This window comes from Eumetopias jubatus, unplaced genomic scaffold, assembly GCF_037043125.1.
Source record: "Eumetopias jubatus isolate StellerSeaLion01/CBP00866 unplaced genomic scaffold, mEumJub1_p1.0 scaffold_11, whole genome shotgun sequence".
Lineage (NCBI taxonomy): Eukaryota > Metazoa > Chordata > Mammalia > Carnivora > Otariidae > Eumetopias > Eumetopias jubatus.
Window position 1 is genome coordinate 758,569 of NW_028274817.1, and position 71,619 is coordinate 830,187.

The window sequence follows — 71,619 nt, forward strand, 5'->3', positions numbered from 1 at the left end:
GATTTTGTGCTCCACTGCTCTGTCACTTGCCAGTGACCGGCTGATGGAGGCTCCCTCCCCCCGCAGTCTATCTTCCCAAATATCGCCTCAGATTCACTTCTCCACACATCCTACCTTCCAGAAAGTGGTCGCTTTTCTGTTCAGAGAGTTGCTGCTATTCTTTTCTTCGATCTCCTGTTGAGTTCATAGGTGTTCAGAATGGTTTGATGCCTATCTAGTTGAATTCCTGGGACCAGACGAAATTTAGGTCTCCTACTCCTCAGCCATCTTGCTCACGTCCCTGTACACTTTTTAAATATGTGCCACTTCTTATATGTTATATGTCTATTAATAAAGCTGTTAAAAATATGAATATGCAGGGCACCCTCTTGCACTGTTGGTGGGAATGCAAACTGGTGCAGCCACTCTGGAAAACAGGATGGAGGTTCCTCAAAAAGTTAAAAATAGATCTACCCTATGACCCAGCAATTGCACTACTAGGTACTTATCCAAAAGATACAAACATAGTGATCCGAAGGGGCACCTGCACCCCAACGTTTGTAGCAGCAATGTCCACAATAGCCAAACTATGGAAAGAGCCCAGATTTCCATCAACAGATGAATGGATAAAGAATATATATATATATATATCAGTCTCCTAGGTTGCAGACATGGTCCTTCCTACCCCTACTGTGTAGCAGCAATTCCTATATATATATATATATATGAATATTAGCCATTAAAAAGAATGAAATCTTGCCATTTGCAATGACATGGTTGGAACTGGAGGGTATTTTGCTAAGAAAAATAAGTCAGTCAGAGAAAGACAACTATCATATGACCTCACTCATATGTGGAGTTTAAGAAACAAAACAGATGAACATAGGGGAAGGGAAGGAAAAATAAGATGAAAACAGAGAGGGAGGCAAACCATAAAAGACTCTTAACTCTAGGAAACCAACTGAGGGTTGCTGGAGAGGAGATGGGTGAGGGGATGGGGTAACTGGGTGATGGGCATTAAGGAGGGCATGTGATGTAATGAGTACTGGGTGTAAGATGCAACTGATGAATCATTAAATTCTACCCCTGAAACTAATAAAAAGTATGAATGTGCAAACAATATTCACAGAAAATGCTCCGTAGTCATCACTCACAGCCAGATAAAACTTTAGAGAGAGACACACATACTTCCAAGCAGAAAGTAGGTACAGAATGCACCCAGAGGAAGAAATTGTGCTGATCACATTATGAAGAATGCAGCAGACAAAAGGAATTCCTGGGGTCACAGGCAGGATTCATGGGCAGGGCCCAGTGTTCAGAAGATATTCAGAGGGAAAGGAATCCTACAGATGGTGTTAGATAACAGGCCTGGCACACAAGTTGCTCCCTGGGGGACAGCACTGTGCAGAAAGTGTTCAAAACAGTGCATAGCAAGGAGGGCCTGGAGCATGGGTCTTTCACAGAACAGATACTGTGGTAGAAAACATTCACAGGCAGAGAGCATGTTGCAGAGGCCATTCATGTAGAAGAAGGTTGGGTGGAGACAGTGTTAACAGGGAAGCCCATCACGAAAGCAGTGCCAGTCTTTCTCAAGAAGCAAGGCTTGCGAACAGGAAATCAATATAAGGCTGAAGCAGCAAAGATCGGGGAGGCTGCCGTTGGAACATAAGGAAAAAAACCCCACGATTGCAGCTGCCTAAAGGACTGTCATAGATGATCTTCAGCAAGTTTTCCAGAAGCCACTGAGAAAAAACATGTGTACCCTATTTTTGACACCCTATAGTGTCCATTGGTGCTGCCAGAGAATAAGGGCTTCTTCTCTTCTGCCTTCCAAATCTGGCATAAGTATCTCTCAGAGTACTTGAGTACCTGGAGGACTGAGCCCAGAAACACTCTAATGATGGATTCTGGGATGCATATTTCTCAGGATTCTCCCTTATATTGAGGAAAGAACGTACAAAGAGGAGAGCATGCTGCATAGTTGCTAACAGTCAGTCCAGCATGGCCCACCTTTTTGACCACTCATCACCCATAATACTCTTCTATCCATATTTTTCCCCTAAATGATAAATAACAACACTATGCTTCTGATTAGCAAAATGCAAGCATCCTTCATATAGGTGACTGTGACTTCACCTTCTCCAAGAAGAGGTGTCAAAAATCCCATTAGACACACTCTCATTATCTGGGGGATGTCTGTTCCTTTTGTAGTTCTGTCACAATTACACTTTGATATGCTGTAATCCACAGACTGCATTATAAGATTAAGCACCATCCACACAATTTAAATGAAGATTAATAAATGAGAGAAGGAAAAATTGGGCTACTAGATTCAAATATATAATAACAAAGCAAGACAAAATATGCATAGCTTTTATAGCTCTTATTTCTGCAGCTGGTCATGAGGTCATAGTATTTATATCTTCCTTTTTCCACCAGTATTTCAAGTTCCCTATGACCTCATTCAGGTGCTTGTGGTTGTTTACCTGGTGGGAAGATACGAACCTTCCTTCTCGATCAATCTCAGCCTTTAGTGGTCCTGCCTGCACGAGTCACTATAGTTTTCCATTAACTTCTATTATTGGACAAGGGAAAACTAAGAGACAATCTCAGAGAATCAGTCTCCTAGGTTGCAGACATGGTCCTTCCTACCCCTACTGTGTAGCAGCAATTCTACTTCCCCTTGATAATCAGGAGCAATCAACCACCCAGTAACCCTCTTTGTTGGTTCAGTGGTATGAGGGGCCCCAAAATGCCAGGTGGTAGTCTAACTTTCTATTCAATGGAACCAGTGTTGGTTCCCCTAGTGAAAGCTTTCCTCCCTGGGACCTTCACAGGGAGACAATATTGTGCAAAGAAGCATCACAAGAGGAATGCATTCCGTGGAGACCCACAAGTGGAAGACATTCATAAGCAGAGTCCTTAGAGGACACCACATGAGGATGAACGGGTTGGGGGCCCTCACAAGTGTAGATCTATGTGGGAGGAGACTAAGTACTAAGTTTCCAGGTTTCCAGACTAAGACTAAGTGCAGGTTGATCCCTGCTGGGTGGAAACCTGGTATGCTAAGTGATTTTTCAAAATAACACTACTGTATTTTTCTTTTAGGTATTTATGTCTATACTGTCACCAACAGAGTCCTAGAAATATCTGGCTAGGAGCTACTGCTGTAGTCCTCATCTTTTGAAATAGTAAAACCTCTTCTTCCTTTCCCAATTGTACTCATACACCCAAGATGGTGACTGAGGTTGGGGTGAGAAAGTAGATCCAGGGACACTACTTCAATAGCTATTGAACATTGGGTTCCAAGGTCCCTGCTCAGTAGTGGAAGGATTCCTCTGTCATGTCTGACTTTCTTTTGGACTTTTTTTTTTAAGGATTTTGTTTATTTGACAGAGAGAGAGTGCGCACAAGCAGGGGGAGCAGAAGAGGGAGAGGGAGAAGCAGGCTCCCTGCTGAGCAGAGTGCCCGATGTGGGGCTCGATCCCAGGACCCTGGGATCATGACCTGAGCCGAAGGCAGATGCTTAACCGACTAAGCCACCCAGGTGCCCCCAGACTGACTTCTTGATCATTTTTTTTTTTTTTTTTTTTTGTCTCTGGGCTGGATCAAGACATAGCATGCAAATTGTATTTTTGGATACAAAACTCAGAAGCATGGATCACTGACAGGGAGACTGACAATTCAACAGGATTCTGTAGCACTGGCCTTAGTGAGCAAGATGTAAGTCTTGACTATTGGTACACATCTGGAGAAATGGGTTTGGATGTGTGTCTGTGGGCACACCTTTGAGAGGGGTTTGAGAGATACATATATTTAGAATTACTGTCAAAGAAGAGTTGATGGGGTCAGGGGTTTTTAAATGGGAGAAGAGTTGATGAAGGGAGAACCCAATAAGCATCATCATCTAATTTAGGGGTTGGCATTTAGGAGAGGGCTGACAGATTACCAGTAGGCAATAGTTAAAGGGAAACAGATTCTAACTCAACTGAAGAATGCATTTTCTGAAACTGGACCTGTCCACAGACAGAATGGGCTTGTACGGGACTGAGCTGGTCATTGCAAGTGTGTGATAAAGACTAGATGGCCATCTGTCTGCAATGGTAATGAAGAGCAGGATGGACCCAAAAGAATGACATATTCTTTATTAAGACCTGACTGGTCTAGAATCCCACACTTCCTTGCATGCATGATTTCTAGATTCTGCTATTTTCTTCTCTCTATATTTGCTACTTCTTAAAGTATTTATTTGCTTTTGTAAATAATGGCTTTAGGGGCACCTGAGTGGCTCAGTCAGTTAAGCAACTGCCTTCAGCTCAGGTCATGATCCCTGGGTCCTGAGATGGAGCCCCACATCGGGCTCCCTGCTCAGAGGGGAATTTGCTTCTCCCTCTGCCTCCTCCTCACCAGCTTGTGCTGCCTCTCTTGATCACTCTCTCTTTCTTAAATAAATAAATAAATAAATAAATAAATAAATAAATAAAATCTTTAAAAAAAAAGAGTGGCTTCAGGTAATAGGAGAAAATAAATTACACAGGCAAATACACCAAGTTATTACACTTAAAAAAAGGAAACCTTAACATTGACAACATTGACACATCTAATACTTCAACATTTATTATAATTGTGTACATTAATCTGGGTTAAGCAAATGTGATTAAAAAACTAGACAATTAAAAAGAAGCAAAAGTATAATGCAACCACCTCTCTTAAGTCTGCAGAATTCTGTGCCTTTTTAGACATGAAAGAGGCTGTTCTGAATAGAAATCAATATTGATCTTACAAGCTTTCTATCAATTTCTTGCATATTGATTCTAAAACCCCTTTAAAGGCAGAGTGTATCTCAAAGGTGGAGAAGTCAGCCTATCTTGGACCTTTTTATCCTGTACGCCATCAACTGGGCCTATACTGATTCAGGGTTGGTACCTCCCACACTAAGGAGCAGCCTTTTTTTCCCTTTTACTCATTCATTCAGCAGATACTGATACCTACATATCAGTGTCTCCCATGTGCTGAGTTCCATGCTGTGGGCTATACTTGAGGAATACCAGCTCACATTTAGTATGGGTGCATGACATATTTTACCACTTTTCCCCTCCAGAGCAAATCTAATGCACATCTATGCAAATAAATGGAGTGTTCCTCTCTGATCATTTGGTGGGAAGACAAATCCACCACCCAATGTGCATAGGACTCACAAACTGGAGAGAGATGGATACATTTTCTAATTAAATCAAGAGAAGAGACCCTCATCTTTCTTCAGAAAAACTCTCAGGTTGTTCTTTCCCTCAAGGACCTTAACACAGTGATGCTGGTCCCAAAGGCAGAGGAGCTTAGTCGAACCTGAGCAGAGTATCTGCTGACTGCATGGATGGGCCTGCAATCTGTTTAGACAGCCAACAGGTTTCTGTGTTCCAGGTACTTGGGACCCCAGTAGTTGCTGCTATCTTGGAACAGTCTGTAGCGAAAAATAAGTTACTGAAGGCCCTGGACTCAGATCAGCTAGCTTACTGGGGTTTCCCTGGGTTGACAAGCTCTTCTTTGGGAAGGTCTGTGAGTCAGATCTCTACCCAGCAGAGAAATTCGAGTTCAGAAGAGCATCTTAGTTCAGAATTTTTTTCATGGAAAGGGGAGGAGAGGGAAGGCGGTCAGTTGGCATTTGTGGTACTTTATGGGGAGAGACCTAGGATGCTCAGAGGAGAAGCATGATTTAATACCTTCATCTCTTTGTAAGAAGAGTACGCCTCAGGGGAGGCCTGAGGAGGGCAGTGTCACCTGGTAAAATGAGGTAACCTCTGCACAGTGCTTGATACAGTACAGTCACCACTAAATCAATGCTTGGTATTGTGGTTACTGTTACTGTTACTGTCACTGTTACTGAAGAGAACATGGGTTCTGGAGAGAAGCAGCAATGATTCCACATAATGCAATGACCACCTTCTGAGCCTCCAGATCTTCATCTGTAAACTGGGGACAAGAATACCCTCTGCATAGGATTAGTACAGGAATTAATGCCATCACTTTGTGATAATGCCTGATATGTAGTAAGGCCTTGAGAAATGTTAACTGCTTTTCTCCCCTTTTAATCCTGCTGGAGTCTATACAACCCTAAAACCTACTTTAGAAGATTTTCCTGTAACTATTGGGAATTGAGGGCAAAGGTATTAATCAACTATCAAAATTCAGACACAGATGTTTCTTTGGTCGGTGGCCTCCTAAGAATCACATCCTATAGAATTTAAACTTAACTGTGTGACTCTCTAATACATGCCCACATGCCTGCAGGAAAGAAAAAAAACAACAACCTCAAATATAGTGAAAAGTGGGAAGGAGAAGATAATTAAAATCTGCTATATAATTCAATCAAAAGCAACTAACTACTTTGAAACGTGTATGGAAAGTTAAATATATATATAGACAAGCCAAATATTAGCCTATACCAATCCCTAGCATTCAATGTCTGCAATTTACCCACCAGACATCACCAAGTCTTCAACCTGGCCCCTCAGAAGCTTTAGGGGATCTCCTGCTTTCAAGTCCCAAAGCTACACTTAGAGCTGTGACCTAGAATGTGGGTTTGCTCTCTGTCCCAAAAGTCAAGACACACTGAAACCCATGCTCCTGCCTATTGTACCAGACCACCTAAACTCATCAGGAGGCCAACCTGTCTTAGGAAAGCTAAGATTAAATTCTTGTTCAATACTTTTTTCTTGAGCCTGAAATAAGATCATGGACATAAAGTGCTTTCTTAAGTTATAAAAAGCTACAAACACAAGTAATTATCAGAGCATCATTAAGATACTCTACTGGATGTAAGCAGTTCAACTTGAGAGGGGCAAAAGCATGACGAAGTCAAATGGGGAGGGATAAAGTAAGGGAAGAGAAGCCAGCAACTTGGGGCAACTGGGGACACAGCCAAACTTGTCCAGGAGTCATCAGCTTCTTCTCAGCCTGGAAGAACTAAAAGAAAATAGTAGTAGCTATGAGACTGGAAATACACATCCAATCCAATAACCAGTCAGAGGTTCTTGGGGTTGATGTTTCCAGGCATTAGGAGTAATAGTCCAGATTAATGTGTCTTCTAGAGAGGAGGCAGAACAGGCATGTAGCTGGCGGAGAGCCTGATTGCTACCCATTCCCATTGCCTTCAAGGTAGATATTCTGCTCCGTGCTTCTAGCTGAGGAGGTGCTAAGGAGGAGGGGCTGCCAAGATCTGGAAAGACAGTGTCCTCTGGGCACCAGGCCCCATGCAGTTCACACACTGGGGTCAATTCTGCTGGCTTTTAGCATGCAAAACTGCACCATCCCCTCCCACACATGCCCCCTCATCCTGGCCTTTACCTGCTACTGGCCCCCCACCTGTATCTTGTTTTATTGAACACTTTGGTTTTGAGTCCTGATCTGATGCTATACAAGCAATTGTGGAGGTGGTCCAAGGGAATGTAGCAAAGAGCTCTGGATTTGAATTCGAAGTCCTGGGTTAGATCCTGTCATCCACCAGCTAGGTGTTTCCCCAGGCCCTTTTCCTTTTTAGGTCTTTATTTGCTTGTCCTCAAATGAGGCTAACAACACAGGCCTGGCCAGCATCCCAAGACAGCTGGAGGGCTCACCTGAGGTGGTACATGGAAGGTGTTTCTTGAGAGGAAGAGACCATGACCCCTGCAACTTAGAAGTGTCTGTGGGGGAGGGTCTTTATCTGTGCTATACCTAAAACTTCAAAGTCTCATAGGGCTTCCCTAAACACAAGGGTTAAGAGAGATAACAGTATCCTGGATTGAGACTCAGGGGGAGACCAGGGCACATTTCTTCTCCCTAATAAGTTTCCTGGCTACGTGGCACCCACCTAGAAGAGCTTCTCATAGCATTTCCCACAATGGATGGTGTCACGGTGAATGAAGATCTGATCCAGGAGCTCACCCATTGGTTTACTGCAAATCCCACACTGAAAGAGAAAGCAAGCTAGAGGTCAACATGCAAATGAAGCAACATAAATGGGTGGAGTGTGGAGGGTGCACCTGAGCAGACACTGAGCTGATGGCACATCCTAGACTTTGAAGCAGACAATAAAAAAGAGTTAGAAAACCGAGACAAACCTCAAACGAACAAAAAAACTCACACAAACTACCAGGTAGGATGATCACATAGTAGTTAGGAGCCCAGGTTCCAGAAATGGGCCTGGGTTTGAGCCCTAAATCCACTACTTATTAGCCAGGTGAGCTTGGGCAAGTTACTGAGGCTCTCTGAGCCTCTATTTCTTCATATACAAAATAGGCACAGTGGCAGGCTACCATGAGGATATAGTGAGGTAGTCCACATAGGGTATTCAACCTAGGATCATACACAAAGTAAGTCATTGCTGTTACAGGAGAGCTGTGGGACTTTAGTTGGGATGTTTAAGGTCCAAAGAAGGTGATATGAAAATCTAATAAAAGGGAAGGCTATTTACAGGAGTGTAGCTCTGCTTTCCTCATGACTCTTATACCTGTCACTCTCGTGGACACCTAAAGGACAAGAGTGGCCAGCTCTCTGCAGCAGGCCTTCCTGCAGACAGTCTTGAATAAGAGAAGTCATGAGTCCCCAGGGGTCTGGGTCTCCAATGATTTCCAAGCCTGCCCTGGGCTGAGCCTTCTGCTTATTCAGCTCCCAGTCCTGCCAAGCCTCTGACATGCAGCACAATCACACAGAGATCAAGCCTTCTTTACACTCTGATCCATGAGGCTCCCTAACTCTGGACCATGTTAGCAGCACCACCCTTCTTCCTTACCTTAAAGCAATAGTCATGGCAGCAGATGCCAAGATGCTCTAGGGTAATCTTTGGACAGTCTCTGATCTCCTGGTTGCAGTAAGTACAGATCCTTCCACTTGTTCTGTGAGATGAAAAACAAGAACTTGGCAGTCAGGCTGACATGCAGACTACTGATGTGATGCAGTCAGACCTTCTGGTTTGACACAGCCAGGCCTAAATGCCCAGATTCTCAGCCTGCCATCTTTTTCTGTAGTGTGCGATTGGTTGCATATCCCTGGGCTGGATTGGGTCTCAGCCCACTGTAGACCCTCATGATATTTCCAGAAATTGGTCATGTAGCTTCACCCTACTTGCAAATCATATGGGGACCACAAGACCTCCTGGTATGATTCTTGTTCCAGGCAGCTTGCCTCTCCCTGACCCTTTGCCTAGCATATTGGGGGTACTACCCCCCTCTAGAACAGGAAGACCCATGTCTTCTTCTACAGGAGACATACCTGGCCCCCTGTCTTGATGACCCTTCTCTTCATGCCTGGGACCAGTAAACCTTGCCTCTCAGACCCTACACTCTTGAACCCACCCTGCCCCATGATACTCCAAGGACCATCACAAAGACAGTATGGCTGTAGAGCCTGCTGGGACCTCATGTTGAAGTTCTAGATTCTAACTTCTAGGCTGAGTATCTCCCCACTTTGAGGATCCCTGCCTTTGTTCCTGAGAGTCACCCCTGCTTTTCCTCCTCAGAGACAACCTGCTGAAAGTGCCGGCCTGCCCTGATCCTTCAGGTGTAAATTGTGAGTGCTTTCTTCCAGAGATTTGAGTATGCTTTTGACAGGAGCTAGGAGTGGTGCTACCAACCTGGAGCCACATAGGCTCCTCCCTTCAAAGGCTCAGAATTACCATGAGCATCTCAGGTTTGGTCCCTCCATCATGCTGCTGGCCCAGGGCTCAGTCTCTTGACAGGGTTGCTAAAGACTCCTGCCTTTATCAAAGCCCTGTTCTCCCCTCCCCCATGTATTTTACCATCACCAGTTTCAGCTCACAGTTAGTCAGATAATACAGTAGAAACATCCCTGACCTCGGAGTAGTCAGGGACCCGGGGTTTAGTCCTGGCTCTGCCACTAACTCATTGTGTAACATAAGACATATTATTTATTCTTTCCAGGCTTGTTTCCTCCACTGTGACCCCAGTGAACTCCATCTCCAAGACTCCTTTCTCTTCTGTTTCAAGAATTTTGAAACAGGACTTCTTTATCATTAAGACCATCCTGTGACCACTGTCATGTAGTGACAGCTTTTGAAACTGCTGAATGGCAGCCTCATTCAATTCAAATGAATGGCTCTCTCTGGTTTCTTGATGATCGCAACCCACTTTTCTTAACTTTCCACCCACCACTCTCTTTTGTAGTTCAGGTTTTTTTTTTTTTTTCTTTCTGGTCATATGTGCAGGTTTATTAAGTGATCATTTACATTCTAATCCCAAGGCCTCTCCTGCTGACATGAGCTCCCTGGGCTTTCAGACACCACCATTTCCCTTCTTAGTAGCCCTCTGAGTTTGCCTTCTGGTCTTAGCTGGGTTCAAAGGTTGCCACAAGTGTAACATCCCAATAAGGGAAGCATCATCCAAGTAGTGGTGTGACAGATCTGCAAGTGGATCAGAAGCAGCCAAGCACAAGACAAAAGCAAATGGACTCTGTGTGGAAATGTCCCTCAGCTGTTTCTTCTCTGTAGACCTGAGAGCTCCCTGGTAAGATAGTAGACTTACCTCTTAGAGTACAGAGAGCTGTCACATGCAGGTTTCTTCTCCATGTCACATGAGTCCTCAGTGCTTCTAATACTGCAGAGAGTATGATGGGAGCAAGATGACTACCACGGTCATGAGTGGAAATGTTTTGCTAATATTAACCTTGTGGCCACAAGCCGAGACATGATTCTGCATGACCCACCATCATCTGTTATGCTGAGTGGCAGGGAAAGCTTTGAACTTCATGCCAGAGAGGCATAATTCTCTTGGAGAAGAGCCTTTCCAATGGGGGGGGGGGGCAGAGAATACCTGCCATGCTGAGGAAGATGACAAGATTCACTGATCAGTAGGATGGGATCAGGGCTTTTCTCCCCACATACGTGTCTGCGTTACAATGTGACAGTCACCAGGAGCCCACTCGCAGCAGAAATCAGACATTAGGAACGGGAACAAATAAAAGAAGGAAACATTCTAACATATCACCTGTGCTTGAGTTACAGGGGGGATTGAGGTGAAGTTTTTTTTTTAAATTTTTGTATCTTCATTTTTCAGTAGTATGACTTTTGATAATAAATACAAATGGTTAAAAAAATAAAATCCTATTGCCAGGAAAATGTGACTAGCTACAAGCCATGGGACACACGTTAGTGATACCGCCCAGGTTCTGTTTTTTTTTTTTTTTCTGACATTAAGTTTATCTCTAAGCTTCCTGGAAGGTAAAGTGAAAGGAGAAATCACACTAGACTGTACAATCCTCCAATAAAGAAACTCTACTGCTTTTTTCATAAGATATAACATCTTAACTGAATGTAAAATTCAATTTTAAAATACATTTAATTGTCAGACTGTGTAAGAATTAAACTTAACAGAGTGGTGGGAATGGGAGGAGAAAAACCAGGAGATAGAGTACAATCAAGTAACACTCATAGACGCAAATGCTAGATGGCAAGGACAGCTCCCTGAAAAAAAAAAAAAAGCCATAGAGATGGAAAATAGATCAGTGGTGGCCACAGCCTATGGCTGATGGTGTGGGGGGTTGCTAATGGGTATGGGGTTTCCTTTTGGGGTGGTGAAAAAGTTCTGGAATTGGATGGTGGTGATGGTTGCAAACATGGTGAATGTACTAAACACCACTGAATTATATACTTTAAAGAGTGAATTTTATGATATGTGAGTTGTATCTCAATAAAGTTATTGACAAAAACCACCCTAAGGAATTACAGATGAAGAAACTGGGCTCAGGAAGACTGAACATCAAAAATGACCCAACCAATGGGGTCAAACTGGGGCTTGTACTTGACACCTATGGTCATTATTCCACAGTACCAGTGAAAGCTGGTTCAGAATCCCCAGAGGCCCAATCCCGAAGTAAGGCCAGGGTGTTCCTCTCTGTTACTAAAATCCTCATCCTAGCGGTGAGACGATGTGTCATAAAAAAACATTCCCAGAGGAATGCTGTCCCGGTGCACATTACTTTTTAACTGAGGTGGCATGAAGGTATCTTTCCATGTGGCATCACAAAGCAACCAGATGAAGAGATGATGACTGAAAAGTTACGCATATATCAGGATCTGCAGTCAAACGTGTGTTCAATGTGTGCAGTCAAACATGAGGCACCCTGGCATGCTGGAAAGAGCATGGGAGCTTAAGAGAGGAGCCCTGTGCTCTGAAACATGATGGAATTAACTAGGTAAAAAGTCCCTAAGGGCCTTGTCAGCTCTGTAAAGAGCAAAGCTCTCAGAATTTTACTAAAGAAAGCTTGTCTACCAACAAACAAAGCTAGGCAGAAAGGGATGGCACTGGAAGTGGGGTGTAGGATGAACTAACAATAGAGGGGGAACACAAAAGCACTGACTTAGGTAGAACAGCTTGAAATTCATAAATCATGTCTGTGGGCAATTAGATCATTCACCCATTCAATAAATGATTATACAGAAACAACTCTGGGCCAAGCCCCGGACGAGGCACTGGAGATCCAGGATCATGGAAGGATCTGGGACTTGCTCTTACCTGCTGTAGCATGAAGACACTGGCTTCCCGGAGGATACCTCACTAGCATTCATGTATTCCTTCACAAAGAGAATCCCTTTGCTGTAGAAGGAGCACAGTAGAACAGAAAGAGGTATACTGAAAGATTCCAGGGGACTGGGCCTGGCCCAAAGGAGGGGTCCAGGGCTAGGAGGGTTCCCACATGGTTTGAAGGAAGTAAAGGAACTCATGGTAAAGCCCGGGAGTAGAAGTGCTGATGGGTTCTAGCTACCACCAGGCAAGGAAAATGGCAAACAGGAGCTGCTGCCCACTGAGCACACCGTGGACTGGGCTGAAATTGAAGCCTGCTATGTGCAGATTTGAGAACCCTAGAAAAAGGTTCCCTGGAGCCAATGTCAATATGCTTTCCTTCTTCACGTAGATCTCTACGCTATGGGAGGCTTGTCCCCCACCTCCCCAGACTCCAGTACAGTGAACTTTCCATCCTCTCTGACTGCATTTTCTTTCCCTTTCATCTGGCCCAGGATAGCCTTCAAGCTGCAGACATAGACTGTTGGTCCTTGCCACTCTGTGTGAATCTCCACCAACAATCTAATCTCTCCCTTCTCCATCCTAGATAGGTCCCTGGCAACACTGGAAGTCTGCCTCATGTTGGGCTCACCATGGCCCTGAATTTGGCCTTTATCAACCTGGCTTGATGTTATCAGAGGGCCCTCTGATTTCCCTGGCCCCCCTCCACCTCCTCAGCCTCCCTGCAATGTAATGGGAGAGAGACGGACATGGGCCCTGGCCTCAGTGGGCTTTCTCTGGCCTTCCCACACATGTTCCTCAAAAGATATTATTAGCAGGGTATTACAGATGGCAAAGCACCAGGAAGTGCCACCTCAGCTTCTCACTGGGGATATGATAAGACTCTGTCCAGGCCTACAAACAGGACTTTATGGTGGGGAGATTTGGGCTACATTATGTGGCCTGTTGACCAATGGGATGCTGGGAGTTGGGGGTGGTACTAGAGCTAACATCAGGGAAGTGACATGAGATAAAAACCAAGTCCTTTAGCTCTAGGGAGGATATAGCTCAGAGAACACTTCCCAGGGTGTCTCTTCTTACCTGGTTGAACTGGAGTCCAATTCACTTGGGGAGGCTGGGATGTAAACATGAGGCTGCTCAGTAGAGGCAGCGACGGTAACAGTGACCATACAACTCGAGGGGTTTCTCACTCTGAAGGAAGTAAATGGAGGGGTGAGTGTGTAAACATTGAGAGCTGACATCTTCCAGCATCAAACAGGGTTTGGGGAGCCTACTCCTGAGACTGCCACTTCAAGGAGTTTAAAAATATGCCAATGTTTTTAAACAACCCATGCAAATCACTGACCTTGTGTTTTACAAGGTTCCTGAGATCAGTGGGTGGAACCACTTACTTTACAAATAAGAAGACCCAGGTGAAGTGACTAGGGAACACTGTGAGTCAGTGGTAAGACTTTAATTTTAGAGTATCCTTCCCCATTACAGCCAAAGGCCTTGGCCTGTGACTCACTTGGTCTGAGGAGAGCATGGGAGCTACCAGGGCCTTGACAGACACAGTCCAGCTCACCTCCTTGCTGGATGGGACAGCCCCTTCCAACACCAAGGGAGAGAGGAACAAATAAATTTAGGCAGCACCAAAGAAGAGACTTGGATGCACCTCATTTTTGGAAGGCATCTGACATGAGCAGAGGCAAGAAACTGACACGTATGATGGTTTTTCTGAATATCCACCACTTGGCTGCACACGCAGCCGTTGGCCTGGAATCTGACCTCCTAGCTGGCTCACAAGTTTTTTCTTTGACCAGGCCCTTACTTGCTCTCATTCTGCCCGCTGTAGGTCAGGGCATGCTGCTGGGCACCACCACTGCCCCCCCCCCACTGTGTGCCATTCACTTCACAAATACCCACTCTCCAGTGGCCTTGGGACAGCTCTATGGGCACATACTGTCGTGGGCTAAATTTGGCTTCTTTCCAACATGTTTCTGCTCAGACCAACCTCTGAATGTGGCTGCTTCCACCTGGCCCTGGCTCTGGGGCATCGCTCCCTTGCTAGAGAATCCAGTGCCCAAGTACACAACTAGTTTAAGAGTGGGGAAGGAGGAAAACAATCATGATCTTGCATTTGCCTAGATCCCCAGTCTCATCTTCTCAAACTTTGTCATATATACCCGAATCTCTAGGCATACTGACGGACTTTCTCATGTCTTTGCCCATAACGCCACTCTGGGAAGCCCTTCTGGAGTACCTGCTCTCTCACCCGAGGCTGGGTGAAGTACCCTGTTTCCATGTACCCAGTCATCCTGTGCCTATTCCTATGTCACCTTATGATATAGGAATGAACCATGGAAACTGGAGGAGATGGACTACCTGGGAGGGGAGGCCCCACGGGAAACTGGAAAGACAGATAGGGGATAAAATACAAAGCCAGAGAGTGAGAAGAAACTGACTGCAAGAGGAAGGAACAACTAGCAAGTGTCTGGCATCCTGGTCCACACCCAGCACAAGAGTTGAAGGGGCAGTAGAACTGAGGGGGGCAAGGGAAGAAAATATCCCATGGGGATCCTTCTAGGACTGCAACGTGAGCAATCACAGACCTCCACCAGGAGGGCTCCTATCCCTGGTCAGGTAACATCCCATCTCCTTCTAGTCTACAAGGCCCAGCCCTGGCCCTGCCCACCTGGTCTCCTTCCCCCTCCTCACCTCACTTCCTACCCTTCAACCACAGAGCCCTTCTTTCAATCTCTTCTCCTCAACTCCCTCTCCCGTCTTGGTCTTTGTACATGCTGCCCACTTGTGTCTTCCCAGGTTCTCTTCCAGTCTGGCACCTCCTTGTGCTTCAGGTTTCAACTACACTGTCCCCTTCTTAGCAGAAAAGCTTTCCCTGACCATCCTAGCTACAATACCCCCTGTCCTGGTCTCTCTCCATTAGAGGACCCAGTTTCCTTCTTTTCTGGGCTTATCACAAATGGAGAGGCAACAGATACAGCACAGTGGTAAGTAGTACAGGCTCTGGACTCTGCTTTCTAATCCCCGTTAGGCCACTGCCTGGCTGAATGACTACTGGCAAGCTATTCAACCTTCCTCTGCTTCAGTTTCTGTTCTGTAGATCTGAGATAATAATAGTACCCCCCCATATGGTTGGTGTGAAAATCAAGTGAGTACACACAAAGCACAAAAACAGTGCCTGTACATTTTTAGTACACAGCAAATGCTAGTGGTTATCATTATGGTATTATTGCTATAGTGTTTATTCGTTGGTGCACCATGTGCTCCCTGAGGGTGAGCGGGCAGGGCGCTTGCCTTCTTGTTCAATGTGTATGTGGCTGCTACCTACAACTGGCTCACAGGAGATACTTATATACTGTCTCTAGGGCCATAGCTCTTGGTTATTTCTAAACTCGTGGCCACCTTGGGGAAAGATCTCCAGAGAGCAAAGGGAGCACCCAAATGTTGCCATGCAAGGCCACCCTGGCTGGCAGTGGTGGCAGTGGAAGAGTTCATCCAACATCATTTATCTCTGGGGAGCTCCCATCCACACCAGGACACACCTTCCTCAAGAGACCTTCCATCTCCGTTAATGGCAAAGGCATTCCATATCCTCTCCTGACCCAGGTTTTCATGCTCCAAAGGGCTGCCAGAAAATATGATACTCTGTGCACTTTCTCTGTTCCAGGCTTGGTCTAACAGACTGGATGCTATAGCTCCAGACTGAAGCCCATGAAGACCTACCCCTGGGGCATTCATTGCTGGTCACCTTCCCACTACCTCCCAGCCACTCACACCTGCAGAAAGTAACAGATTTGCCTAACATGTTATGGTTTGTTCTGCATGGTGGTCCATCAAAAAAACCTGGGCTGTAGCAGTGGCCCAGCACAGCATAACCCTTACCTGCTGGCCTGGCTGTCCAGTTCTACAAGCTGCTCAGGTCTTCTGGGGCTGCTCTGTGGCTCTGGGGTCCTGGGGGCTGCAGGCTGCTGGGAGGGTGCAGCTGGGTCTCCCTGGCCACCTCTCAGGGCTGTGGGCTTCTCCTGCCAGGTCTCTCCCACCTTGGAAGTCACATTCTTCTCTTCAGAACCAGCCAAGGTGCTGAGGAAGAATAAATATCCTTATGGAGCAAGTGCTTTGGGACCAGTCCTTCTTTACCCACTGCCTGCTGATGTCACCTCCTGTGGCCATAGTGGGCTCCTCTTCCAGAAGATGGGGAAGAGGAGAGCCCAGCATGGCCCCCACCACACGGAGACCAGCCTTTCTCGTCTTTGGGAGAATCCCACTACCACTGCTCCCCCTCCCACTTGACAAAGACTCTGAGAACACATGATGACTTCAATGAGGTTTTAAAAGACAGTCTTCTAGCTGGAAACAAACAGTGGCATTCCTGTCCCAGTCTGTCTGTCCTGCCTAAAAAGCCTCAAGCCATCTGGTTTTCTCCCCAGGCCCTGGTGCTCAGAAGACTTAAGCAGCCCCACAGGGGCCCAGCTCTCTCGGAAGGAGCTTCTCCCCTAGGCTCCCCTGGCGGGCTGGGTGAGGGTGACAAAAGGGAAACAGTGCCATTATGCTCACTAATTTTCAAAGAGGCTGGTGACCCCACAATGGGTCACCAACCCCCCAAAACCTCCCAGCCAGACCAGAAATGTGTGACTCGGCCCATTTGTGATCCTCGCGCGCCATCTGGTGGATGGTGCGGACAAGACTGCAGCTTAAACCATGCCAAGATCCATCTTGCCCAGGGCAGCCATTTTCCTTATTGATGGTCACATTTCCCAGCTGGCACCGTGGCCGGAGCTCTTGGCTGCAGGAAATGGCGGTGCACGCGGATGCACACATGCTGAAATGTGTAGGAGCTCAGCACGCGCAGAAGCAGGCACATACGTATTGTTGTGGCAGCTTTATTTTCACAGTTAGGAGTAATTTGTCCTTTATTGCTAAGTAATCACAGCTATTATTACGAGGCAATCGCATTTTCATCCCCTTTTTACAGACGAACAATCTGGGGTGAGGGTCCCTTTGCCCCTCATAAATAGCAATCAAAGGGCGCCTGGGTGGCTCAGTGGGTTAAGCATCTGCCTTCTGCTCAGATCATGACCCCAGGGTCCTGGGATCAAGGCCTGTGTCAGGCTCCTTGCTCAGCGAGGAGTCTACTTCTCCCTCTCCCACTCCCCCTGCTTGTGTTCCCTCTCTCTCTCTCTCTCTGTCAAATAAATAAAATCTTAAAAAAAAATGGCAATCAAGATAGAACTTCAATTCCCTCCCGGGGTTCAGTCTGACCATATAGCCAGCTCTACACTTCCATCACTAAGTGGGGATGGAACTGGGGTGGAAGCAGAGCAAGAGTTCATTACTTAAACGTCCCAAACAAACAAACAAACAGGCCCTTCTCAACCTCAGTTTCCACCCCCACAACAGCCAAACATTATGAAAGAGCTGTCTACACTCATTCTTGTGACTTCTTCATTCCTTTTTCCTTGTCAACTTTCCCCTGAAGCTACTATTGCTTCCCAATATCCCAAATTATCTGTGCCTAGCACCACTATGTGGTCCTTTAGGCCCCTGGATCTCCAGGATCTCGGGGATCCCAAAAGCAACCATTTGAAGCCAAAAAACCCAATTTGAATGCTCTGGATATTTTATCCAGGTAGACAAATCTTAGAGACACCCCAAGGGCTGTTTCTCCTTGGTCCGTCACTCCAAACTTAGTCTACAGTCTCCATAAGATTACTATCAGGACAAAAACATTTCTTAAAAGCTCCCTCTACAAATATTAGTAGGAAGCTTTAGCCTTCATGTTGAGCAGGTAACCTCAGTTTCTCCCATCTGCCACAAACACAACTCTCAAAAAAAAATTAAGTGGGGCAAAGATGAGAGCCAACACTTATAAAACCAGTGAGTTTTGTGGTTGTGTGTTTATAACTGACTCATGGCTGAAAAGTTAGAATTAAAGCCATGAAATCTCTCTTTTTGTACCTATCTGTATGTTTATGTATATATGTATGTTATATATGTGTAATATTTTCCTGTCTCTAGAAAGTATACCAAATTCACTTACAAAGTCCCTTATCCTCTATTCCAAATGACTTAGAGATAAATAAGCACTTACACAAATTAAATATTCCTAAGACTTTCATAAATTAAATAAATTCTAAACTTTGAGTGTAAAAAACCAGTATTCTTACAAAAATTAACCCAAATATTTTAAAAGTTCAAGTTCAAAACATTTAGCTAAATCTTTGGCAAATAAGACTAGTTTAATATTCCTAGTTTAATAAGAACAGTTATGTCTCATGAGTTATCAACCTTACTATAAGCACATATTTTTATTCTACTTGAGTATAATCTTCCTAAACTTAATGGGTTTACTAGCACAATAAGCTAGTATTACATCTACTAGGTGTTTAAGATTAAAAAAATATACATTTGCTTTTAATCAAACTGAGTCATTATTCTGACAAACTCTATTTCAACAGTAATTATGTTTTATAATATGTCAGCTTAAAGACAGTTTCCAAGATCTTTTTGGAAATTTAAAACCTTAGATTCATGCTAAATTAACAGATATTTGCTAAATGCCTAGATCATTTCAAAGTAAGATAAAATACTGAAACATTAGTTACTAAGCCTAAGTTTAAGTTTATATACTTTTTGCTGCTTATTTTTTATAGTACAGAGAGTCTGTAGATAGATTTGTTAATAAATGTCTTCATTTGTCCACACTGAAAAATTATATTATAAAAAAGTATGTAACTAAAATTTTATGAGATATATATTCATAAGCTTTACTAGTCTACTGCAAAATGCTGGTATATGACAAACAGTTCAAAATGATCTACCTCCTAGTTTTCTCTGTAAAATAGAAGTTACTAATAGTTAAAAATTATAATCAGTATGTATAAATGAGACTACTAAAAGTAATCAATGGCAAAGGAGAACAACTTTGTATGCAAGGTATCCAAATATATTTTTGTTATATAAATATATATTTGTTATATTTTTATAAATATAAATATATTATATATAAATAATATATTTTTGTAAATAGAAGTTTTGTCCTAAATTAACCAGTGGTTCCAAAAGTCTTGCAAGATGAAATGTAAATGGATATTTTTAAAATTATAAAATGTTTACAGAAAAGAAATTTTATTTGTTGTGGTCAAAATCTACTAAGTTTAATGAGATTATAATATTTTCAAAAAGAGTTCTAGTGTCAAGTATTGTACTGATACAAAACTAAAATTTGGCTTTCTCTCTGTTAAAATAACAAGATTTTCTTGGGGTGCGTGGGTGGCTCAGTTGGTTGAGCATCCGACTCTTGATTTTGGCTGAGGTCGTTATCTCAGGGTCGTGAGATTGAGCTCCATGTTGGGCTCTGCGCTCAGTGTGGATTCTCTCTCTCTCTTGCTCTGCCCCTACCCCCCAATAAATAAGTAGAATCTTAAAAAAAAAAGATTTTCTTGGCTCATTGGCCTGCTCCTAATAAAAGGTTAAAGGTCTTTCTTTTTTCCTCAGTAATCTTTTTATTTTATTTTATTATGTTATGCTAATCACCATACATTACATCATTAATTTTTGATGTAGTGTTCCATGATTCATTGTTTGCGTATAACACCCAGTGCTCCGTGCAGAATGTGCCCTCTTTAATACCCATCACCAGGCTAACCCATCCCCCCACTCTCCTCCCCTCTAGAACCTTCAGTTTGTTTCTCAGAGTCCATCGTCTCTCATGGTTCATCTCCCCCTCCGATTTCCCCCCCTTTATTTTTCCCTTCCTACTATCTTCTTTTTTTTTTAAACATATAATGTATTATTTGTTTCAGAGATACAGGTCTGTGATTCAGCAGTCTTACACAATTCACAGCGCTCACCATAGCATATACCCTCCCCAATGTCTATCACCCAGCCACCCCATCCCTCCCACCCCCCACCACTCCAGCAACCCTCAGTTTGTTTCTTGAGATTAAGAATTCCTCATATCAGTGAGGTCATATGATACATGTCTTTCTCTGATTGACTTATTTCGCTCAGCATAATACCCTCTAGTTCCATCCACGTCATGGCAAATGGCAAGATTTTGGGTTTTTTGATGGCTGCATAATATTCCATTGTGTATATGGACCACATCTTCTTTATCCATTCATCTGTTGATGGACATCTTGGCTCTTTCCATAGTTTGGCTACTGTGGACATTGCTGCTAGAAACATTGAGGTGCACATACCCCTTCGGATCACTACATTTGTATCTTTGCGGTAAATACCCAGTAGTGCAATTGCTGGGTCGTACGGCAGCTCTATTTTCAACTTTTTGAGGAACCTCCATACTATTTTCCAGAGTGGCTGCACCAGCTTGCATTCCTACCAACAGTGTAGGAGGGTCCTCCTTTCTCCATATCCTTGCCAATATCTGTCGTTTCCTGACTTGTTAATTTTAGCCATTCTGACTGGTGTAAGGTGGTATCTCATTGAGGTTTTGATTTGGATTTCCCTGATGCCTGATGCAAATGACATATCAGATAAAGGGCTAGTATCCAAAATCTATAAAGAACTTATCAAACTCAACACCCAAAGAACAAATAATCCAATCAAGAAATGGGCAGAAGACAGGAACAGACATTTTTCCAAAGAAGACATCCAAATGGCCAACAGACACATGAAAAAGTTTTCCTCAGTAATCTATTGTGAAAAATAATGAACGGAAACCTCACTAAAATGGAGTCAGGAGGCCAGAAGTGGGAGCTCTCATGCCCTACCACTCCTTCACGCCCTTTGCAAAACCAACAGGAAGAAGCCTATATTTTACTACTCCAGCAGGAGGAAGATTTTCTCCTTGCCTGGCAACAGCCAAGCCCATGAGAGGCTCTCACAACTCAGCCAATGAGAAGCCACTACACTTAGAAGTCGCAGTTTACTCAAATGGACTTTTTTTAATGACAAGCCCTCCCAATGTGTTTCCCTTTCTTCTATAAAAGAGTGTTCCTCTCTTTTGTTCTCAGACTTGGTTTTGCTGTTGTTTTTGTGTCCTGAATTGCAATTCTCTGCTATTCCCAACGAAATCCATTCTGCTGGTAAAATAACTGCCTATTTTATTTTTAAGGGTAACATGATCTAAAAAGCTAAGTTTTTATGTCTTATCAAACTAATGTCTTATTCTTTATGTTGACTTTATCATGTCCTCAATTATTTTTAAAAGGCCTTAATTTTAAAGGAGCTAAGAGTGTTTACAATCATGTTATCTTCTATGTTTACTTTAAATTTTTTGTCACTTTGATTTAATAGATAACCAAGTATTAAATTTCTCACTATCCCATAATCTTAATCAAATGTTCAAAACTCCTGATTACATTTGACATTTTGCCTTCCCCAGATCAAATGTGAAATATCTTTTACACCTAAAACTGACACTGGGATTTCCCAGAAGGCCCAAACAGTTTATTTGTTCTTTCACCTTTTAACAAGAGAAGTACTAAACTAATTAGGTTTATTTAATATTGTATAAATTTTATGGGAAGCATTGTCAGATCCAAAAATAATAATGCTGAGCCTTTCCTAAATTAAATTTTGAGGAGTATAATTTTAACTATATAAATATTTCAGAAATTATATAAAATTCCTAGAGATTTGTTAGTGCCCTCACTGTCCCTGATATTGCTCAGAGTCGTGCTGCTGCCTGGCCCAATATTAAACAACAACAGCTCAAAGTTATTAGTCATAATTTCAATTATTTTTAAAATATATTTTAAATTAAATAACTTAAATATGTTCTTACTACCATATGTTTGCTCTCTCACTAGCTTGAAACTTTCCCTTTTAAAAAGGCCACTACTTTTGTTAGAACAGGGCCACTAAACTTTTGTTAGAAAAAGTACACCCACATGGGGAATTCTGGCTCTTTCAAGTGACTCAGGAATCCATTTCACCAGTTAAGTCATCTAAGAAATCCAACAAGTTTGGGGTTTATAATATACTAGGTGATGAGAAACAGTTTTGTTACCCAGTTTTACAACTGATTAGAAAATGGATAAAAATGTTACCTCTATAGCATTTAAATCTCGGTATTAAAGACATTAGTAATATCTATATTCAAAGAAGTATCCTATCATGTATTTCTTAGTGGTTTAAAAAATATTCTTCCAGGGGCGCCTGGGTGGCTCAGTCAGTGAAGCGTCTGCCTTCAGCTCAGGTCATGATCCCAGGGTCCTGGGATAGGGCCCCGCATCAAGCTCCCTGCTCAGTGAGGAGCCTTCTTCTCCCTCTGCCTGCTGCTCCCTCTGCTTGTGCTCTCTCTCTCTCTCTCTCTCTGACAAATAAATACATAAAATCTTAAAAAAAAAAAAAGAAAGAAATCCAACAAGTTCTTCCTCTATCCCCCAATTATATTGTCCTTATCATTGTTGGTCTTCTGAAATGATAGAGCTAATGAACTATAAAAATTAAAGTTTTCTAGGGCACCTGGCTGGCTCAGTTGGTAAAGCGTGAGACTCTTGATCTTGTGGTTGTAAGTTCGAGCCCCACTTTGGGTGTAGAGATTACTTAAAAATAGAATCTTTAAAAAAATTTAAAGTTTGCTAAACTGATGGAAGAACTCAATCTCCTGTGGCCTAAGGTTTTACCCTTAAGCACTGACTGTCCTCTGATCCTCTTCTGCTGGATCACACCAACTCTTCCCATGTGAAATAATACGTGGTCCACCCAGGAGAAGTCCCTATTCTGTATGGGCTCTGGAAGAGTTTAACCTGGCCAATTCAGACATTCTAAAATAGAAGGATTTTTTCCAGTCTTCTGTCCACTCTCCCTTACAATTCTGCTGTTATCATTGCCTACATCCCTGCAGTTCTCAGTTGGCTTCCCTCTACACTTCCTGGAATCCCAGGCAAGTTAAGCCTTATCCACTAGTAGGTTTGCACTGACTGGCTTTCCTCCTGGTGTACGCCCAGACTGGGGTTGAGGGACTGCTTGCTACTTTGGACTATTAGCAGCAGTCGTCCTTAATCCAGGCCCACTGGATTCCAAATGCCAAATGCCACCCTTCCTGATGAGCCTAGTCTACTAAGATGCTATGAGTGGCCAGACCCAAAGACTGGAAAGAGAAAACCCAGCCAGTTCTAGAAAGAAGACTTTCTACAGTTACACCCAGCATACTCCATGATTTAGACTACTAGGAGGAAGAAAGGAAGGACATTTTCCAGGTATTGCTGCACATCTTAGAAATAGAATAGTGTTGCCAGGGCAACTTGTCCAGGCTGGCCAGGCACAGCTTCCATGTGAAAGCCAGAGCCTTGCCTCAGGTGCCCTTGTCTGCCAATTTGTTTGAGTGTGCTGCCTTGGCTTGGTATCTCCATGGACTGGGCATTTGCTCTATTGGCTCCAGGCAGTGAAGCAGTAGCTTGGAGATAACCTGCCCACAACCTGGGCTGAAAGAGGTCACATGCTCCACCATGCTACATGAGCCACAAATATGGCTTTCTGACTTAACACTTCCCCTTCCCTCACTGTTCCCCCAAGTCTTATCAGTTGCCCAATTCTAGGTCCATTATACTTATTTAACAGTTCTGTCTCCACATCCATAGCTACTACCCTAGTTGGGGCCCCTTCATCTCTTACTTGGTGGACTGGAACCACTTCGTAGCTCTTCCCCCTGCCTCCACTCTTCCCACTTCCAGGTCATTCTTCACACTGCCACCATAGAGATAACCCTAAATCACCACTCTGATCATACCACTCCCCCTGCTTAAAACTTTTCTGGCTCTATGTATGTGAGAATGTAAAATGATACAAAACAGCCACTGTAGAAAATAGCATGACGGTTTCTCAAAAAACTTAAACATACAATTACTATATGATCCAGCAATTCCACTTCTGGGTATATACCCAAAAGGACTGAAAGCAGGATCTCAAAGAGATATTTGTACACTCATGTTTATTGCAGTATTATTCACAATGACCAAAAAGTGGAAGCAGCCCAACTGTCTATTGACGAATGGATGAACAAAATGCAGTGTGTCTATATTATGCAATATTAATCAGCCTTAAAAAGGAAGGACATACTGACATATGCTACAACATGGATGAACCTTGAAGACATTAAGTTAACTGAAAGACACTACTTACAAAAGGACAAATACTGCATAATTCCAATTCTATGAGGAACCTAGAGTACTCAAATTTATAGAAATAGGAAGTAGATTGGTGGGTGCCAGGGGCTGGGGAGTTATTTCATGGGGAAAGTGTTACAGTTTCGCAAGACAGAAAGCATTCTGGAGATTGGTTGCACAACATAAATGTACTTAATACTACTGAACTGCACACTTTAAAATGGTTAAGATAGTAATTTTTATGTTGTGTGAATTTTACAGTGATTTTTTTAAAATTTTATTTTATTATGTTATGTTAGTCACCATACAGTACATCATTAGTTTTTGATGCAGTGATCCACAATTCATTGCTTTCGTATAACACCCAATGCTCTGTGCAGTACGTGCCCTCCTTAATACCCATCACTGGGCTAACCCATACCCCCACCCCCTCCCTTCTAAACCCTCAGTTTGCTTCTCGGAGTCCATAGTCTCTCCTGGTTCGTCTCCCCCTCCGATTCCCCTCCCTTCATTTTTCCCTTCCTTCTCCTGATGTCCTCCCTGCTGTTCCTGATGTTCCACAAATAAGTGAGACCATGTGATAATTGACTTTCTCTGCTTGACTTGACTCACTGAGCATCATCTCCTCCAGTCCCGTCCACGTGGATGTAAAAGTTGGATATTCATCCTTTCTGATGGCTGAGTCATATTCCATTGTATATATGGACCACATCTTCTTTATCCACTCATCTGTTGAAGGGCATCTCTGCTCTTTCCACAGTTTGGCTATTGTGGACAATGATTTTTTTAAAAAACTTTCCTGACTTCTCTTCATCCTCTGGAGAAAGTCCAAGTCCTTGTTAAGGCATAAGGATCTGACCCTGCCCATCTGTGAACATGTGGCTTTTGTCCTTTATTAGATTGATATGGTGTATTGGTGTCCCTAAAACCACCCCCAGGGTCAGTGATTCACTAGGAGGACTCCCAGGACTAAGTATATAGTCATCCTCAAGGCTAAGATTTATGACCACAAAAGGATACCAAGCAAAATCAGTGAAAGGAAAAGGCAGCGTTTTCATTCACAGCCCAGGATTATTTTTGGAGACGGGTCACATAGGCACTTTCTGCCTGGCATGTACTGAAATTCCCAACTCCCAGGAAGCAAGCAGAGAGTCAGCATAAAGTACATTGTTTGTACTAGTTATCCAGGTGGAAAGCCTTATCTCTTATCATTTAGAGAAAGGTTCATATCAGTGTAGAGAACTGTTTACCTTTTCAAGTTCCCAGAGGCACATCTTACAAGCAGACCTTTCTTTTTTTTTTAAGATTTTATTTATTTATTCATGAGAGACAGAGAGAGAGAGAGAGAGGGAGAGAGAGGGAGAAGCAGGCTTCCTGCTGAGCAAGGAGCCGGATGCAGGACTCGATCCCAGGACCCTGGGATCATGACCTGAGCTCAAGGCAGACACTTAACTGAGCCACTCAGGTGCCTCACAAGCAGCCCTTTCTAAAAAGAGCAGTCTCAGGCCTGCTAGGTTAACTATTGTCTGTAAAAGGGACACCTGGGTGGCTCAGGTGGTTGAGCGTCTGCCTTGGGCTCAGGTCATGGTCCCAGGGTCATGGGATCGAGTCCCACATCGGGCTCCTTGCTCAGCAGAAGCCTGCTTCTCCCTCTCCTTCTGCCTGCTGCTCCCCCTGCTTGTGCTCTCTCTCTCTCTCTGACAAATAAATAAAATCTTTGTCTGTACACCATCTGCCCAACATCAACTTTTCCACTGTCTTCTCACCATAAACTACAGCCATATCAAACCACAGGGTGCTCCTCAAGCATGCAACACTTTGATCTACCCTTTAGCACAGGAGAGTCCCCTTACTCCTGAACTCCTCCTTCACCTTCTCACAAAGTTCTTCAAGAGGAACATTAACTGTCACCTCTGTGAAGCCTTCCCTGATTCAATGAGGCCAATCAAGTCACATACTCCTACTATGCTGCCATTATACCTTATCCATACCTCCTTGAGGTCAGGGGCCAAATTTTATTTGTCAGTATCCCCAATGCTTAGTACATGGGCTGGTAGTCACTAAGTAAAATTTGGTTTAATTATAGAATGTGTGGCTCATTAACTCACAGAAAAAAATCAAGGAGCCCACATTACTCTGCATATTCCTTCCACTGCCCCCCAACCTACATTTGCACTCATCCCTCCCTCCTGTCTCTAAGACAGAGCCATCTCCTTCCTTCCCAAGGCTCTAGAGCTTACCACCCTAAGCCCTTACCATAAATACAGTGACCCTTCACCTTTGGGTTTGCTCACTCTTTCTTCAAATATCAAACTCTCTTTACCCAGAGTATATTTCCTCACCTGAGCACATAAACCTACACTTTAAAAAGCCCTTCCCCTTATCCTGTAGCTGTGTTTATCTGCTCATCCATCCAATCTCCATCAATTCCTGGCCAACATTTTAGAAAGAGTTGTACACCTCTACCAACTGCACCACCTCACCGCCCACTTCTTCCTCAATCCATCATAAGTCAACCACAGTCTTTCTACTCCCATGATCTGCCCCTTGCTTAAAGCAGCCATAAACTCCATTTTACCAAATCTATGGGCTTATTTAAGGGTACACAGCATACTGGAAAGTTAGCTCAGCCTGGCTTGGTTTCCATGATGGTACTCTTTCCAGGTTCTTCCATTTATCCAAAACTTTCCTTCTCAGTACCCCTCTTCAGGTCCTCTTCTGCTAAAAGACCTTTCAATATTACTATCCAGAATTCTGATGCATCTGCCTTTGTTTCTCTCTTATTTTTCCTTTTTTTCATTGTATAGACTTAGAGTTTTAGGGGGCCAATAATTAACACCTCTTTTTTTAGACGAAAAAAGAACAGAAAACGGAGATAAATGTCAGCTGATGAAGGAGATGGCTTTACATGTAGAGCCAAAAAGCAGGGCTCCTATTGCATCCTTGAACCACAGGTCCTTACTCACCCAGCCAAGAGCCTGGCTGGACAACTGGCCCTGGGGGCTTGTAGACAGAAGCAAAGAATTCAAGGGGGAACCTTCTTGGCTGTACATCTGAAGCCATCTGCTTCCAAATACAAGGAGAATTACTGGCCAAGCTAGATTCATGAAGTTCCTGTTCTCAGTCTGTTAACCAATAAGCCATTCTTCCCCAAGAGAAGAGGAAGAGGAAGGGAGGCCAACAGTATCAACAAGAGACCAAGGAAACTCCATATCCATTAAACAACAACAAAACTGACATTAATAACATTAATATGTTATATTCATCATGAACAGACCAGACATGACTTGTATGAAGATTCCCTTCAGCTGCCGTGTGGAGAATCAGGCCAGGGGGTAAAAAGTAAGATGATGCAGGAAACCAGTTAGGAAAATGCTCAGCCAAGGGAGAGATGATAAGGCCACAAGTCTTGTTGTCTTATGAAAGGTAAAGGTGAAGGGAAGTGGTAGCCAAGGCTCTTCCAAGATTTCAGGATTGGTCAACTGGGTGGATGGTAATGGTTCCAGATCGTGGAAAGAATAAGCTGAGAGACAGCAAGGAAGTTGGGGGGAGGTGCCATGCAGAGATATGATAAGGTCATTTGGGTAATGCTGAATGTAAAGTGCCTGTAGGGAATCTGGATAACAATGTCCAGTAGGCCATGGAGTAAACAGGTCTAGAGTTGAGTGAAGATTATACTGGGGGCTACAGAGTAGATGAGGTTGCCTAGAAAATGTCAGTTATTATTCAGTCTCAATCTTCTCTCTCTCATTCTCTGACAGTGCCATTTTATACATACAAATAACCCTCATCCTACTTGGGACCCCCATCCTGGGAGACCTTCCCGCTTCACATGTCAGAAATTAGCAGTCCTTCTTACCTCCGGGTACATACACCTACTTCTATCACAGGCTCTATCCCAGCTACTTGCACCACAGGAAGCCCCTCAACACTGCTTCACACCCAGGGAGTCACCATCCCAACTCCACTCATGGGGCAGGAGTTTGAGCTCCTGGGTGTGTGAGTGCCAGGCACTGGCATAAACATGGGGTCAACGTGGATCCCACTTGGGGTACCTGGGTGGCTCAGTTGGTTAAGTGCCCGACTCTTAGCTTCAACTCACGTCATGATCTCATGGGTCATGAGATCGAGCTCCACATGCGGTGGGGAGTCTGCTTCAGGATTCTTCCCTCTACCCCTCCCCCCCCCCTCTCTCTCTCTCTCTCTAAAATAAATAAATAAATCTTTTTTAAAAAGTGGGTCCTACCTGGGTCATGGCCCCTGACAAAATTTCACCTCAGGCAGGCAGGAGCCCAGCACAGCATAACCCTTACCTGCTGGCCTGGCTGTCCAGTTCTACAAGCTGCTCAGGTCTTCTGGGGCTGCTCTGTGGCTCTGGGGTCCTGGGGGCTGCAGGCTGCTGGGAGGGTACAGCTGGGTCTCCCTGGCCACCTCTCAGGGCTGTGGGCTTCTCCTGCCAGGTCTCTCCCACCTTGGAAGCCACATTCTTCTCTTCAGAACCAGCCAAAGTGCTGAGGAAGAATAAATATCCTTATGGAGCAAGTGCTTTGGGACCAGTCCTTCTTTACCCACTGCCTGCTGATGTCACCTCCTGTGGCCATAGTGGGCTCCTCTTCCAGAAGATGGGGAAGAGGAGAGCCCAGCATGGCCCCCACCACACGGAGACCAGTCTTTCTCGTCTTTGGGAGAATCCCACTACCACTGCTCCCCCTCCCACTGACAAAAGCAGTCCCCACTCATAATGGAGAAAGCCTGAACTTCTGATGCTTTTGCCATCCCCTGAATCTGGCAAGGAGGAAGTGGCTTCTCAGCTATCCCACACATCAAGTTCTTTGGGAGATCTTCCTCCCTGGCCTCATGCCACACCTACACTTGAACACCCTTCCCATCACCATCCCCATCTGAGGTGCTTCCAAGGGCCTTGTTCTTTCTCCTGGTGCCTTCCCCATGACCTCTATGTGTGATGGTGCTGCTACCTGGAGGCCTCAAAGATGTTATATGCCCACTAGGCCAAGGATACTGAGTCGGGTTATTGAGAGCTTAAGCCAGCATTCTAAAAAATAAAAATCTAGTTCATCATCACCCGGATGGCTTAACCCGAACTCAAGCCTCCCAACATCAGCAGCATGCCTCCAATCACTGGCGGGGCTACCCTGGGATAAGAAGATCACACTACCAGTTACCTCTAGCCCTGGGACTTTTTATTGACAGAAGTTAATCCCATAATATGTATGCTCCCTACCTTTGAGCTGAAATAACAAGTGGAGCAGTGACCATAGTTTTTGGGGTATGCCCTGAAAGCAAAGCGATTTTTTGGCCTCAAGTGACATGAACCAAAGTACCCTAGCAGGGATAATAAGCTTATTACCACTACCAGCTGCCCAGGCAAATGGGCAGGCAAGTGGGTGTTGTCCCTCTCTGTGCTGCTTTTACCCTGATGGTCTGCTGCAGCCCAGCCAGATATCAAGAGTGGTCTGCTCAGATAATGCCAGTCCCTTAGCCAGCAGGATACCCTGACACACCCACCCCAACCCTACATGTGACATACATGCTTGAGCCAAAGACAAACCTAGAAAGCCTAAAGGGCTTGTTTCCTGCAGACTCTGTAAGCCCTGAACTAGCTTTGCCATGGACTTAATCAGAATCCTGTCCCATCTCCTGTCCTTTATAGAATTATGGTAACAGAGATTGTCCTCATCAATTTGTGCATCAAGTCAAGACTCTCTGAAAAGAGTAATTTGGGGGTCCATTGCAACACAAGGACAAGTGGATGAATAAGGTTCCTTTGCCCTAGGCCTCAGAACAAAGTCACTACAATTATAGGAGGTGTAATCCATCTGACCTATAATAAGGAAATCTTAGTCAGAGGAAGTCTTGCTGAGCAATGTAGTACCCCAGAGGTCTCCCACGCCTCTAATGAATTGCCTGGAAGTTAAGTGTTTAGAGATAGGCAAAGTAATACTTCTGGCTGCAACTAGACCAAAGATTCAGCAGCCTGATACAGCTACTGTCTATTCTGGACACAATCAGACTCCACATGGAAGATAACATCCCCTTCCACTCTTACAAAAGACTCCAAAAGACTCCTCTGCTGATTGATAATGGTTGTCCACAGTGAATACATGTGCCTAAAGTTTACCTGTTCCTCATGCAGAAAGAACATAAATGTGGAAAGCCCAGGCTTGCAACATAACAAAGAGGAAAACTCTGTTCTAGATGTAAAAATACCCAAAGTTTGGTGGGGAGGGGATGAACTACTCTGTGTCTTATTAAAAGAAATCAGGCCAATAAAACTGTAGAAGGGAACAGCAGCTTTCCCAGTGTTCTGGTAAAAGGAGGTATTCCTTTGGGGCTGCTTTATTTAGCTTGAAGTTTTTATAAAAGGAGAGTCTGACATAGTACTTTGTGCCAGGGAAATGTCCTACATGCTTTATACAAACAAACTCACTTAATCCTCACAACAACCCTGTGTGGTGGAAACTATTATTACCACTATTCTATAGGTAAGGAAATTCAAACACAGAGTGTAATAGGAACAAACTTAGCATGTTTGACTCCATACTGCTTCTATTTTCCTTGCTACTGTGACCTATAGCTTAGAAACTTCTCAGCTATCCCACACATGCACGTTTAGCCATGCACGTAGGCATGCTACAGCTAAGACTTGCAAAGACCACTCTTTACCCAAAACTTACCTCACCCAAGGAGATAAGTAAGTATGCACACAAATGACTACGTTATGTTTAAGATTTACAGGAACAACATGACCAGATTCCTATAAACAAAGATAAACTGACTAAGGACAGAGAAGTTACACAACCTTCCTGGGATGTCTACAGGTATCAGTCACCTTTTAATTCCACCCCCTCCTGCTTCCTCCCTTTAACTAACTTTCTTTTAATTTTTTTATGAAGCTCAAATTTCAGGCCAAGAAGAGATAGTTCCTTAGGATAACAGTCTACCATCTCCTTGGTTTGCTGGCTTTCCGGATAAAGTCGCTTTCCTTACCCTAACATCTTGTCTCTCCACTTACTGGCCTGTCCTGCAGTGAGCAGAACGAGCTTGGATTCTGTTAGAAGAGGAGATGGGAAAGATACCCAAGGCCACATAGGGAGTAAGTGACAGAGCTTCACTGTGAGCCCATGCACAGGAATAAATGCTCTTGATCACCACACTATACTGACTCTTCCCGCATATGTAATGAAGCAAGACCAAGTTAGAATAGGGAAGAGTTCCTCAAGTTTGGGACAGTTTGCTCTGCAGGATCTCCTTGCCCACCCCCATCACCCTTCCTCACACAACTCTTGGGAATTAAGCCGCCTCTCCAGGGCCCCAGAGCCCTGTCCAGGCAGATCCACCCAGGTGGTCCCTCATTGATGGAGGATTGGCAGCCCTCCCCGTGAGTCCACAGCCCCTGCCCCCGGGCAGCTCTGAAGATCAGTGGCCAGAGGCCAGAGACGACCAAGGCCAGGGCACCCTGCCAAACAGGCTGGGGCCACAGTAGCCCATTTCGGCTCCTTGCGGGCACCGAGCCCGCTCCCTCTCTCCCGCCTCTGTCAGAACTGCGGCGATGGTCCACACGGGGTCAGGGGGGCCTGCTGCAACCCCAAGGTCGGTGACACCACCTGCGCCCACCAGGCCATCCATACAAGGACAGTGAAAGCCCACAGCGGCCCCAGACAGACCACCCGGCCCATTTCTGATCCTTGCGCGCCATCTAGCGGCCGGAATCAGCACGGCAGAAGGAGAAGCTACACTGAGGCCTTTCTAGCCCTGGGCAGCCATTTCGCTTTGTGGATGGTCGTATTTCCCGATAGGCACTGCGACCCGAGCTCCCCGATGCAGGAAATGGCGGTGCACGCAGGCGCACAAGGCTCCAGTGGGCTTGCCCCCGCCACGCAGGCACACAGAAGACGGTGTCGCGCTCCAATAGGCGCGCGCGCGCAGAGGTGCGCGCCAATCAAAAGCCCAGGCGCGAAGCCGGCAATGATTCTCAACCTAGACTGGACATGAAAATAAACTGGGAGATTTTAAAAAGACATGGATGGTGTAAGCCACCCCACAACAATTAAATCTATAAACCTCTGCATGGGGCTCAGGAATTTTTTTTTTAACACTTTCTTGGTGATTCTCAAGCGCAGCCAGAGTTTTCTCCATTGTCATATTGCATAATAAGAAGGCAGATCCTGCCCCAGGTTTGGGGAATATTAGATGAGATCATGCAGACAAGGTGCTTCACACGTTAACTAGCGGAGAGTTACTGGTTCTGGATCTTGAGAATAGGCTTCACACAACAAATTTCATAAAATAGCTTTTTAAAGTTTTTCCTTGTGTTTTTTTTTTTTTAAAGATTTTATTTATTTATTTGACAGAGAGAGAGAGAGCACAAGTAGGCAGAGTGGCAGGCAGATGGAGAGGGAGAAGCAGGCTCCCCGCTGAGCAGGGAGCTGGATGTGGGGCTCGATCCCAAGACCCCAGGATCATGACCTGAGCCGAAGGCAGCCGCTTAACGGACTGAGCCACCCAGGCGCCCCTCTTTTTTTTTTTAAGAGGCTCTTGCACTGGAACTCAGCTTTGCCACTTGTAAGCCCTTGGGCAAGTCACTTAACCTTTCTGTGCCTCAGTTTCCCTGCTTATTCATTTTATGGGGTTGCTGGAAAGATTGTAAAGCATCCAGCAGAGCACACTATAGGTGTCAGTTACTGTTTTCACTCTGTTAACTGTCAATGCAATTTGAACCCAAAAAGCCACATAATAGAGTCTCAGACCTCATAGCTTACCAAAGCCCTGGTCCATCTATGGTCCCTGTCATTGGCTAGGCTGCAGCCACTCTAGTGTATTCCCACTGCAGGGTTTGTCTGCCGTTCTCTATCTGCAGCTCTCTTCTCCTTGCTCTTCCTAGAATTGGTTCCTTTTCCTCCTTAGAGGAGCTTGCCTGAGTTACCCCATGTACCCTGGCTATTTCTTTCAGAGCACTGTTCTTCCCAGGAGGCACAGATACCTATGTTCCAGACCTTTGTTCTTCATTCTAATTAGGTGCAAAACTCAGAGGATTGTGGGGAGCACTGTATAAGACACAGTGAGTCAAGGGCTGTGCACACAGTATGTGACCCAAAGTTAAGTGGGTGTAGTGGTCATTAACAATATCTGGTATTAAAGGCCAATCAGTTCCTTCATACCCCGACAAGCCTTCTATTTCACCAGTCCCTGACAAGGACCCTCAGTACTAGCCACACTCAACTACATGCAGTGCCCAGGAAATAGCAGGATGTTTGGAGTCCTTTGCTTATCCTGTTTCCTTTGCTTGAAGGACGTCTATTCACCTTTCAAGATTCGGCTCAAAAGCCACCTCCCCCACGAAGCTGTCCTGGTCCCCCCCCCCATTTCCCTGCTCCAGCATAATGTATTTTTCCAGTCTGGGCCAGGCTTTGTCTCCCATCAGCCATATCTGTGTGCTCCAGCCTCCAGCACTGGGCAGGTGCCATTCGAATGACTGTTGATTGAAAGAGTGGGTGACTTCCTGATTATGGAAGACTTCCTGGCTGGAGGCAACAAGGTGTAGTGGAAAGCTTTGTGGCCGCAGAGGCAGAGGCCAGAGGGTGCTAGCTGGGGCTTCAGCTCTTGCCACATGCTTCGGACCAGCTCACAGGGCTTGCTGGCCTCACCTTCCAAGCCAAAGGCTAATGCATACCTGAATTTTTCTCTCCACCTCAGAAGCTCAGCACTGTTGCCTGATGCCTTACCCCTTCAGGTGTGCCTCCTTGTCCTCCAGGTCTACTGGACTGTCACTCTTCCAGTCAGCTGGTCCAGCAGAGGCCAGAGTGGCACTGGAGCTGAGGGAGAAAGCACACATGCCTGATGAGGCCTCAGACCAAAGGATACTCGGGGCCCTTCCCAGTTGCCTTCTCACAGGAAAGGGAGACCAACATCTGCCAGTAAAGGATGGCATCTCAGTCCTGCTGTTAGTATGGCACAGACACCACTGTGTGTGATAACATCTTATGAGCTGTGGCCTTAGCACCTGAGTTCAAGATCAAGCACTGCCCCGATCAGCTCTTGGTTTTGGGTTCCGGTATCCTTGCCTGATCTATATCTCCTGGGGCTGTGTGGGAGTACAGGAAGATTGTTCCTTACTAAGTGTTCCACACACCCACAGCAAACCAGCCACTCCTACTGGTGGATTGGTAGATGAAATAAGGCAGAAGCCTGCTGCGTAGGAATGCACAACCCCTTCCTATTGCACCTTAGCACCCCTGGAGGCATGTGCTCTCCTCAACCACTTCCATGTGCTTCCTGAGACTGAGCCTTCTAGTACTGCTTGGCTGTCCCTGGTATTTCTCCTCCTGACTTCTGCTTGCTGGGTTGAGCGGCAGTCCCTACAGAAGGGTCTCTTCCCAAGCCCTGTCTCCCAATGCCATCCCCTCTACCACCTCAGCTTGGGTCCTTGTGAGTAGATGCTGGGCTTGCAAGGCTGAGAGTTGGCATCACACACATCCTGGTCATCCAGGAGATGGGGGGAAGCCAGCAGCAGAGCACAGTCTGTGGAAGGAGTCCAAGTCTGGTCTGGGTTAAGGACTTTGTGTCTGTATGTCTATTCCCTCCCCAAAGGATGGCTTCCGATGAGAGCTGAAGGGCTGCTCAAACAGATGCCCAGGGCATAATAATCACTTAGAGTCCACAACTGCCTGACACTGGGGCAGTGTACGCTCCCTGCAGGCGCATTGCCTGCGTTCAAATCATCACTTTGCTACCTCCCAGCTGTGTGATCTTGGGCACATCACCTGACTTCTCTGGGCCTGTTTGGTCATCAGTGAAATGGGGATGATAATTGTGTCTGACTCGTAAGTTTTCCAAGAAGAGTAAATGAGTTAATAGATGACAAGTACTTAGAATAATGCCTAAGCCCTAGCATGTGCTAAATTGCTCCTGTTATTATTACCGGGGCCTGTGGCCATTTATAGAAGCAGCATCCCTTTGCAGTCGATCTGTATCCATCAACTGGATACAGATTGAGTGAGTGGGTTGCTGTCTTACCAGTCTTCCCAAGGTAGGCTGCATTCTTTGTCTCTCTGTAAATCAGGCAGAATGAACTTTTGGGACTTCATCAAGATAAAAAGCTTCTGCACAGCAAAGGAAATAGTCAACAAAACAAGGAGGCAGCCCACAGAATGGGAGAAGATATTTGCAAATGACACTACAGATAAAGGGCTGGTATCCAAGATCTATAAAGAACTTCTCAAACTCAACACCCCCCCAAAAAAAAAAATCAAGTCAAAAAATGGGCAGAAGACATGAACAGACACTTCTCCGAAGAAGACATACAAATGCCTAACAGACACATGAAAAAATGTTCATCATCATTAGCCATCAGGGAAATTCAAATCAAAACCACATTGAGATACCACCTTACACCAGTTAGAATGGCAAAAATGGACAGGGCAAGAAACAACAAATGTTGGAGAGGTTGTGGAGACAGGGGAACCCTCTTACACTGTTGGTGGGAATGCAAGTCGGTACGGCCACTTTGGAAAACAGTGTAGAGATTCCTCAAAACAATTAAAAATAGAGCTACCCTATGACCCAGCAATTGCACTCCTGGGTATTTACCCCAAAGACACAGATGTAGTGAAAAGAAGGGCCACATGCACCCCAACGTTCATAGCAGCAATGTCCGCAATAGCCAAACTGTGGAAAGAGCCGAGATGCCCTTCAACAGATGAATGGGTCAAGAAGACGTGGTCCATATATACAAGGGAATATTACTCAGCCATCAGAAAGGATGAATACCCAACTTTTACATCCACATGGATGGGGCTGGAGGAGACTATGCTCAGTGAAACAAGTCAAGCAGAGAAAGTCAATTATCATACGGTTTCACTTATTTGTGGAACATGAAGAATAGCAGGGAGGACATCGGGAGAAGGAAGGGAAAAATGAAGGGGGGAGATCGGAGGGAGAGAGGAACCAGGAGAGACTGTGGACTCTGAGAAACAGACTGAGGGTTCTAGAGGGGAGGGGGGAGGGGGGAGGGGTTAGCCCGGTGATGGGTATTAAGGAGGGCACGCACTGCACGGAGCACTGGGCGTTATACGAAAACAATGGATCATGGATCACCGCATCAAAAACTAATGATGTATTGTATGGTGACTAACATAACATAATAAAATTAAATTAAAAAAAAAATCAGGCAGATTGATGCTCACAGCATGTTGAGCAGTCACAGCTCACCTCATCGCCTGTGCAAGCCTGCACTTGAGTAGCATGCTCACTAAGAGTTCCTCACGTTTGTTCTCAAATCTGTTTATCCCATTTGTACTTCCAACCATAATTACTAAATTCAATTATTAAACTCATAAGAGTGAATGGGAAAAAAGTGAATGGAAAAGAAGTGATTGTTTTCTGCATAAGAAATAACATTTTCTGGGATGCCTGGGTGGCTCTGTCGGTTAAGTGTCTGCCTTTGGCTCAGGTCATGATCCCAGGGCCCTGGGGTCGAGTCCCACCTCGGGCTCCTTGCTCAGCAGGGAGCCTGCTTCTCCCTCTGCCTGCCGCTCCCCTTGCTTGTGTGTGCATGCGCGCTCTCTCTCTGACAAATAAATAAAATCTTAAAAAAAAGAAAGAACATTTTCTGGGGCGCCTGGCTGGCTTAGTTGGTAGAACATACAACTCTTGATCTCAGGGTTGTAAGTTCGAGCCCCACATTGGGTGCAGAGATTACTTAAAAATAAAATCTTAAAAAAAAAAAGGTTTTCCTTGGAAATATAATAAAGGCAAGTTTCTTAAAAATCATTGTCAAAATAAGGATAGGCTAAGACAATGTATAAAACTCTTGAACCTTGAAAGGTTAAAAGTCATAAAAATCTAGACAATTCTTCCAGATTACTTTGTAAGGTGACTTGATGTTTGGCTTTATTTTAAGGAAACTGAAAGCAGAAAGCAAAGATTTTACTTTATGAAGGTGTGTAAGCAAGAAGGATGATCTGGATGAATATTCAAACATGAAGCAGAAGTCTACAACAGCAACCAGCAAATTCAGTTAATAGCACAAGTGCTGGCCAGCACACAGCGAAGCAGGCTGCAAGTGCTGGGTTCTCAGAGAGTCCTCCCCACTAGTGACAGCTCAAAGAGCCAAGGCTCCAGCCCAGGGGCCTTTCCTTGTACCTGCATGCCCTTGTGGCTCTCGGCAGACACTGGCTTTGTCATTCCTCTTTGTCCATTTGTTCTGAACCATAAGGGCGCTAGCACAACTTGGAGCTGAACTATCTGTGCCAACATCAGCATACCGATTCTTTGTCCCCAAGGATGACTCATTCTTGGCTTGGAACCACTTGGGGACACCTGAGAAAGTGGCCCCTGACTCCACCCAGGTCCAGGAATTTGAGCCCAGCCAGACATGCTTGTCTTCTCAGAGGGACCACTGCTTTTCCTCTCACTGAACCAAAGAGCATAACTGGCCAGGAAAGGCTGGTGGGGCAGGAAAAGGAGCTTTGGGGCTTCTGGATGGGAAAGGAGAAAACAGAGATGAAGGACCTCCTTCAGCTTGTCCTCAGAGCTCAGCCAAGAAGATGGTCATTTGTTTGTTAGTCCGTCCCTTCACTCATTCCCCCACACATTCATCCTACCTCCTGATGCCTGCCCAGGCAAGGGCTGGGCCTCTGGCTGCAAGTGGGCCCTTGTGCTTGCTCTGGAGGATCTTGAGAGCCAGTGGCAGAAGGTAGAAGGAGCAAGATTCAAGCACCGGCAATTGCCATAAGTGGAAAGCCCAGGGACAAAGGGTGTGGTGGCAGCAACTGGAGAAGCAAGCTGTAGATAGGACTATGGGAAATGACAGTGCTCAGTCCCCAGCAACCCAAGCAGTTTTGGCAGCTTGACCCTGGCCTGTCACCGGGATATGAGAGAATCAATAAGTTGAGGCCACCTGCCTTCCCCAGGCAGCTTACCCTCCTCTCCCAGAGCCAATGTCTGCTCCAGTCAAGCCTTCAGGTAGGAAGCTCATGGCTCTGGATCCCACATTGCCATCACTTGACTGTGTGCTTGACCTGTTACGGGAAGAGAAGCATTTGCTGACTCTGATTAGGTTTTGATCTAATATAACTAAGATGTCCTGAGAGCAAGCCTCAAGGACTAGAAGCCCAGGCTCTCGGCTGCCACCCTGCACTGCTCCAGCTAGAGCCAACCTGACACCAGCAAGTATTTCTGCTTTTCTTCCAAACCTAATGGACCAGGAGCAAGAGTGAAGCCAAAACAATAGAGCAAAGTGGCAACTCAGGAGGAGGCTGGCACAATGGAGGGATCAATGGCTGAAAAGAACAAGGGGCAAGGCATTTGGGGCCACTAATAAACCAGAGCCCAGTGCACAAACAAGATCCCCCCCCAAGACATCCTGGGTCCCCTTCCCTCATTTCCATGGCTGAGTCCCCACTGGGGATACAGAACTCCACACTGAGAAAATGGTGGCAGACAGGCAAGATTGTGGGCTCTTATCCATTACTGGCTATTAGAATCCCATTGAAAAAATGTCTAAATCTCAGCCACTGCTCACCACACCCAGGCTTCCCTGGTCTGGCTTGGAGGACAACTCGATGAGATGGTCATAGGATGGCTGGGCACAACCATCCCTTCTGGACTCATCATCCCCCACTGGCTCTGTCTCACATCCTTGCCAGCCTCTACCATGTCTCCCTTTATCTACAGGTCATCCTGGAAGTCCATGCTAGATGTTCTGTTGAGGCCCATGTATCCTTTGGTCACTGACTTCCTTAAACTGCTGACTTGGCAGCCTCGCTTGCCCTGGCCTTCAGTGAAGTTGGGCCAAAGGCTGGGGTGGGGTGGTCTGGCCTAGAGTTTTGTCCAGCTCTGCAACCGGCTCCCTGAGGGATCTTGGCAGGGGCCTGCCCCTCTCCAGGCCTCATACATTCCTTCATTTATTCTTTCAACAAATATTCACTGAGGACTTGCACTGCCTCAGGCACTGGGGACACACTGGGGAACTGGACAGTCCTGGTCCCAGCTCCATCCATTGACTTAGACCAAGGACCACATGGGCTCTATGTCCCTGCACTGAGTTACCTTTCAGGGTCTGGACTGGGGCTCTTGCAGCCTTCCTCACCAAACAAGTCTCTCTTGGCCTCTCTACGGCTGGAGGCCTCTTTGTCTTTGGAGCCTGGGGAAGAACTATGGAGGAAAGAAACATAAGTTAACCACCCAGTAGCCACCCACACTCAGATGAAGGAAGTTACCTCATCCCTAAATGCCAACTATCTCCAAGGAACTTAAAATCTGATATTGTTGGACTGGCCAATTCTCAAATTCTCATTACTAATAGCAACTGTTGATTGAGGGTCAGACTACAGTCTCACAATTCTGCATGCATTAACACTCCACATAAACCCCAGGATGTGGGCACTGTATTTATCCATGCCTACCTTCCAGATGAGTGAATGTGGGCACAGAGAGCCCAACCAATTTGCCCCAAGTTCCCCAGGTAACAAGGGGAAGAGCCAGGATTTGAACCCAAACAGTCTGATTGCAGAGTTCTCGACTATAATCCTCCATGATGTTAAGACTGCTCCTAACCTCCTAATGCAACCTCTCTCTGTTCTCTCTGACCTAGTGGGCCACTTCTGCCTTCTCTCCCCCATCTGTCTGTCCTGACTCTGTGACACCATCTCCTACCTCCCTTGCCATACCTTCCCAGCCTCCTTTACATTTCTCTCTTCTTCTGCCCTGTAATTTTGGTGTTCTCAGCATTCCTTTCCATGTGCATGCTCCACCACCTTGCCCACCTCCTCTGCTCCTATGGCATCAACTGCTACCTTCAAGCCAGTGACTTCTACTTGTTCCCACCTCCCTGTGTTCCTGACCCACACCTCCAATGCCTTTCAGACTGGCCCTCAGAGAGCTCACCTTCAACATGGCTAGAATTGACTGCCATCCCCAGCCGCCCTCAGCGGGGGATGACCAGGCAGTTGCCATCTCCACACTGGGATCTGTGCTCAGCCTGCTGGCTCTTCTCTCCTTGATTCCCTTTACATTGTACCCCATGTAAACACCGACACTGAATCCCATTATTTCACTTTAATCTGTCTGCATATAACATGGACATTTCTTGAGCCCTAACCTCTCTTCAAAACCTCAACTACAAACCCTCAAATGCCTCCTGGCAATTTGCATTTGGATGCCCACAAGTAAACTCATCATATATTTATTAAAAAATGCCAAGTATTTATATCACCCCTTCTTGCCCCTTCACCCTGGTCCCCAGTAGTGTACTGAATTATGGAGCAAAAGGCACAGAGTAGGAGTCAAGCAGCCTGGGTGGGAGTCTTGAATCTGCCTGTTCTTGGCCATGTTACCTTGAGCAAGTTACTTGACCATTCAGGGTCTCAATTTCCACATCTGTAAAATGGACATAGTGAGTGCATTTACACCCTGCATGGGGATACCTGCTAGGCTGTTGGGGCAGGGCAGGACTTGGTCAATTCTAGCTTTCCCTCTTTCTTCTTCCCCCAACTTGATTCTCCCATTGGAAAGTGGGGTAGGGGCACCCCATGGGATCTCAATGGGTTATCGTAGCTTTGCCACTCCCAGACAAAGTACCAGAAGCCTTGTGGGTTCTGAAGACAGGAGACACAGCAGGGATGTTCATTGGAGGCAGCCTGGCTTCCTCCTGCATCTCTTGGGGTCACTTTGCCCTTGTTTCTCATAGATTGTTTACCTTAGGGAAACCAATGAAGCAGCTTGCAATACTGCCTTATTAAAGAAATCATCACACCGGATGATCCTCAGTCATTCCAGCAACAAACACTCCCGCATTTCTGTTCTGGGCCAAAGGGAATGTATGGAACACTTAACTGCAGCCCCTGCCCTCCAGGTGCTCAGAGTTCTTGGGGAAGACTGATCTATGAGTGGACAACTGTGCACGGGCACTATATGGAGGCCTGGGAGGCTGCAGCTGAGGGCCCAAGGAGGGACGATATATGAGGGGTAGTGAGTTCAGGCTGCAGAGCCCAGTCAGGGTGGGGGGCATTGCAGGGTTTTCTCCAGGGGGTTGGCATGATTACTTCTGCTTTTTAGAAATCTCATCCAGGTAGAGATGTGGAGTGTCTAGGGATGGGGCAATAGAATAGGAATAAGAAATATCCCTAAAGTAAAATGGGTAGGACTCAGTGCCTGACTGGGGTGGGGATGTGGAGAAGGAGGAGTCAAGGAGGAGAGTAAAGAGAACTGGAGAGCCATCAGGACTCACCTTGGATGCCACTTCCCCCAGGAAGCCTTCCCTTAACCATCCCCACCTCTAGCTGGTGACAGGCCCCTGCTTGGGGCTCCCACTGCCCCAGTGGGCATACACTCTGGCCTCCTTCCCTAGACTCTGGGGCTTCATAAGGCAGGGTCTCAGTCTGGCTGCTTCACAGCTGCCTTCCAGGCCCTGGCACAGGGGTCAGGTACGCATCAGGAGCTCAGTAAATGTTAGCCGAGTGAATAGCTAAATGAATCGAAGACAGAGAGCTGCAGGATCCCTCCTTCCACCTGTTCCTCCAAAGAGAACTGGCCCTTCCCTGCTCAGATCTCCCCTTGCCCCCACCCCAGCTTCCCTGAAGCCCAGCTCCTAGCAAACCCTGCAAGCTCCCTTCCACCTCACCATCCTGCCTGCCTGTTGCACGAATCTCTGCCTCCTGTCTTGGGGCAGGGACAAGGCCCTCTGTGCTCCCTGCTGGTTGTGGTCCCCCTGTCCCTCACCCTCCCCAGCACCAGGTGTATCAGATGCTTAACATCTCTGGCCAGGGTACAGTCACCACTGGGGTGGAAAGAATGAGATGGGGGTAGGAGACTCAGGTTGACCATGTCTCTCACCAACCAGCCCCTGGGCCTGATCATTTGCATTCCTTCCCTACTGACCCCATCTCTAAAATGGCACGGAAGGAGCCCAGCAGGGCCCCCATACCTCATTCCTTCCAGGTCTGGGGACATCAGGTGAAGTCCTGCCCCAGGTGTCATGATCTGCAGGCGGACAATCTCCTCACCTCTTGTACTGTAGCCAAGGAAGAGAGCTAGGGAGTTGCCGGTAAGAAAAACCTCCCCCTCTTCCCCATCTGTGCCAGGGGTCCAAGGGCATTCTCCCTCAGGAGCCTCCTGGCTAATGCAGTGGGACACCCAGACCCACTGCCTTTTTTTCCCCCTCTTGTCTCCTCTTTGGCCTTAAGCTTTCTTGGTGCTACAGCTGAGTGTGGGCCACTGACCTCCAGGCCCCAGAGGAAGGAGATTGAAACACCCCTTTACTGATCCCCCACCCATGAGCCCAGACCCCTTCAGGCACAGCAAGGGGCCTTCTGGGTGGAAACGGGACCGCCCAGCTCCAATGCCCTGTCTATAGCTGCTGCCATGAGGCTACTATCCACTTGCAGAGGTGAGCCCTGGCTGTGGTCCCTCTGGAATGTCCAAAGTGCTATTTGTGAGGTCAGTGGGAATTCTGGGTATATGACTGATGGGGACTGATGACAAACAAGATACTCTGGAAACCTACAGACCAAATTTGGAGTGAGAGCCAGTGGGTGTAGGATACCAGAGACTTGGGGCATGAAAGCAAGTGACCAGGTGCCTGTGAGCCGGAGCTCACAGAGGATCAGATATTCTCAGCACTCAGAGGGCCCCTTTGAGGATTCCTGTGCTCAGAACCTGGCCCACAAGTGACCACACACACCCCTCCAGGTCTGATGTACTTTTTGGTTCCACTGCAGGGTCTGATACCCAGTAGGCTTGGGCCATGGTGATGGGCAGAACCAGCAAGAATCTAGAGCTCCCTGGCTTTGTGGGGGTCCTCTGCATCCCAAACTATACCTCCCCAGCTCCTTTAAGAGCCATCCTTTAAGATCCATCCTTTAAGACCCAGCCCACTTATAGCAACTAATCCCTTTCTTCAGCTGTCTCTGGGCACTAGGACAGTTGAGACAAGGAGTCCAGATGGGGGTGAGGCCCAGGCCTGCCCTGGTGAAGCCCCCAGCCCAGTGGGGGGCAAAATGGAGGCACAGTGGCTTGGGTCCTGACTCTACTAAAGTGTAATAAGACTGTGCACAAATCCAGGCCCAAGGACACCTGAGAAGCTTCACGGAGCTATAGCCCTACTGGAGGCCAGCTGGCAGGAGACTTAAACGCTTGAAATCAGATCTGGCCAAGGAATGGGCTTGACGTGGGGGGGTGAAGGGCTTCCACATGATCAGACTGGTACTTTAGAAAGGCCCCTCTGAGGTCCCAGGAAGAGGAAAGGAGGAGCCAGGGTGAAGGCGGGGAGGTAGGTGGTCTTCATTTTGGGTGAGCCACGGTGGCTTGGCTGCTCTCTTTGGAAAGTCACCTCAGAGTTGATTCTGACATCTGGCTCCAACCTAAACTAGGAGGCTTTAGAAGACCAGGTCAGTGGGCTGCTTGTCTATGTCCCTCCTCGGACTTGGCTGAGACCCAGCACAGTGGAGATGACAAGAGGAAAATGGAAAGGCTTTCAGGGACAGGGTGCCTGGTGCACAAGGGGCAGCTCTGATATCTGTGTCCTCCAATGATAGCAAAATGATGACAGCATAGAACACCTGACTGGGACACATCCCACTTGAGAACATCACAGGCAAATAAAACATACTTCTTCACTGGTCTTTTTTGTTATGTCAGAAAGGAAATAGGAACAAAGTATCACCCAAGCCTGTCTAAGCTGGTGCCTCTCCTTCAGTGCCTTCCACCTTCTTTGTCACCCCCTTGAGCAATGCCTTCTTGAAGACCCAACTCAAATGGCACCTCTTCCAGGGGGGCTGTTATGGGTTGCATTATGTTCCCCTAAAAGATATGCTAAACTCCTAACCACCAATATCTGTGGATGTGCCCTTATTTTGAAATAGGGCCACTGCAGATGTAATTCACTTAAGGTCATACTGGAGAAGAGTGGGTCCTAATCCAGTATGACTGGTGCCCTTATAAAAAGAGGACCTTTGTACGCAGACACATGGAAGGAATATAGCCATGTGAAAACAGGGGCAGAGATTGGAGTGATGCGTCTAAAAGCTAAGAACCAATAAGGATTGCCAGCAATACCAGAGGCTAAGAGAAAGGCCTAGAACAGATTCTCCCCCAGAGCCTTTGGAGGAAACATACAGCCATACTGACACCTTGATTTAGGATTCCTGGCCTCCAGAACTGTGAGAGGATTAAGTTTCTGTTGTTTAATCCACCCAGTTTGTGATAACTTATTAAAGCAAATTCATACAGGAGCCTTCCAGCCTCTCTTCTCCTGCAGCAGCCCACCAGCCCCATCCCCTTACCAGACCTTCAGCCACAGATAGCTCTAGTCCAATCTTCAGTTGTCAGCTACCCTGAGAGCTGCTGGAGATCACGGGCACTCATCTAGTGTGGCCCCAGCTGCCTGTGGCAGTTACCTCTTTCTCTTGTACCCACAACCACATTTTTCTTTCAGAGGCCAGAAAGGTGGCGATACTGGTCTCTGCATTTGAAGAAGGCCCTGCAAATCAGCAAGCTTATACCTGGGAGCACCCAGGCACTGTGCCAAGGACTGTATATGCATTATCCCATTTAGAATTTGGGGCAGCCTCAGGAGGTAGGTATTACTACTCACTACTGTATATACGAGGAAACTGAGGCACAGGGGGTTAAAGTACAAGGCCTTGTGCCAGAAGCTGTGCTTTTACTGCTCTCCAGCTTACTCTGCCAGGCAGCATGCTGGGGCACAGCCTACAGGCCTTGCCATGATTGGGTGAGGCAGAAAGCCAAGGAAGCTTGACCAATGCCGTAATGGGGACAGTAGCCAATTTCACTGGAAAAGGGTATTTCAATAAGCTCAGTCCAGAAGGTGGGTAAGAGTTACCCATAATGACAGGGTTAAAGACAAGATGAACCCAAGAAATCAAGCCCCAGGGTGCATGGAGGGAAGACCCCTTCCACAGTTGCGCAGGGAGGCGGTGGGGATGACAGTAGAGACAAGTAGTTCAGATGTGGGTGCTTGATGCTGAGAGGCCTTTGGGATGCTAGGCAGGTGTGGTATCTAATGGAAGGAAAGTGACAGCTGGACAGCCCCAAGGATATATAGCCTGTGGGTGTCCTTGTGTGGCACTCTTTCTGTCCCAAACTTTCAGCCCTCTCTGAAGGCCCTAAAGCGTTTGGCACCTAAAACAAGAGCTTCCCTCCTGGTTGGCCCGCTGTGTGAGATGGGGAACTTACCTCAGACTTGAGCCAAGGGGTGTGGGGCAACCTCAGCAGGGCCATAGCTGGGGACAAGGCTGTGATGTTCTCCTGCCCCACTCTGCCATAAACCAGCTTTTTCTGAAGTGCTACAGAACCCAGAATTTGGTTGAGTAAGTGCTCCCCACAGGGCTGGGCTCCTTCAAGGACACATCCAGGCCTGGAATTCTCAAATAACCAGGCAGAACAAAGCTGGGTGTGGGGAACTGATGGTGGCTGCCTGACCTGACCAGTGGGGTCAGAAAGGAAGGCAACCCAGGACCAGCCAGCAGCTCACGTGGAAGCTGTCTGGGGGGTTGCAGGTATCTTGTGACCGCAGAATCTGAGGGAAGAAATACTATGAGAAGCATCATACTGAGCCTCCCTGACCAGCCCCTGTTGCACACTTCTGATGACAACTCCTTCCTTCCCGTTGGAGGCTGCCCCATTGTGAGACATCTTTGGTGCCTGGAACATTCCGTAATCTGGTCCCAGTTTCCTGGGCATCACAGGCAAGTTTGATCTTGGACTTCTGGCCTCCAGAACTGTGAGACAATATATTTCTGTTGTTTGAGCCACCAGTTTGTGGGACTTTGTTACTGTTGTCCTAGCAAACCACTACAGCCACCTTGCTATGACAGCCAGCTGATGGGTATTAAACATCCACAGGAATTTTCTGGAATAAATGTTAAAATGCCTCTCAAATACATAATACAGCACAACCTAATTCTTCTATGTTCTCTTTTTTAAAAAACACCTGAAACCATTCATTGCTTTATTATTTTTTTTTAACACAAAACACAAATAAGGAGAAATCAGAGATCTGCAGTTTGGGGCTGAATTATGTCCTCTCTAAAATTTATATGTTGAAGTTCTAACCCCCAGTGCCTCAGAGTGGGGCCTTATTTGGAAACAGGGTTATTGCAGATGGAATTAGTTAAGATGAGGTTATAGTGGAGTAGGGTGGGCCCCTAATCTAAAATGACCGATGTCCTTATAAGGAGAGGAGATCAGAACACGGACACACACAGGGAGGAGCGCGTGAAGAGCCACGGGGAGAGGCCTCCCTCCCAGCCCTCGGAAAGAACCAACCCTGCTTACGCCTTGATTTTGCACTTCTAGCCTCCAGAACAGGGAGACAATACATTTCTGTTCTTCAAGCCACCCAATTTGTGGTACTTTGTTACAACTGCCCTAGCAAACTAAGACAGCCCCCAAGTGCCATCAACGCTGCCTTGTGAAGAGCTCTCAAAGCTTCCACTTGTTTAAAAGTTCTTATGGACAAAAGTTTACACAAATAGGATCAAGAGAGCGAGGGAGTGAAGAAGAGGGGGCAGTCCTGCTGCTGGGGCTATGACCTCAGGATGGCCTCACACTCCCAGCTCCCTCTGGGCAGAGAAGGTTTGCAACCTTGCTCTCCTTCACCAGTCTGTGCTATGGCAGGTGGCCCTACCTTCCTCCTGGCACAGAGGAGGTGGCCCCAAAGGACCATGGTCACATAAAAATGGTTGTGGGACTTGAAATGGGGAGGGGAGTAGGGGCTTGCACTGGCATTATGAGAGCTGGAACGGTCCATGGGGTCCCTGAAAGTGACCTGTAGGAACAAGTGCTCTGCCCCTCTAGCCCCAGGATCTTCCAAGGGTGCCATGGAGACATACCACTTAACAGACTTGGATTTGGACAAAGCCCCCAGTCTAGGCAGGAGCTTCAAACAGCAGCAACAACAGGGAAGTGCTGCTCTCAACAGGACTTAGCTCAATTCACTGCAAAGTACAAGGAGGTATTGATTGCTCTCTATTTGCAGACAAGTGAGCACCGTCATTTGCTCGGATACTCAGGGCTCAGAAATCAGAGCAAATCAGGGCCCCGTCTGTAGTGAGATCACCAGTGATCGCCTGCCCTTGCCCTGTCACCCCAGTCCCAGACCATCCCATCTGACTGGCTCACAGGCCAGAGGCACTCACAGCACCCACCTGGGCTCCCAGCTCCCTGCAGGGCTGGGCAGACTCGGCATGCACTCAATCCAAATCGCCCGAGACACTTTGGCAAGGAAGGCAGCTGTGAGCAGGGCTGGGGACTGTGGAGCCTCCTTCTCCAGAGGAGGCAGAGGACACGGTTGGTGGGTTGAACTTGGACAACTTCTAGTACGGCTATAAATAAGCCCAAGAATGGCAGGGCTAGGACCCTGATGGTAGGCCCTCTCAAACCCTATGGTTCGTACTTTTCCCTAAGATGTTGTGGCCGCTACTGGTTTTAAGTTAATGCAGATAAGCATCAAACAGACAAGAGTGACATACTCTTCCTGGACACCAGACTGTTTTGCTCCATTCAGCCCTAGGACATCCAGCTAGACAGGCTCTTACTGATTTCTGTGCCCCATCTTGTCACTGGGCACATAGGGACAGTGACCCTGAGGCCCTGCAAGGCGGTAACCTGGCAGAGGTCCTACAGTGACAGTGGCAGGGCAAGCCTTGAAGCCCCCCAGCACCAGGCAGAGATGAGCGATTGTTTACCTGTTTGAGCCAGGAGGGGATCTTGCTAGAGCAGGTAGGTCTTGGCTCTTCTCAGAAGGCCTGTCCTCATTCACCACCTCAACCCTTGGGGCAAGAAGAAAAACAGATGCACTGCTTGTCCCCTGTGGTGTGCTCAGCTGCCCTAGAACTTGCTGCTCCTGAAGGACATGCTTTCTTTCAGTGGTGTCTATGGCCAGGAGGTGGTTCAGCCTGGACGCTTAGCAACTCCAGTTTGGCATAAGGACAGCATATCAGGTTGAATAGTGTGGCTTTGAACCTATGAATGTGACCTTATTTGGAAGTAGGGTCTCTGAAGGTGTAATCAAGTTGAGATCAGGTGACACTGGAGTAGGGTGAGCCCTAAATCCAATGACCGGTGTCCTTATAAGAAGTGGAATATTTGGACACAGACACACAGAGAAAAGGTTCATAAGATGATAGAGGCAGAGATTGGAGTGATGTGTCTACAAGCCAAGGAATGTCAAGGGTTGCCTGTGGTCACCAGAAGCTGGGAGAAGAGCCTGCGACAGTTTCCCTCTCACAGGCTCCACAAGGAACCAATCCTGCTGACACCTTGATCTTGGACTTCTAGCTTCCAGAACTGGAAGACAATACGTTCCTGGGGTCTATGCCACCCAGTTTGCGGTACTTCGTTGCAGCAGCCCCGGGAACCTAATAGAGCCAGTAAGAGCACACCATTTATCTGTCACTTCCTTTGTGCTGCCACTGCCCTCTCTTGGCTATATTCCAGTCTTCAGTTTGCTATGCTACCTCATCACAGATGCCTTCTTTGTTTACCTCATGGAATATCCCTAAAATTCAACCTTCCAGAAGTTTCTTCTTTGTGCTCCCCAAATAGTCTCCTCTCCCAGAAGATGTTCTGTCTCAACTAATGGAGTGACATCCTGATCATTCCCTGTTGAACCCTGTTCACCCTTTAGGGCCCATCTCCAATGTCACTGTCACTTCCAAGGGCCTGGCCAGGCAGAGGCTCCCAGTGACAAACCTGTGGACCCCAGCCCAATAATCCCTCCTGCCAAGGCATTGTCCAGCCTGGTAGCTACATTTGCTTCGAAACCTCAGAGGCCCTTGGAAACACTATGACTCTACTGGGGGTCAGTGGCCTAGCCCTGTTAGCAAATGGAAGTTTCCAGCCATAAGCTACGTTCTGTGGGCCAGATCCTGCCTACGCAGAACTGGCCGTTGAAGCCACAAGTGCCACCACAGCCACCTAGTTGCTCGCCCGGCCTCTAAACAGAAGCCACCAGCCCCTCAGAACTTCCCACTCCGTGCCTGCTTTCCATGGCGCCCATACTCCACCCCTGCTGTCAGGAGACCTTCTCTGTAGCCAGCCAGCAAGAGGCTTCCAAGGCTTCATTTGCTGACATTTACCTCTTCGCAATGAATGGGGCCTGCATTTCCTGGGTAGGGCTGCTGAAAAGGAAGCAGAAAGGCAACGTGTTGGACAGAACCCATGGACAGGTGATATCATGACCACTCTGCATTACAGGGACCTGGGCTTCTCTCTCATTCCTAGTACCTCACTATTCTTGATGGCAGGGGCCAGACCTCTCAGTTTTCCAGAAAGTACATCTGAGGATCCCAGAATGTCCAGCTAGGAGGGTTCTCTCAACCAAGCCCTCACTAGCCAAAGGAACCCTGGAGCCCTGAGGGGAAGGGAGCCACTTGGTAGCTGAGGCGGCCCAGAAGCCAGGCCCTGCTGTGTCTCCTGCTGTGTAACTCACCTGGTGCTCTTCTTGGCTGCTGACAGAACATAGGAGTGCTCCCGGGGAGCTGTCTTCCTCACCACACTGCTTGCAGCCTCTGACCTGGGGTGGCACAGGGAGGGGGCATCTAATGGCATAAGGCAGGACTCAGTCTGCTAGCATAGCCCAGAGAGGCAAGCACATGAAGGCAAATTAGCACCTGCTCCCAGAACTATTCAAAGGAAACAGAGAGACATATGAGGCCCGGCCTTCTGCTGGATGCTGCCCATCCATGGTGTCTCATTGAACCCTTACAACCCAGGAAGGTAGGTGCTAGTTTCACCCACAATTTACAGATGAGGAAACTGAGGCACAGTGAGCTTTAGTGACTTTAGAGACTACACACCTAACCGGTGGCAGAGTGGACAGTCAATGCCCAGCAGCCTGGCTCCGGAGCTTCTGGCTAGTCCCCTATACCTCCCAGGCCCAGGGACTTCTGCCACTGTAGACTCTGCCCTTAGGATTGCCCATATGCCAGACCCTCAGTACAGGAGCTTCACGAAGCCCAATTGACATTGGGATTGGGGTCAGGCTGAGCCCACAGGGGTTTTATTTCCTCAGGGCCTAGCTGCCGCCGAAGCACCTGGGCCTCATTTGGGGGTGAGGGGGCACTGGCACCTCTGGAGCCTGACCCTGCCACCCAGGCATGCAGGCTCTGCCCAGACTCCATGCACACAGCATACACACAGACGGCTCCTCCCAGGGGCATGGATGATTTTGATCCAATTTGCTCAGGACTCTTTTTTAACAAATTGATACAAGTCTCAAAGCACCTCCCTCCTTACAGTCTGTCCACCCACAGTTGAGGCTGTCCCCAGACCCTCATTACCGAGGTTCTGCTCCATTAAAAGGTTCATAAGAGGATCCTCTGAGCTGGCCCAGCACTGAGTAGGTGGTTCTGGGACTCAGTAAAGGACACCCGCTGCTGGCAGCCGCTTCTCCAGTAAACAGGCCGGCACTGATATTACACATGTTGTGCACTTCGTCACCCCAACTGGCACAATTCCCATGTCACTGGTCCACGCAAACTTGGGCCCCTGCCCTGCCCGTGGGATGCCCAGCAGGCACCGTTACCTCCGTTTCTGCTCGTCAGACGAGAAGGGCACCTCTTCCTCTTCAGCAGCCCCTGATGCTGAGCTGCGCCTGACATTGTAGGGTGCCCTGGGGGAGGCGGACGGGTTGAGCATACTGTTGGGTGTGGCCCCTCCTCCCACATCTCTGCCCCTGCTCCCTGTCACAGGATGCCACTCTCAGTAAGGCTTCCTGACTTACAACCACAATAGCACATGTTGGCATTGTTGCCTCTGAGCCTTTGTTCATGCCACTTTTTCCTCCTCAAGAGCCAGCCCTCTTCTCTCTCCTCATTCTAACCCTAACTGTCCCTCAACACCCAGTTCAAGCCTCTCCCCTTCTCCAGAAAGATTTCTTAGCTGCTCCATGTCACTGGATGATTGTGACAAGAGATAGAAAATAATATAAAAATGTGGGGCCCCTGGGAACTATAGGTACAACCCACACTCCTGTCCAGAATCCCCCCCTCCCTGGGCACATAGTGGGGGGCTTCTTTGATGGGGGCCAGAAGGAGAGCCCCAAAGATTTATATCCAAGAAGCAGCTCAGATTTCAGCACAAAATGCCAATAATGGATAGGCTGCCGGGGCCATCAGCACGCCTGGGGTCATAAGGCCCCAGCCCAGCCTAGCCTGAACCCCAGAGGGGTGCAGAGGCATGTCCAGGAAACAGAACCAACCAGCAGCGGCCCCAGAGCCATGATCCTTGACGCTTTCTCCAGACCCACTGGCCCCTTCAATAAGCTTCTTTACAGCCCTTGTTTTGCCTCAGATCAGAAGTGCGATGTGTACAGCTGCCTGGCTTTCTGGGGTTTGTCACCCCCTTGGTAAGCTCCAGGTCACAGTGGCACCTGGCAGGAATGTCAGGCTGGCAGGACTGGCACTCCTGGGCCATGCTCAGAGGCAAGCAACCAGCTGCCCTCAGCTGGCCTGGTGTTTGGGCTGGTCCTTGGAGGAGGGAACTGAGCTGGGTCTGCAATTGCATACTTACAGCTTCTTGTAATCCTCAGTGGTCATCTTATAGCCAGAGGAGGAGGGGCGGGGAGGCCCAGTAGGAGCTGCTCTCAGTAGACCGGTAGCACTGGAGAGGAAAGGAGTTTCCATGTGCCCACTCCCAGGCCCCCTCTTGCTTCCAAATCTTCCCACATGGCCCAGGAAGCATGTGGCTGGTGGCCTTTCCTCTTTTCCCTCAGCCCTGCCAGACACCCAGGACATCTGCCATAGGTAGGCCCAGGCCCCTTGGCCCTGCCAAGGAGGATGGAGCCCAGGTTCAACTTGACACCAAGGTGCTTTGACAATGATGTGTCACCTCAGATCTGCCGGGAAGAAGGTGGACTGAAGCACACAGCTCGGTGCAGTCAGCCAGCAAGTCAGCTGTGAAGCCCGCCCAGCCTCCTCCCTGTGTCTCTGCCCCAGTGACCAGGGCCAGGCGGGTAGTGGCCCAGGGTCTCCCAGAGACATGGCTGCTGGGAAACCCAAGTGTCCAAACTGGACCATACATCCGCCTGGGGGCTTTCTGTCCCAGCACTGCGATCCAGGGCCCTGACCTACACAGGCAGAGAGCTGCCACCTACCACCCCCTCCTGCCCGCCCCCCCTTAGTGACAGGAAGAGTTATCTCTCTGCCATGAGCTTGGCATAGGCCCTCATACCTGCTGCGTGGCCTAAGCCCTCACCCCATGGGCACACACCTTTTTGGAGCTCCGTTGGCCTTGGGGAAGTGCTGCTGGGGCTGACACGAGCTGTCTATGGGCTTGGTGAACACTCCCCTAAAAGAGAGCCCAGAAGTAGTCCAGTGAGCTCCCCTGGGAGAAGCCTGGGAACAGTGCGGGCAGACATAGGGGAGTGGGCAGGATCCTGTGGTCACCTACCGGATGATATAGCCCGTGGGAGCCCTCACGCTTGGAGGCCTGCCAAGGGAAAAGGAGGCATGAAGTGAAGCAACGATGCCCTACTTTCTCCTGCACCCAATGACAGCTTGATTGTCAGTGGATTGGCTGGTGGGTGTCCAAGTGTGGTCAGAATGAGGGCAGCAAGAGGGGCAGCCACCCCTTCACCCCAAGCCAGGGTGCCTGTTCTGCTCTGCCCATCTGTCTCATGCTCCGCAGGAAAGGTGCCTATGGCTGATTCTTGCAACTGGCTCAGTATGGTCCTGGCTCACGCCAAGTGCCCAGGAAGCTGTATATTCCATGGCTGAGCCTTCGCTGAAGAGGGTTCTCCTCCAAACTCCAGCTTTTTCCTGGCCTGCCAGGGCCCAACACTCCCGTGAGAAAGAGGTCTTTTGGGATTGCTGACAGCCCTCTCACCCTCTACTCTCAGACCTGGAGGCTCCATGGTCAGAGGCCTATGGCGGGGAGAGTCCATGGTCTCTGACCTGATATCTCTGTACAGCCTCCTTTGGAGAGGCTCATGAGGGCCCAAGGGGTAGAACTAAAGCCAGATGCCCCTCCCTTCCTGCTCCTTGGGGCTTCCCTCCTCCAACTCCTGAGACGCCCACGTCACTGTCTTGATGAAAGTTTGGGACTGGAGGGCATGGCTGGAAAACAAACTGCACGTGCTGGGTACCTCCTCCTTGGGAGCAACCGAGGGGGCTCAGAGGACTGGCAGTGGCAGGCAGCCAAGAGCTGTGAGTTTGGGGTACAGGGGCAGGAGACAAGGATTCGGCAGATGGCCCTTCTGTGTAGGAACAGAGGAGTTTAGTGCTGGAGCAGGGGTGGGGGGAGTGGGTCTAAGGGAACCCCAGACTAGCAGGTGGGAAGGACAGCACAGAGCCCCAGTGTTCTCCATCTTGACAGATCCTTGTCCTTAATAGGGACAGCCTCCTGGAGGTGACAAAGTTGCAAGAACACTTGGGGTGGGACCTGAGAAAGAAAGGTCACTTTCCCCCCCATCCAGCCACACAGCCATTTTTGGCTAAAATACCTGTGCCTAGGAGAGAATGAGAGCCAAAGTTTATGTAGACTTTCAGGTATCCCTGATCTAGGCCCTGAATTACAGTGCCCCGGGATGTGCTTTCCAAACATACCTCCAAACAGAGGCCCAGGGTGAGAACTGCACCACCCAAAGTAAACAAGCCCCCCAATGAGTAGACTATCTTCGAACCGTCCTCAGGTCTTCAGCAACTTTGCCAACTGCAACAATCACAATCCATAATTCTCTCTTTTATGATCATCTCTCTACTTGGGTCATGCCTGTGTTCCCTGCTAAGATGTCAGTTCCCTGAGGGGAGAGCTGTGTCCTCTGTGCCAAACACAGGACTTGGCTGGTAGTGGGTGCTGAGTCAGTGAACAGTGGTGATGGGCAAGTCCACAATTATCAGAGGCAGCCCCTGGGACCTAGCAGTGACCTTGGACCCCTCCCTTCCAGCTGCTGCCACCGCCTCTACCACCACCTGAGAAAGGCCCTGGCAACTGTGCTCACTGCCAACCGCCTGAATTTTGCACTCCCCCACCTTCTTGCTTCTCGGGAGCTCCAGAGCCTCCCTAGACACCGATATGTGGAAGTCCTCAAAGTAGAGAGGTGATGGGCTGTTTGTTCCCTTTGGCTAGCTGTCAAAATAGGTCATCCTGAACTTGGGAGACAGTTGGAACAAATGTGTGAGTGTCCCGTGACATGCTGATTACCAAGGATCCTCAGCAGTCAGGACTCCCCATGGGAGAGAGTCAAGTGTGACTCTTAAAGCTGCCTAAACCAGCTCAGAGATGTTGTCTCACCCCCTATGGGGGTTTCTCAATGTCTAGTAGACAGCTGGAACCATGGAGGCCCATTAGGCAGCCAGCTTCAAGGTCACACAGCAAGGCCAGGCACCTGAACCCAGTGACTCCTGCATCCCCTTTCCCAAGGGGGACCAGAGCAGAAAAGCCTGTCCTTCCTGTGGATTTGAAATGACTCACTGCAGACCCTGACATCTCTGCCAAGCTTGGGATCCTCCTTATCTCCTGAAGACCGCAGCACGAGGTCCACCCACCAGCCATCTGGGCACCACCTCTTACCTGGCCTTCGTGACTTCCCCAGCTGATGAGAAGGATGTGGCACGACTCCGACCAGAGGGCAGCTCTCTGGGGAAAAAGAGTCGGGAAAAAGTGTCTCCCTACCATCAGCCACCCTGCCGCCTCCATCCTAGAGGCTGCCTGCTGACTCAGAGCAGGTGAGGTGGGGTGCAGCGCATGCACCTCAATAACTTGGCCCACCATTCTCATCTCACATTCGCCTTCCCTGGCCCTGCCTTCACATTCCACAGGCCCACTCGGCGCCCAAAGTCACAGGGTGAGTCTGGCCTCCGCTGGATTGCTTCCCCATGCTCCGCCCTCCCCAGCCGGCCTGTGGCCACAGGGCCCGGCAGAGGTCTGAATGGTAGAAGTCCCTCAGCATCCCCAGGGACTGACAGGCCCCTGTGGATCACAGGCCCACCCCACCCCATTTTTGCTGGCCTCCCACCTTCCTGGACTTACAGAGTGTGGCCCTCCGATTCATCCTGCTTGGTGATCCAGCTCTTGTCCCCCTTCAGTGTGGTTCGAACCTTCATCTGTTTGAGGACATTATTGCGTTCTTCTTCACCTGGTGGTAGGGGCTTCCCTGGAAGGAGCAAGGCCAGGCAGCCTCAGAAGGGGAGCCCAGCCCCGGAACCCTGAGACCTCCCTTCCAGTCCTCCCAATGTGCCGCTCTCACAAAGCCTGGGACAAGAGGGAGCCCAGGCCTCACCTTTAGTGCTGCTTCCAAGAGCTGAGATACTCATGGTGTTTGCTCTGCAGATCCCTTCTCAGTTGATTCAACAGGGCTCCTGGGGGCAAAGGCAAGCACATGGCTTGTCACTTCGTGCATTTATAATGGCTTGCAGGTCATCATGTGGTCCCTGACCACACCAAGACCATCCAGACTGTCCTTTCGACATTGGGAAGCAAGAGTTGGTGAAGTTCTGGGTAGTGGGCAGAGGCCAGGGAGTGAGCACACACTGGATCTGCCACTGTCAGGTGGTACTTCCACCTGTCTGCCTAGAGCTGTTCACCTGGGGAACACGGCATGGGCTGCCGGAGCTGGGGAACACGGCATGGGCTGCCGGGGCTGTCTGTTCAAGAGATAGCTGATAAGGGCAGGCCACGAACCCTCCTAGAGAGCTCTGATGGCCAGATTCCAGGACGAGGGGAGTGTAGGGGAGAGAGTGGCAGCGGTGTAGTCAGGCTTCGGGAGGGCTGGCACTGGTGGACTCAGAAAGAGGGACTAGGGGAAGGGTGGGGGCTGGGAGACCAGCTGCTTTGGGGGCCGGACCATCTCTCGCACTCTTTAGTTGCTGTCTGACAGGCTTTGGGTTGGTCAGCTAACCTCTCCAGTCCGCTTCAGTGTCCTCATTTGTAAAATGGGATTGTAAAAAGTCTACCCTTCAGGACTGCCAAGAAGGCAGAATGCACCAATGTTCCTACAAATGCCTGGCACCACCTGGCACAGCAAAGATCTCAGGGCAGTTGGGCAGGAGCCAAGCAGCAGTGACTCTCAAGCTGTCCTCGCTGGGAGAGGGAACCGTCAGTGGTCTTCAGTCAGTACAAGCACAACCTGAGGGTGTGCAGCCCTGCATGGCTCAGGGGTTGGCTAGTTGTCAGGACTTGCTGCTGTGCTCTGCTTTCTCTCTCTTCCTCTCCGTATCCTTGCCCTGCTGCCCCTCCTTGCCTCTTCTCTGCCCTTGAGCCACGTGCTTCCTTCCTGTGGCCAGCGAGAGGTGGACCACAGTGGTCTCTGAGGCCTTCACAGCACCATGAAGGTCTTTGCCCCAGAAGGGGCTGGGGTGAGGGAGCCAACTCTCCAAGCTGGGACTGGCACAGTGCTTCAGGGAGATGGAAGGGCCATATTGTGAGTTTAATCCCAGCCCTGGCCTGCCACAGCTGGCCTCTTGGACCTCAAGGGAAGGACCTAAGATTCAGGCAAGCGGGCATGATGAGAAGGAGGGGTTGTGGCCCTGCCAGAACAGTCCTGAGGCAGAGCAGTCTCCCTCTTAGGAGCCTGCCACCCTCGGGGCCTCTCCAGGGCCAGGCCCAGAGTGGCCAGGCCCTGCTGCCAGCTGGCAAGGCCTGGACATGTTTCCTTAGAGGTCAGGGGCACACTAAAATAGGTAAGGCAAGGGCCAAGAGCAAACCAGATTTGCCGCATCAGCAAGAACTGGCTTTCCCATAAACCACACTGAATGAGCAGCCCAGGAGGCCCAAGCCTGCTGCTTGCCAGGAGTGGCACCTCATCACAGTGAATGGCAGCCCCACTGCCCAGCCCCTGACCAAAGCTGCCACGTCAAACTTCTATTGAGCAGAACTCATTCCACAGGTGATCTGTGGACCTCACAGGTCCAACTGTCCCATCCCAGCAGCCCAGGGAGTAGCCCCACTGGGCAGGGCACACAGACAGAGTTGCCACCTGGGATCTTGGCCCCTCAGTCTGCTGGTGCTTCCGATTGACTGTGAGACCTTGAGCAAGCCCCTCACCTTCTCTGGGCCCCAGCTCAGGGCCTCCTACTGCTGAGTCTTTAGGTTCCTTCAGGAAGTCTTCAGTTTCCCCTTGACAAACCTGTTGCCCACACCGCCTAGAAGTTTTCTGCCAAATCAGAACCAAACCAGTCACCTCCAAAATCAGGACAGATGCACACACATGCAGAATGACAGAGGCAGAGGGGCCACTGGGAACTCCCTGGCCAAAGGCGCAGGGACACGTGTAAGAGCCCACAGTAAGGAGGAGTGGAGTTGTCTCAGGTCCCATCTTTACAGCTAAGACCCCAATCACAAGACTCAAGTCTTATTGCCCCCACCAGGCAAAGAGCAGGGCTGATGCCACATCTCAGAAGTCTAATGTCCTTTTTTGACAGGATAATAAACCTGAAAGAGGGAGGAAATAGTGTCTTCCCATGGGATTGAAGAAGGCAGCTCTTTGGAACAAGGAGCCTTTAAAATGATGAACCCCAGACAGACAGATGGACACATGCAGTTTGAATTCATGTCCCAACTACAGAGCTGGCTTCTCCCTCCACTTCACCACTCCCTCCTCTCCCTGCCCCACACAGCCCTGGACCCCTGCTTTCATCTACGCTTCATTCCTGCAGCTTGGCCCACATCAGCCCTCGCTTCTCATTCAGCTTCTGCTGGCTCTCCACTGTCCCTAAGCCTGGGGGCAAACGCCCCAGTCCCCTGACCCAGCCACTTTTCTCACAAGTGCCCCTCGATGTTGACACTGTGCTCCAAGACGACGATGTGTCTCAACATACCTGGAAGGCGGCCCTGCCATGGTAATCCCTATGCCTTTGCTTATGCTGGTACCCGCCCCCCCCGAATGCCCTCCAACTCCTCCTGCTGAGCTAAGCCCTGCCCCTTCCTGAGGGGCCCACTTGTCTTGCCTGTTCCTGCTCCTACTGGGCTCTCCCCTCTTTTGACCTGAGTGCCTTGGTACTGTTGATCGAAGTTTTCCCAGACAAGACCTGCTCCCTCTACCAGCCTCAGCAAGGACAGAACTCAGGCACCCCGCCCCTCACACCACCAAAACACACTCTGCACTGAAAGCTGGCAGGAGCCATGCTTCTGACTAAGCAAACACTGCCACCCCTCCTTGGACCCAGGTTTCCTCTCAGACCCACCATCCCCTTCATCCCCAATCAATGGACAACGGGGAAAACCCTCACTACAGACAGGCAGCTCTCACGCACTGTTGGTGGACAGGTCAATGGACACATCTTTCCAGAGGACAAATCTCTACATGTACTGAAAGCCTTAGATAGGGTAAGACCATTGGTCTTTCAGCTCCCCATCACGGCAATCTCTCCTAAGGAGACAAATGAGTAAGCAGAACAAAGTATATACTAGAGGGGTGGCATCCCAGTGCTGAGTATAGTGGTGAAAATTAGGCAATAATCTAGATTCCCAACAGTCATATTTAAACATATTCTTATCCATTATTCAAGCAAATACTATGTAGTCATTACAAATGATAATCATATATAGTGGTATTGAGCAAGCCTTCCTATATATGGTTTCCTTATATCGTTAAGTGAAAGAAAGCTTAAAAAAAAAAAAAAAAGACGTGTAGAGGGGCACTTGAGTGGCTCAGTTGATTAAGCGTCCAATTCTCGGTTTCAGCCCAGGTCATGATCTCAGGGTTGTGAGACTGAGCCCCATGTCAGGCTCCATGCTCAGAGCAGAGTCTGCTTGAGATTTTTCTCTCTCCCTCGCCCTCTGCCCCTCCCCCGACTCTAAATAAATAGATAAATAAATAAAATCTTTAAAAAAAGATGTGAAGGATGGTGCCATTTACTCAAAAATCTATGTACATTATGATGCACAGGGAAAGAAACATCTGAATGGATATATACCAAAATACTTTGCTCTTCTGTGCATTCTATTGTTCCTATAATGGATGTGCATTGCCTGTGTGATAAAGACTAAACAAACAGTGGTTTAACCAAATGAAATCGGAGCTGGGGCTGCTTGGATATCTAATGATGGATCTCAAAAGTTGATGCCAGGTGAGCAGTGCTGAGGAAGGACTGGGAAGTGAGGAGAGCCAACGGATGCAGCGGGGAATTCTCTCCCTCCCCCTGGGTAGACATCCTGGGTGTGGGGGGGGGGTGCCCTGGGCCTCTAGGGACCCTCTGTGCTGCTCTGAGCGAGCCTTGCCACCTGCAGGCACACACACGACCTCCTCCAGGATCCTGCGCCCTCTGCCCCCAGCTCACGTGGGAGGGAGAACGGGCATGTTCCCACCCCACTTCTAGTCTTCCTCTTCTTCCGGGCACTTGGGCTTCCTTCAAACCCTCTTAGGCCCCCCTGGCATGTGAGACCTGCCATCCAGAAGGGCCACCTGGCCTGACAGCTCACATCTTTGCTCCTCATCCCCAAGTGGCTTCACATGGCTGTGACATTGTCTCACTGTCTGGGCCTCCATTTCCTCATCTGTAAAGCGGTGGCAAGCCACCAAGCCCATGGACCTGCTAAGCCAGAGCATGTGTCATTGCCTAGAATTTGGTGCCAGCTCTTTTCCATCCCACGGTTTGGGTGTCATGATGTTGGTGGGTGCCCTCGTCTCCCAAATGGCACGTGTGAGTGCATTTCTAGCCAGGACGGCCACTCTGCACCTTTTCAGTACTACAGCTCCTGTTTCTACCTTGATACAGAAAGTCTCCCGGTACCTTAGGAACTGCCATATTGCCCTGCTTAGGGGCCTAGCCTGGGCCACCAAAGGAACAGGTGGCTTATCTGCCACCTTTCACCCTAGCTATTCCTCAAAGAGCAACTCCTTGTGCCAACTCCAAGCAAGGCCCGACACTCAGACGACACCAGCCTGTCCCAGGGCAGCTCAGGACTAGGTCAAAATCCGCCTGAGCAGGCCCGGCCACCTCAGACACTAGATGGGTGCCTCCAGCCCACCATCTTGGCCCTTCACATCCTTCTTTCTACCCTCCCATTAGCCCGCAGATGTCTCTTGGGGCAACCAGGGGGAGCATCCTTGGCAAGAATGAGTGGGGGAGATGGGGACAGGCCCTTCCTGACGGAGATGGCCTCCAAATGCACCTTCCTACAGCTGAAGCTTCTCAAAGGCTTTCCAGCAACTTCCCAGGAGGGGCCTCTGGCCTGGATTAGATAGAAGCAAAAAGCCAATGAGGGAGTGCAAGGAGCCTGTTTTCCCCAGGCCACAGCAAGCCTGGTGTGGTCAGGGAGTGGAGCTGGAGCCGACGCAGGCAGATTAGCAGGAGGGAGGGAGCCAGGGAATTGGAAGACAGTGACGCAAAGGCTTGGCTGATGCACAAGGAGACAGAGATGGAGAGAGAAGCAGCAGGAGGAGGGGTGTCCCATCAACACCCAAGGACAGGGCGTGCTCTGCCTCCAAGATGAGAAGGCTAATTCAGAGAAAATTTTCTTAGAATTGCCACCCTGCTTGACTTTCCATGTTGTGCACACCCTTTTCCTCAAGCAGACTTTGGTGTCTTTGCCCTTGCAGCTACCTCCTTGCCAAATGGCCTTGAGCCTCAGCCCAGGCAGCATCTCCCAGAGGAGCCCTCAAGTCCCACGGCTCCTTGGCTGAGGAACACAGCCTGGTCTCATTCTCAGTCACACTGCGCTAAAAATGTCTGCATTTCCCACTAGCCTGGAAGGAGAAGGGAACCATAGGAGAGGAAGAAGGTGTAGAGGTACAGAGACCACCTCAGTCACAGAGCACAGCCTCTGCCCTGGTGGCCGTCTCTGAACCCCGAGTGTCACCCATCCTGGAGCCTTTACTCTGGTGCTGCAGCTGCCCCCATGTCGGCCTGCCCCAGGACTGAAAGGCCCTTCCCCGCCTCCCCCCTCACAGCTGGGCCAGGCTGGCCTCTTCCAGACAACTGGGTGAACACCAGTGAGGGGGGCAAGGCCGCTGGGCCTGCGAACACAGGCAGCCCGGCCCTCGGTGCCGTGGGCCCACCCCAGCCCCGGGGACCATGGCCTGGGAGCTTTGTGCCAGGGGCTTATGTGCAAGAAGACAGCAAGCTGAGCAAGTGGGTGGCTGGGGACTCTGGTGGAGTGCTGGAACAAAACACCCTTAGCTTCACACAGAAAGGAGCCGCAGCCAAAGGATACAGGTGTTGGGGCTTGTCTGAATGTGTGTGTGCTGGGCGCTGGCCACAGTGAGCAAGCATGAGTGGGCACACCACAGACAGAAGAGCAAGGGGCATGACTCCCTCCCCAGAGGTGAGTTTTGACAATCTGTACCCAGAGGGCTGAAAGGGAGCCCGGCTGTGTTTCCCTATGTGTACCAACTCTTTGTGAGCCCCATCCCTGGCCAGCAGGGACCACATGTAGTTCTGTCTTTTGGAACCCGAGCCCACAGCTCAACTCTGGGTTGACCCCTTAAGTGTAAGTCAGGGGGACAGGACAAGAGGGCACAACCCAAACCATGCCCCATACAGTCAGGTCCAGTGACCAAATATGGATGTGGCAAGTGCCATCTAGACGAAGGCATCAAGGCCTTGGGCCACCCAGTGCATGGGCCAGCTGCTGGGCCAACTTCAGGCCACATGTGAGTAAAATTCCGTCTGTGAGCATTTTCATGGGGCTCCAAAGCAGGGAGCCCTAACAGAGGCAGAACCCAAGAATCACTTCAGCAAAAATGTCAGTGCTCCCATCTGGGTCACGAGGGAAGAGGTAAAATGATGAAAAGTCCCTTGTCTCCCAGCAACGTGTTCCTAAAACGGGTAAACCCAGCCAGTTGTGGTCCTTCCACTGGGCACTGTTAGGCATTCTCACAGAAGACAGTTGAGCCGGCAGGAAGGAGACTCCTCTCTCCCATGGAACCTTGGCTCCCCATCATCAGGTGAGGGTGTCAATGACTACATTATGGAAAGGCAAAGCCTGCAAGGAGGACCGCAGCTGTCATACCTGTCCTCTCTTGCCTTCCTATAACAGCCTGAGTTGGGCTCTACAGCCCCAAGGCTCTGGGCTGCTAGGGCCCACATAGCTCCCCTGACCAGAGTCCCTCCATGCCTCCCTTCTGGCCCAACTGGTGATGGGGGATTCTGAGCATGGGGATGAGGCGCCTGCTCATTCTCACTGTAAATGTTCCCTTTGGACAAACCGCCATCGGCGGCCCCAGGATGGGCGGAAAGACTCAAAGAAAAGACCCTGTGCCTTAGCTCCACCTTCCAGAATGGGTATCTGTGTCCTTTTCGGGTGTGTTCCAAGCAAATGCCTTTGAGCTTCCAGGTAAGTCTCCTCCCTTATGCATAAATGCCCAAGAGAGCCTCCCATTCAAGTTTCTTCAGGGTAATGAACTATACCAAGATTGGGGTGATCTGGGTTACCTGGGGAAGGGTAACACTGAAGTAGTCGAAACCTACCTGCTAGAGAACCCTGCCTGCTACCTTTTCCCTCTAAGCAGCAGAAACAGAAGCTAAGAAGGGGGTAGGAGACAATGCTTGTTCAGAAAGCTGTAGAGCCAAGCCAGCTGTGTTCATTATGTATCAGGGAGGGTGACCCCCACCCCCTGCTTGGGTGCCCTCACCCAATCCTTTCTGAAGGTACTTGGCCTGATGTCTAAGTTTAGACCCAGGCCAACACTCAGGCAGCCAAGGGCTGGAATGATCAAATGTTTTATGAAGCAGCCACCTGTGGCCAGGTCTCATGACTGAGGACATCCTGATTCCCAGTCTCAGCGTCTGGCCAGACGACAGTACGCAGACAGGTTGCTTTCCTCCAGGAGGGGGTGGAGCAGGCACTGAGCTGTCGCTCCAAGAGTACCCAAGATCCAGAGGGTCCCAGCAGCAAACTCCAGGACTAGGGCGCCCTCCAGAGGCCGGCCAGAGTTGATGGCTGAGTGGCTGGGTCATGTCAGAGCTCCCCCCTGCCCCCAGGCTGCTGCTCAGCATGCAGCTCTCAGGAGCCGCAGAAGGGCAGAGTACCTTGACCTGCATGTGATGCTGCAGTCGCAGGGACTCCTGCATGGAGGCTAATAGGGCGGGAGGAAGGAGGCGCACCACGTGGAAGAAAGAGCTGGAGGAGACTTGGATTACAGAGGGAAAAATGTAATGTGGAAAAAGAATGCTTGTGTGTGTGGGGGGGGCAGCATTTGTAAATGTGCTTTACAGGTAAATGACTTCTACATGAAAATCTGGAATTTCACCTCCCCCCCCCGCCCACCCCCAACATCCCTGAATCTAGACTTCTCGGCGTCAGTGCTGGAAGGCCCTGGGAGGCAGCTGTCTGAGGGTCTGAGGCGGGCCAGCTCTTTCCAGAGGCAGTGAAGAATTCAAGCCCCAAGGGGGCAAAGACAGCCATGGCCGCCTGTTCCTCCTGAGGGGCTGGGATTTCTCCTGGCTCTCCTGGCATTCTCACAGAAGACAGTTGTGCCCATTTTCTAGTTCTCTATAGGCTGGATACAAGTGACTGCTGGGGCTGACTGAGCCATTTCAGAGATGGCTTAGCCTCAAGGGCCAGCAAGGGCTTCCGGGCAGGGTCCTCTGAGATGCTCTGTAGAGGCCAGGGGCCTGGGCAGGGCTAAAATGATGGGGCCTCACTGCAAACAGAAGCCCCTGCCAGAGCCACCTATATGAATTATTCCCATTGATCCCAGGGCCTCCGGCTCCCCTGCTGTAGCATGAGAAGGGGCCCAGCGGGACAGTGGGAGTTCTCCTTCAGGGCCTGGGCTGGCTCCGTCCCCCGCTCCCTGTACCCCTGTAGCCTGGGAACCAAGCTGGTCTTAAGCCTAGCACAGTGGGGCAGAGATGCTATCCCAATCTGCACCCAGACAGCCAAAGGGACTCAGGGGTCATGGAGCCCACCCCCAGCTCAACCAACTCCCTCCTCAGGAATACCCCTGCACTTTCACTGCTGCCCCCTAGTCAGCCTGGCGGGGAAATCCGCCCCCCACTCGCTCCTGACTAACAGTGGCCAAAGAATTCCTTTTGTCCTCGTTACCGGTGATCAGGAGTAAAGCTCAAGAGGAAAAGAGGCACCCAGCCCCCTCTCCCACCCAACAACACCTCCCACCCCAGCAGAGCTCCAACAGGCCTCCTCCCAGCTGTTTCCTCCCCTTCCCGGGTGCCCCAGACCCAGAGTCTCCTGCACTCCACCCTTACCTATTATCACTGTCCCCATTTTTTGATAAGAATATGGAGACTCGGAGAGGAGAAAGCATTTGCCCAAGGCCACATTTTCATTTATTCAACAACCATTTATGGAAAGTTGGCAGCCAGCCTGGGTGCTGGGCAGACAGACCGACCGACAGACAGGAACCTAGAGCAGCCCTTCTAGGGCACTGCCAGACTGCTGCATTTCCCAAGGAAGGGCCCTTGGCTCAGGCCTTCCCAAAAGAATGGAAGAATGAGTAGGAACTCACCAGGCAGAAGTGGTGAGGCAAATCCCGGGTCTTTGTTTTGTTTTTTTAGCCTAAACCAGGCACTGCCTGATGTAAGCATTTTCACCCATTCTTGTGATTGGAACCCCTTGTCACATCAAGCTCTCTGGAAAACTGACCTAGTCATCAAAGAGTGGTGTGCTGAGCCAATGATCACAGGAACCAGACTAAAGGGTCCAAGGCCAGGACCATTAGCGACAACCTGTGGGAGCATGCGGCCTGCCCACCACTGGCCCCAGAGGCCAGGTCTCCTCTCTGACCCAGGGCATGGCCATGGGGCTCCACAGCCACCTCCAGCATCACCACCAATGGCTCCGCTTCTTGGCTCTCTCTTGGAGTGGGAAGTGAGCATGTTTCCAATGGGAAAAACCTAGACGGTGTTTCTGGAAGTGGCCTCAGGGTCCCTCTAGAATCCCAAACTCCTAGGACATGTGCTTAAGCTGAAGGTTCCTGCCTCCCCACATTAGAGTTTGACAATGGGCCTCTTAACTTTTCACTTTCCAGGCCCTTCTCCACCCAGACCTGTCCCTCCTGCTTTCCTACCCCTACCCTTCGCAGTTCTCAGTCACTGCTGTCCCCAGTGCCCAACACAGGCAAGTAATCCGAAGACACTCACCAAATGCATACGTGCTTGTCTGTGAGACAAGGTAACCTGGCTCCATTCCTAAGCCTCAAGTGAGTCTTGAGTGAGTGCCCCTCTGTGCCTCAGTTTCCCTTTTGGAAAAAAGAACTGACGCCAGCCCTGCCCACTTCCTGATCCCTCATGGCCACTCCTCAACAAACGTTACTGTCACATAAGTGCTCCTAAAGAAAACCATCAGGAAAGTTCACAACAGGGAATCCAGATGAGGCTTTGAGGGAGTTCTTGGTACCATTCTCACAACTTTTCTGTGAGCTTTAAATCAATCCAAGATAAACAGTTAAAAATGAAAACAGCAAACATTAAAAAAGAAAGCAAATCAGATTTTAGTGGGCATCCAGAAATGATCTAAGAATTAAGTGTTCTGTGGCAAATAATTTAACTGTGGGTAGACACCATCCGCATCACTGGAACAGACTAGCAGTGATTTTTAAACCATTTGTCTTTAGGTGGGGAGCCCACATTCCTCCCAGTCTGGCGCCAACCTCACCCTGGCCACCATGGCCCCTGGGGGACACTGTGGTCCTGGCTCAATCTGTGCTCCCGGCTTCAGCCTCCCTTCTGTAGAGGTGACAAAACCGAGGCCTCCAGAGGTTGTGCGATCTGCTCCGGTTTGCACAACTGGATGGTGGCTGAGCTGGGGTTTGAACCCAACCTGACCTCTGAGCTGCTCTCTTACCGCTAGGCTGTCGAGGCACCTCCCTGTTCCATCACACACTCTACTACCATTCATCTCCCTGCTCCACCTCATGAGTCTCCTGCCAGCTCACTGACTCTCAGAAGCAACGGTTCTGTCCCTCCTGCTTTCCTACCCCCACCCTTCGCAGTTCTCAGTCGCTGCTGTCCCCAGTGCCCAACACAGGCAAGTAATCAGAAGACACTCCCCGAATCAGCCAACTTCCCCCCGAACATCACTCTCAGAAACGTGGGTCCCCCAGGTGCACTGCCCTCGTCCTGCCATCAGCCAGCTCTCGGCAGGCACAGCGGACATGAATGCAGAGTCCCTGATGATTCCCAACCACAGGAGCCCAAAGGCCTGGGGCACCATGTGGGTTGCGGTTCAGAGCTCTGAAGCCATGGAAAACAGCTCTCCTCTTCTCCAGCCATGGTTCTATCCCGTCCCGGGAAGGCCCGGCAGTGGGGGCAGCCTCAGGGCTCAGCAAGCAGAAAGCAAGCTGGTGTTATGCATGAGCTGGCACCTTATGGGCTGTGGCTTGAAGCAAGATCGGGACCAAAGGGATCAGTCACCCGTGGAAGCTGAGTGGGGAAGGAAGAAGGCAGGCTTCCAGCTTCCAGCGTACATTGAGCCAGATTTGGGACTTTTCTTGGCATGAGACTGAGGACAGTTCAGGGACCAGGTGCTGATGCCTCTCTGCCCTGCTAGATCTCAGGAGGCTACAGGGGCACTAAGCAGAAACACCAGGGCCACCAGGCATGCTAAGCGAGGCCGAGGTGAAACACTGGCCACCCCTGGGGTCACTGCCCTCAGGTGGGGGACTGTCTGAAATCTGGACTCTGATTGAGGAGGAAGTGAGGCGGACACTTCTGATGCTGGTGGTAGCTCCCTACTGAGTGGCTTCCCATCTTCCCAGCCAGACTGTCACTCCTTGGGGCAAGGCCTGTATCTGATTTCTCTCCAGGCCCCCACTGCCCAGCTCTGGGTAGAACATATAGGGGTTTAGGAAGAACTGGTTTTGGTTTTTCAGGAACAAGAGGGAGGCCAGACTCATGCAGCCTCAAAGGATATGGAGACCTTGACCTGGAAGCTGCTGAGCTCCTCCCCTTGCGTCCAAGCCCTCCTCCTCCAAGAAGCCTTCCCTGATCCTCTGAGTCAGAGCTGCTTCCCTGTTCCAGGCTCCCACAGCCCCCTGTGTTTATGCCACTCAGAGCTGCAGCGCCCAATATGGTCATGGGCCACCTCTGTTGCTGACTTGTGAATGTCCAAAGGATGGAAATGAACAGATCTGGAGCACCTGCTGTGTGCTGCTCTGGGTGGGTACCCTCCATCAGCTTTCCACAGCTGGGTACAGAGCCTCCAGGCAGGCCGGAGCATCTGAAGTCCAGGCCAGGAAGGCACAGGGGCTGGGGCTCATACTTGGTGGAAGGACGGGGTAGGGCAAGTGAGGTGGATCTGCTCCTTCCCATCCTGGGACGGCCCAGGGATAATGAGACAAACAGCACAGGCACCAAAGCCAGCCAGCAAGCTGGCCCCTGGGCTGTGCATCTAGTCCTGGCCAGATGCTTCTAAGTGGCAAGCAGGGTCTCTGAGCTGGCCCCTGGGCTGCCCCTGATTTTTCAGATGGGGCAGTGGAGGCTTTGGGAAGGTAGGACCGTCCCCTTCTTCCCCTTCCCAGCATGATGTGAGCTGGTGAGGAGGGAGCAGGAACCCAGAGCCCTTCCCCACTGCCCGGGCTAATCAATCAGCCCATGGGACCCTGCTTCCTGTCCCCAGCTGGGTACCATGACCAGGAATCTAAAGGACCATGAGACCAAAGCAAGAGTGGGTCCAGGTGAGGGAGGTCTCAACCACTGCCAAATGGGGTGTGAGGGGGCTCTCTCTCAGGGTTCACAGAGTGTGATCCTGAGATGCACAGCCTTCCACAATGTCAAAGCCAGGTGCAAACAGCTCAGTGAGAACACTATTCCTACCATACCTCAGATGTTCCAGAGCCCGGTCCCACTCACACTGAACACATCTGAGCCCCCAGCAGCCCCGGGTGGGAGGAGGCCTGATGTGTTATCTCCTTGGACTGATGAGCTGCCCAGATGCCCCCAGCTCAGAAGAGGCAGAGCAGTCAGAGATGCTGAGCATTCAGTCTTCCTGAGGCCAAGTATCACTCTGCCTTTCCAAAGAGGACAAGGCTCTTGGCTCCCCTGCCCCCAATCAAACAATTCAGCCACAGAGCCAGTTTGCTGCAGATCCTGTTGATAACACCCAGTGACACTTGATTCGGCGCCTTCTGTCTGGGGCAGCTACCTTTCTGGTAGCCCTCCAGGAGGTTGCCCTGTGCCCAGCACATCCTCATCACAAACAACCCTCAAGCCCGCTGCTCTGGGCTTCAGGGTGAGCCAGCCTCTGGATCTCAGTGTTCTTACCTATAAAATGGACACAGTGAACTAGCTGATCTGAAATGTCCTGATTCTTTTGCCTGCAATCAACTCTCAGAGCACCCTGGCTCCAGGCCATTCACTAACAATCAAACCTTCTCTTCCAGGAGGGGTGAGGAGGCCAGACTTCCTTGCCTCTCTAGCTTAGTATCTTTGCTTACAGTGAAAACCAGAAAACCAAGTGCACTGCCTCCTGATGGAAGCCCAGGAGATACGCGTGGAGCGGGTAAGGATTATGGAAGGGGAAACTGAGGCCCCGAACTGTCCCTGCCACCTGGCTGGGCATGGGCCAGGCGCGCCCCCCCTCCCCCACCGCTGCCTCTCCACCGGGCCACACCAACGGCGACTCGACAGCCCTACCTGGCACAGGTGCCCGACTCGCGGGGCGGGCAGAGGACGGGGCGGGCACGGGGCGCGGGCTCCCTCAGGTGGACAGCGCCCAGCCGGGCCGGGCCGGGCCGGGCCGAGCCGGGCCGGGGCGGCGGGTGCGGGGCGGCGGGCGCGCCGGGTGCAGCGGACAGCGCGCAGGGCAGCGAGAAGGCGCGGACTGGGCTCCACCCGCAGGAGAACAAACAGGTTTTCACCGGCGCCCAGTGCCTCGCCCCTCGCCCCTCCCCTCGGCCGGCCCCCTTCCTCTGCCCTCTCTTGGGGTAGGTAGATGCGCCTGGCACATTCCGCACATTCTCCCGCCAGTGTCCTCGGCCCGCCCGCCCCTTCCCAGCCCCGCCCGGCGGGGCTGCTGGAGAAATCAAGGCCGGGGCTCCCCACGCCGAGCCCAGAGCAAGCTCCAGAAGGCTCTGCCACGGTGGAAAACTTCCTGGCAAATTCCTTCGGGCTCGCGGCCCTAGGCCGGGAGGTCTCCGCCACATGAAGGGCTCCGGCTGCCTATTGCGCCCCAGCCCGCACCCGACGCGATCTGGCCCCCACTCAGGGCCAATGACTTCCACAGATGCTGCGGGTTAATTCTGTTGAGAACTACTGTTCCTAGATCCATTTTACAGATGAAAATCCCAGACAGGGGCGGGGAGGGGGGCCGAGGGGCCAGAGGCTGAGATCATACAGGAAGTCCCAGAGGCTGGGAAGGAGGAGAAGAAAGTGAGGGAGCCCGGCTCCCCCGCTGCACTAGGGAGGTTCTCACCCTGGAAAGCCATGCTGGGAGCACCTTCTCAGCAAGCCGGGCCACCTCACAGGTGACACATCCAGACCCCTAGGGCCAGTGCAGTTTGATAAGTGTCATTCATTCATGCTTTCTGAGTACTTGTGTCATTGAATCATGCTTACTGAGTACTTGCTATGTGCAGGGCACGGGGCTAGGAAGGAGGGAGCATCAAAAGAAGCCCCAACCCTACCTGTGGGTGCAGGGAATGCCTCTGAAACAAGAGACAGTTAAATCAGTCCAACAGAGGCATAGAGTTGGCCAAAAGTTGGCCTATCAGGATGACAGGCTCAAGTTTATATCCCAAATGGCCCTCCAATCTGTAGACTTCTGTGTATGCCGACTGCCACCACCCTAGTCCAAGCCTGGGCTATGGGGCCAGCCTCCTTGCTGGTTTCCCTGCCTCTGACCTTGCCTTCCTTTCCATCCAGTCTCCGCACAGAAGTCAGTTCAGCAGTTGGCATGCTTGCAACTCTTTTGATGGCTTCCCATTGCTCTCAGGATAAAAGCCAAACTTTAAGAGGGCCCAAGGATAGGTGGCGCCAACCTCTCTCTGCAGATCCAGCCACACTCCCTTCCTTCTGCCTTTTTAATATATCACAAGTCCTATCTCCTTGTGGCATTTGCTCCTGGCACTCAGGCTCCCTAGAATGTTCTTTGTCCCCTTGTCTTAGTCGTTCTCCAAACCTTCACTCAAGTGGCTGTAGATCCTTTTCTGACTGCATGGGCCACCCAGGCAAATAGATTGCTTCCTTCCCCATTTCCTCTGCTGACATTGATCTAGCATAGTGGACATCACCCTTTATTGTTCTAGATGGTGAGCTCCAGGAGGGCAGTGCCCCATCTGAGTCATCACTGGGGGCATAGAGACAAGCCCAGGAATGTTCTCTTCCTGGGCTTTGTCAGGTGCAGAGGAGGTGACCCTGTGCCTGTGTGACTATGTGTGTGAGGGTGGGGATGGGGGAATTGTATATAAAGTCACTCCGGTTCATCTGTCTCTTGCCAGTCAGCATTTTTCTGCTTCCAGTCTGGTGACCAGCATCTAACGCCTTCTCATCCCCCACCTTGGGCTGCTGGCGGCCATGGATTTGGCTTGGTATCCTAATTCCTAAATATATCCACTATATGACCTAGGGTGTGTCACATCCCTTCTCGGTCCCCTTCCCTTTCAAAAACCCCTAGCTTAAAGATGTAGAAGGTGGAGGGCACAGTGATGGGTTAGATGTAAGGGTGAGGAAGAAGGTGGCCCTTGCCTCCCAAGGCCACCAGTGGGAAAGGGCAATCTTGGTCCAGAGCCGTAAGTGTGGGTGGGGCAGCTAGAGAGCACAAGCAATAGTGGGGTCCAAGGACACCAATGGCCACTCATTGAGGGCTGTCCTGGGTTGGGCTGCCCTGGCGCCTTGAGCTCTTCCCATGTCCCAGGTGATTCAGCCCTTGCCCAGGCCAGATATGCCACAACAGCGCCAGCCTAAGAGACCAGCATTTCCTCAACTCCTCCCTCCCTCCCAGGCTGCCAGGCCCTGCAGCTGATCTCACCTACAAACGGGTTTGACTCGAATGGCAACTGCCTTGCCCTACCCTGCCCTGCCTTGCCCACCTGTTCACTGCCCCAACAGAACTCCCACTCCTGCCAGGGCCACCCCCAGCCACCTCAGCCAGGCTTCAAGGCCCCTGCCAACTTCATCAGCCTCTTCTTTGACTCCTTGTCCTCAGATACCTGGGCCCAGACACAGCAAGTGCTTTCA

The 71,619-nt window shown here is 49.3% G+C and overlaps 1 protein-coding gene across 1 annotated transcript; it reads right to left on the reverse strand.

Moving 5' to 3' along the window:
* Nucleotides 1-4,570: 4,570 nt before the first annotated feature.
* On the reverse strand, nucleotides 4,571-55,860 carry ZNF185 (zinc finger protein 185 with LIM domain). Its single transcript, XM_088028600.1, is given in 23 exon segments — nucleotides 4,571-6,939; nucleotides 7,823-7,921; nucleotides 8,744-8,846; nucleotides 10,491-10,562; nucleotides 12,480-12,560; nucleotides 13,569-13,679; nucleotides 16,374-16,571; nucleotides 28,879-29,076; nucleotides 34,309-34,398; nucleotides 34,993-35,075; nucleotides 35,077-35,104; nucleotides 38,506-38,604; nucleotides 39,635-39,739; nucleotides 42,510-42,596; nucleotides 49,684-49,725; nucleotides 50,037-50,120; nucleotides 51,132-51,218; nucleotides 52,118-52,207; nucleotides 52,817-52,894; nucleotides 52,997-53,035; nucleotides 55,118-55,183; nucleotides 55,577-55,700; nucleotides 55,827-55,860. Coding segments are annotated over 22 exon segments (1,998 nt in total). The 3' UTR covers nucleotides 4,571-6,939.
* Between the last annotated feature and the right edge of the window lie 15,759 nt (nucleotides 55,861-71,619).